This window comes from Abramis brama (genome assembly GCF_963993115.1).
Source record: "Abramis brama genome assembly, chromosome: 18".
Lineage (NCBI taxonomy): Eukaryota > Metazoa > Chordata > Actinopteri > Cypriniformes > Leuciscidae > Abramis > Abramis brama.
The window spans coordinates 3,027,697-3,086,436 of NC_139980.1; the positions used below are offsets into that span (position 1 = coordinate 3,027,697).

General features: G+C 38.8%; 3 protein-coding genes across 5 annotated transcripts; 1 reads left to right on the forward strand and 2 right to left on the reverse strand.

The window, feature by feature from the left end:
* Positions 1 to 5,650: 5,650 nt before the first annotated feature.
* Positions 5,651 to 17,082, reverse strand: nup43 (nucleoporin 43). The gene is made up of 8 exons (XM_084090562.1): positions 16,847 to 17,082; positions 16,630 to 16,752; positions 14,539 to 14,616; positions 14,298 to 14,460; positions 11,633 to 11,768; positions 11,037 to 11,188; positions 9,721 to 9,837; positions 5,651 to 5,991 (listed from the first exon to the last, which is right to left on the reverse strand). Exons 1-8 carry the CDS (start codon positions 16,964 to 16,966, stop codon positions 5,762 to 5,764), a joined length of 1,119 nt encoding a protein of 372 aa, XP_083946688.1. The 5' UTR covers positions 16,967 to 17,082; the 3' UTR covers positions 5,651 to 5,761.
* A 787-nt stretch (positions 17,083 to 17,869) lies between these two features.
* On the forward strand, positions 17,870 to 34,514 carry pcmt (protein-L-isoaspartate (D-aspartate) O-methyltransferase). Of its 2 annotated transcripts, none has more exons than XM_084090659.1 (8): positions 17,870 to 18,207; positions 20,600 to 20,704; positions 24,491 to 24,522; positions 24,616 to 24,720; positions 25,743 to 25,863; positions 27,729 to 27,814; positions 29,758 to 29,974; positions 31,844 to 34,514. In XM_084090659.1, exons 1-7 carry the CDS (start codon positions 18,042 to 18,044, stop codon positions 29,935 to 29,937), a joined length of 795 nt encoding a protein of 264 aa, XP_083946785.1. In that variant the 5' UTR covers positions 17,870 to 18,041; the 3' UTR covers positions 29,938 to 29,974; positions 31,844 to 34,514. The 2 variants fall into 2 exon arrangements, with proteins under 2 accessions (XP_083946785.1, XP_083946784.1); XM_084090658.1 differs by having other exon boundaries at positions 29,758 to 29,927.
* A 3,922-nt stretch (positions 34,515 to 38,436) lies between these two features.
* Positions 38,437 to 53,418, reverse strand: lrp11 (low density lipoprotein receptor-related protein 11). Of its 2 annotated transcripts, none has more exons than XM_084090907.1 (9): positions 52,617 to 53,418; positions 49,182 to 49,339; positions 44,419 to 44,560; positions 43,590 to 43,715; positions 43,341 to 43,487; positions 42,328 to 42,498; positions 41,523 to 41,579; positions 39,998 to 40,099; positions 38,437 to 39,716 (listed from the first exon to the last, which is right to left on the reverse strand). In XM_084090907.1, exons 1-9 carry the CDS (start codon positions 53,233 to 53,235, stop codon positions 39,562 to 39,564), a joined length of 1,677 nt encoding a protein of 558 aa, XP_083947033.1. In that variant the 5' UTR covers positions 53,236 to 53,418; the 3' UTR covers positions 38,437 to 39,561. The 2 variants fall into 2 exon arrangements, with proteins under 2 accessions (XP_083947033.1, XP_083947034.1); XM_084090908.1 differs by having other exon boundaries at positions 38,906 to 39,802.
* Between the last annotated feature and the right edge of the window lie 5,322 nt (positions 53,419 to 58,740).

Here is a 58,740-nt window from a genome sequence, read left to right on the forward strand (position 1 = left end):
AAATGACACGCATGTGCTAGTGGACACGTGTGCTAAATTCTCCGTCCGTGTTAGTGGTTACGTGGCAACATGACACCGAAAAACATCCTTCGTCCCTGGGTGGGCTCGAACCACCAACCTTTCGGTTAACAGCCGAACGCGCTAATCGATTGCGCCACAGAGACCGGCGGTGAGCTAACCTGGGTCAGGTTATAAAAAAGCACAATTGGACGTTTCCGGCAAAGATGAACTCGCTTTCCTCTAGCGCTAGTTTGCAGTTGGAAAGCGTGACCTCGTTGGGAAGAGAGATAGCTAAGAAATACGCCCAACGTGGGGCTCGAACCCACGACCCTGAGATTAAGAGTCTCATGCTCTACCGACTGAGCTAGCCGGGCGGGTGCAGGGCTTTTATCAGCCTCACATTTCGCGAATCGATTGGCCTCATGTCTGAGAGCATTCGGTCACAGTCGGAAGTTGGAAATGGGCTTTTAAAAGGAGTTTTGAGCAGGACCTCTCTGGAACACAGGTTCCACTTGGAACAAAACATCCTCTTTGGAACACAGGCCTCCTCCACCACTTGGAACAAAACATGAACATTCCATCCACACACCACAGATGCTCGATGGTGTTTTAAAAGGAGTTTTGAGCAGGATCTCTCTGGAACACAGTTCTCCTCTACCACCTGGAACAAAACATAATCATTCTATCAATACAAGGAACACAAGGAACAAATTGTTGTGTCATGCATCCTAAATGACACGCATGTGCTAGTGGACACGTGTGCTAAATTCTCCGTCCGTGTTAGTGGTTACGTGGTCTTGGACGTTTCCGGCAAAGATGAACTCGTTTTCCTCTAGCGCTAGTTTGCAGTTGGAAAGCGTGACCTCGTTGGGAAGAGAGATAGCTAAGAGATACGCCCAACGTGGGGCTCGAACCCACGACCCTGAGATTAAGAGTCTCATGCTCTACCGACTGAGCTAGCCGGGCAGGTGCAGGGTTTTTATCAGCCTCACATTTCGCGAATCGATTGGCCTCATGTCTGAGAGCATTCGGTCACAGTCGGAAGTTGGAAATGGGCTTTTAAAAGGAGTTTTGAGCAGGACCTCTCTGGAACACAGGTTCCACTTGGAACAAAACATCCTCTTTGGAACACAGGCCTCCTCCACCACTTGGAACAAAACATGAACATTCCATCCACACACCACAGATGCTCGATGGTGTTTTAAAAGGAGTTTTGAGCAGGATCTCTCTGGAACACAGTTCTCCTCTACCACCTGGAACAAAACAATCATTCTATCAATACAAGGAACACAAGGAACAAATTGTTGTGTCATGCATCCTAAATGACACGCATGTGCTAGTGGACACGTGTGCTAAATTCTCCGTCCGTGTTAGTGGTTACGTGGTCTTGGACGTTTCCGGCAAAGATGAACTCGTTTTCCTCTAGCGCTATTTTGCAGTTGGAAAGCGTGACCTCGTTGGGAAGAGAGATAGCTAAGAGATACGCCCAACGTGGGGCTCGAACCCACAACAAATTGTTGTGTCATGCATCCTAAATGACATGCATGTGCTAGTGGACACGTGTGCTAAATTCTCCGTCCGTGTTAGTGGTTACGTGGCAACATGACACAAAAACATCCTTCGTCCCTGGGTGGGCTCGAACCACCAACCTTTCAGTTAACAGCCGAACGCGCTAACCGATTGCGCCACAGAGACCGGCGGTGAGCCAGCCTGGGTCAGGTTATAAAAAAGCACAATTGGACGTTTCCGGCAAAGATGAACTCGCTTTCCTCTACCGCTAGTTTGCAGTTGGAAAGCGTGACCTCGTTGGGAAGAGAGATAGCTAAGAGATACACCCTTCCGACTGTGACCGAATTCTGTCTGAGAGCATTCGGTCACAGTCGGAAGTTGGAAATGGGCTTTTAAAAGGAGTTTTGAGCAGGACCTCTCTGGAACACAGGTTCCACTTGGAACAAAACATCCTCTTTGGAACACAGGCCTCCTCCACCACTTGGAACAAAACATGAACATTCCATCCACACACCACAGATGCTCGATGGTGTTTTCTGGGGTTGGGAGAAGAAGGGCTGGGGGTCCTTGAAGAGGGTGGAGGAGAGGGGCTGGGGGTCCTCCGACCCACTAAATTAGGCTTTACTGCTTAGGGCTGACGCTGAAGTAGAAGGGCTTCCAGATGAGCGATGTCTAGAGCACTGAACAGAGGATGTTCTTGAGCGAGTAGGGGGCATTTCAGAAGCGGTGCTCCACTTGGGCATGAAGTGACTCATGGATTTAGATTGTTTCTGTGAACGTGCCAATGGTGTCCCCGAATAATCCGGCCGCGTGAACTGGGGCATCCAAGAGAGCTGTCTTCTCAGAGTCTCTCATATCTGTCAAAGTGAGCCACAAATGGCGGTTTGAATGAAAATTTTGCCTTTTCCTGATAATTATTGACAATCAGACTCCAGAGAATCTTTCTGCACTGGTTTGGTTCCGATCGGGTTAAAAACATAAGATTAGTTCACAAAAGTAGATTTTTCAAAAAATCCCAAATATCAGAAAATTTTGTCTTGAGCCAAGGATTCCAATGATATAAGACAGTTTCCCAACCCTGTTCCTGAAGGCACTTCAACAGTGCACATTTTAGACGACTCCTGACCCATATATCTCTGGTCTTGTAGTTTCTACTAATGAGCTGATGAGTTGAATCAGGTGTGTTTGATTAGGAGGAAAGAGATTTGTAGTGTTGGTGTGCTTCCAGGAACAGGGTTGGGAAACACTAATATGAAGGAGGTCGCACACCGGACGAGAAGCACAGTGTCGCTTCTAGGACAACACAAGGTAGGCTATAACACCGGGCGTGCACTTTCTCAGTTTATGGACAGCAATACTGTTATATTTAAGGACATTATGTAATAAAGATAATTTCTGTACTGTTATGATTGTACTGTACCATTAAATGCAATCGTTGCCGATTCTGCAGTCTAAACACTTTACCTCAGGGCGTATACGTTAACTGAATGAATTGAGAATCTCACCTGAAAATCCGATAACATCAGAAATTTTCATCCACACAGCTGATTTCTGTATATGAATGTAAAACTAAATGTATCTTGCAGCACAGGGTTAAGTCAGTATGTATACTAACGATGATTTGAGACAAGTATAATGTAAATTTAATATAAACTATGTAAATGGCGTGGCAGGATTTTGAACAGGGTCCTGAGCCGTAGCGCTTCTCGTCCGGTGTGTGACCCCCTTAAGACACTTGAGTCTGCGACTAACGGTTTAGGAGTTATGAGCGATGTTGTACTTTTGATCGCTGTAGCGATCAGGCCGATTGGGGCGAGCCTTCGTTATGTTGTAGACGGGGTGGGTTTTCAAAAGTTTCATGTCTCTACGACTTACAGTTTGGTCTGCCTGATTACTTTTAGGGCAGAATGTGGATCTTTGAAAATCCTAACAATTACAATAGGGTTTCAGCACTATGTGCTTGAACCCCTTAAAAAGAGGGAATGTATGTACCTTTGTAAACAATAGCAAACAAATGGCACATGTAAAGTTGAAATTAAATGGAGTACAAATGGCCATAAGAAAAACAAAAGTAAACTCCTTGAAGTTTGGCAGCCAGTAAACAAAACAATCAGCCAAGACCATCTTCATCAGTATCAACAACATCATAAGATACCATGCTGATTTAGCTCACATTCAGATAGAAATGTGAGCTAGAATATTTTTTTTTTTAAACACAATGTCAACATGGATTGGAAATTCACTCCATCTATATTGTAAATGTATGTTACACATTCTATTGTGAAGAAAGCCAGGCTTCTCAAATTTTCTCAATTTCTTCAAACTTCACCAACTTTGAGTGCAATGCCCACATCTCAAAATCCAACCAACCTGCTTGGGCCTGATATAAACCCTTATCACAGGCCCCTTCTTGCTGTCCAGTTGTCCTTCGGGGGTCATTGTGTCATGGATTTTGGGCATCAAACAAAATTGTTAATAATCTTGCCCCCTCACCTTTGAAAGAATTTCTCTTTGCATGCTAAAAATAATAATAAGACAAACAAGAGCTTCGGAGGCGGGGAACTGCATGAGTTTCGGCTTCACCGCTGGGTTTATTTACAAGATTTTACTTTACAAATAATTGCAACAGCATTTTAAAAATATTTTGATAATTTTATTTTTATATTAATATATTAGTCTGCATTTACATTGCTTAATGCACATCTATTTTGACACATCATTTTTTTATATTGTCCATGGCTATGGTTATCACTATCAATCATTGCAATTTTGAGAGTAAATCCAGTATTTATATGACAGTATTTATATGTAGATGTTACTTCCGGAACTTTGCAACATGTATGGGGCCATCGGTCCTCTTAGAAACATGAAAACAAAACTTTTATGTAGAGAAAAAGTGTCATTAAATAAATAATACTTCACTGGAACTAATACTCAAGCCCATCATTGTTAGAAATACGGCAGCAATTTTGCTATACTGTCATTTTAATTAAGTATAACTCTAACCATAACAATAGCCTGGTAATTTAAATAAATTTTTTCCATATTGGCTGCTGCTCATGAAAACAGATGATAAAAGACTTGCTGTGTAGAGCTGTGAAAGAATCTCTGCCTACCTCTCCATCTTCGCCTAATGCTTCTGAGACCTATTGCTTACAAGTTGGTTATTAATATTTTATTTTTTTATTTATTATTGCTAGTGGCAATTTGTAATTTATTGAAAATAAATTCTTGTAATTAAATAAAAAAAATTGTAAAAAAATAAAATAATTTTTTGTCATTTATTGAAAATATTATTATTTACTATGACCAGAGGGGTTTGAGTTATTAAATTATTATTATTATCATTGCATTCATTAGTCACAACTAAAAAGACGTTTGAGTCCATTTTAAAGTCCAAGTAAATGGAAAACCTTTTTTCCTTGCTCTGTTCAATTTGGCACTGAAATAGGGTTGGAACATTAATTTTGCTCTCAAAGTGCCCCATGGTTTAATCCTGTGGGGAAACTAGCGACGGCCCAGACTGCAGCACAGGCGCAGTGCAGTGTTCACTACAGAAGCAAAGTGTAAGCAGGGGTATATGTCTGAACAGGACATGTTTCATTATTGGAGAAGCTGCAACAATGCTAACAAATAGACAGCGACTTTAAATCCATCTGTCATGTTATGACTACTACTGGTATTATATGTATAAATCTATTCATGTTTTTGGATATCCAGATATATTTATGATGATGATCTCTGTCCAACTCATTTGTGACTAATCAGCCTCACTTCTTTCATTAGAAGCTTTAAGCAATAAAGCTTTATTATATTCATTCTTAATTGGTGAAAATCAACCGCATATATACATTTATCAGCATCTCAGGGGAAGGTTACTCATTACAAAATAGCTGTTGTGGTCTGCATAAATGCAATGCATTATTACATTTTCGAAAAGGTGCACACGCCATACGATAACACTTACTATCGTAGCTCTGCAAAGCTAATGCAATAATTTCAACATCAAAGTAAAAAATTGGCTTTTAATAAACTACTTCTAGATTAAGTAACTTTGCAAGAAATATGGTAAACATTTATTATGTCCCTATCATTGTATCCAAAACTTAAGAGTAATTCAACATAACTTTTATGAAACAGAGACTGTACACAATGCAATTTTAATGACTTAATTCTTGTTTAGTTTTAATCAATTGAACAAAGAAATGTAATATCTAAAAATATTCCAAACATTCTCATTTTAGGCGAGTGATCAAACAGGAACTTGTCTGTGGATGTACACAGCCTCCCCATCAGTCCCACATACTAAACACTGCTCAAGCACATCAAGACTGTTGACAGACAGTGTCTGGCTGGGCAGCATATGAGTCGCCTCCAGTCTATTTTTGCTGGAGTCCCCAGCAAGCCAGGCGCTGACCACTGAGTCATTCTCCCCTGCTTGTGGAACGGCACTATGCGAGATGACCCTGCTGTTCCAGCCCCCTGAAACAAACCAGGAAACAGAAAATTATATGAAGATAAAAAATACAATAAACAAAACGAGTACAGTAGGTTCTACACTACCTATCAGGTCAAGTCCCTGAATATTGAATTAATTTCTAATCACTTTAAAGGGATAGTTCACTTTGAAATTAAATTTTGGTATGTTTTAGCTTACCTCAAGGGCATCCAAGATGTAGGTGTCTTTTTTTCCGCAGTAGTTTCAATTTTGATATTTTTAGGTCAAACCGTTCTTGTCTGTCAGTCATATAATGCATATAATCTATGTAATCATATAATCTATGGTCACCACCTCAAAGAGCATGCACAGAGTCCAAATTAAAGCAATTCCCCATCGTCCAAATTAAACAATTCCCCATCGTAAGTACACACTAGGAAGCGCCCGCGCCCTCAGATCACTTGGACGTGGCTGTGTACAAAAGGTAAAAACGATATAAATACTGTTCGTTTTCTCATACAAACCACTCGTTTCGTGTCTTAGGCCATCAATGTGTACTTACAATGGGGAATTGTTTAATTTGGACGATGGGGAATTGCTTTAATCTGGACTTCTCTGTGCATGCTCTTTGAGGTGGTGACCACAGACCTGCATTATATGACTGACAGACAAGAACGGTTTGACCTAAAATATCAAAATTGAAACTACTGCGGAAAAAAAGACACCTACATCTTGGATGCCCTTGAGGTAAGCTAAAACATATCAAAATTTAATTTCAAAGTGAACTATCCCTTTAAATAACCAGCTAATTATTATTAATCTTGCAGTTTATTACACTTCAACACAGGCTCTCGGATGAGTCGAGGCTAAACGTCATCTGTCTCTATCTTGCGCAATTCTCATTGGAACTTGTTGTGCAACGTCGTATCTCGCCAGCACTGATGACATCCACATTGTTCTTGGACGTCCTCTTTTTGTGGTGCCTTCCGTGCAATGCGATGTTGGCAATCCTGTTTTTATCCATACGAAGTACATGACCAAGCCACTGGTGTTGTCTTTCATGTACTTTTTGCACAATCGTTTTTATCTGATTGAGGGCCTTTCTGATGTCATCGTTTCTCATCTCGTCTGATGCGAACGCCAAGTAGTCTTCTAAATGCTGCCATCTCGAATACAAGTAGTTGTTTCCCTTCAGCACTTCAGCAAGTGTCCATGCTTCGGAACTGTACAAGGCAATCGGGAGTATGAGGGATATGTACAGTCTCATTTTTTTTTTTTTTTTTTTTTCAGATATAGTCCAGATCGCTCATCACTTTCAAGGCCTTGGCTGTTCTTGTTCTGATGTCTGTAGAGCAGTCACAGTTTGCAGTCAGAGTCGTTCCAAGATACTTGAATCTTTCCACATGCTCAAGTTCCTTCCCTCGGAGCAACAGTCCTTCCTTTTTTCTATTTTTCACTGTTCTCTCAGATTTTGTACTTAGCAGCATCCACTCCGTTTTAGTCACTTACCTCTTGCCCATACTTTGAGCTGACATTGACGACTCTGACCTGAGCATGTCCAATATCAGAGACCAATATCATCGGCAAATGGTAAGTTGTTAATTGTTCTGCTGTTTACACATGCTCCGTGGCTCTCCAGACCAATTAAGTGCCTCTCGCTTAATGTGCTCCAGATAGATGTTGAAGAGATCTGGAGACAAAATGCTGTTGTTGTTCTTTTTGCCCACATCTCGGCGTTCATCACCCAGCGAGAGGACTTCAGCTGTGATCCAAGGAGCGTTTTTATGTCTTCTAAAGCCAATTATCTCTTCAGCGGTTTTCTTTATTGTGCCATTGATAGTGTCGAGTGCATCATCCAAGCTGGATATAGCTAATATTCATAAAAATATAGACAAACTTTATATTACTTTGATTTTCTAGATTGGCAATATGTGGATAACATTTTTTAATAACTTTTTTCAACAAGCGTTTTTTTAACTCTACATTTGAGCAGTCAAATTAACTTTAAAGATGATCTACATTTCAGATTTTCATGCATGGAGATAACATAGAAAATGTGCCACACTTTAGTGGAGGACTTGTGGAAAACACTTTTAATAAAAGGAGGCAAATGAAAAGGATAAAGAGGGCTTTAAATCACTGGTTTTGGTTTAAATGGGTCCTATTATGCTTTTTTAAATGTGTGTAATGTTGCTGTTTGAGCATGAAAAAGGCCTGTGAAGTTACAAAGCACAAAGTCCCTCCAGCGGGAGTTATTCTCTATATCAGTGCACACTGTTTCTGAAGTCCTTGAAACGTCTCCACTGCAGTCTTGAGTTTTCTCCTGGAAACGAACACGTCATAATATTCCATATGCATTTTCCAAAAATTGTCACAATGTCCAATACGATGATATATGTCCGATAGGTATTTAATGCATTCACCAGCGATGACGCCATTCAGGGGAAATACCCTTAAATGTTAAAAGGATGATACGACAAAGATTTCGCTTTCCTTGGACATGGCAAACTTTTTTTGTTGCTGTTGAAGAATACACAATACACATTCAATACACAAAAATGTTAATATCACGGTTACTTGTATTCCTCTACTAATGCGTCTTTAGTACTGTAACTGTTATTTGGAGTTAAATTATTGTAGTTGGCTTAGGTTTTATTGTGAATTTATGCAAATTTGTTGTTTTGTATTTACTTATATTTATATATTTAAGTATACTTTAAACTTTTAATATATTGTTAAATTTAAATGAAAAAAATTCAATAAAAAAGGCATTCTTTAGTCTCATCCATCATCGTATTGTGGCACTTTTTTAAGTATCGGTTCAGGCACCAGTACCATTTTAAAAGTGTCGATTTGGCACCAGTATCGTAAAAAGCCCAAGCAATACCCAACCCTACTCAGCAGTATACAGCCACAGCCTTTTGTTTTGCTCTCACCATTTCTCTAATGACTGTTTTCTGAAACATGCAATTTGATGCAGGTCAGATGTTATAAGTGACACAGTTATAACATCACATCTGAAATGCAAGATGTATAAATTAAAGAATTCCCACTGTGAAACGTCCAGCACAAGTCGTGCTTGTGAAGGTGGTTCGGGCTGATCAGATTGTTCTTCTTGACTGTTATTATTGGACTCTTAACTGATATGGCAAAACTGACGCCATAGTTAGCGTAGTTACAGTAGTGTTCACAGCACTTCAGGAAGCCTCTGGAGCTGATACTCATCTTCAGGAGCATTACATTTCCAACACACGCTCTAAGCGGTAGACCAATCGCAACACTTTAGTTTAGAGATACATTTATGTGGCGAAGGGTAAATGCAACATGCGTTCTAAATCAGATAGGAATCCAATTTATTAAAATATTTGGTAATACTTTACAATAAGGTCCATTGGTTGATGTATTACCTAACATGAATTAACAGTGAGCAATACATTTGTTACAGTATTTATTTATCTTTGTTCATTTTAGTTAATAAAAAAACAGCTGTTCATGTTAGTTCATGGTGCATTAACTAATGTTAACAAATACAGTCTTTGTTTTAATAATATAATTAGTAAATTAAATTGAAATTATAAGATTAATTTAATGCTGTAGAAGTGTTGTTCATTCTTAGTTCATGTTAACTAAGGTAGTTACCTAATGTTAACTAATAAACCTTATTGTAAAGTGTTACCAAATATTTAAGCTAAATATTAGACAGAGAGATAGACAGACAGATATATAGATAGAATTATCATTATTATAATAGATGTGAAGGAGTGTTGGCTTACTCTGTAGGAGCGTGCTCATGTCTGATCCCGAAGTCGTCTCCCAGTGTAGCAGAGACCCATCCTCTGAGCATGTAAACAAGTGATTGGGGTTTGATGGATGGAAATGTACTTCCCACACTGTAGAAAACAGATCAGAATCACTGCCAGTGTTATCAGGTTTCTGACATTTAAGCCCAAAGTATACTTTTACACACTTCTACAAAGTATACACACAAGCAGACGACACATGCGCATTACAACCACTTGCACTAGCAGTGCCTGGGCAATCGCTCACCACGCATCTTTATAATCTTTAGGGTAGAGTAAATGCGGATTCTTTCAGACCTCTTCGCACAATCTCTCATCCACAGAGCCATTCATTGCTGTTTTAGCTCGCATGCGTTTCTGTCTTTTCCATTTATTCAGTTTTTTCTAATTAGTGCAAAAAGAAATCAGTGCGCATGTGCAATTCGTGTCACACGCATTATACACAGACCCTGAGGAGTAAAGTATTCTTTGGGATTTTCCACGACATCTTTCAATTTGAAGGACAAGATGACATGACACAGTCCATTTTCTTTTGTTCTAATTAATGATACCAATTCCTTGCAAATTTTCATTTTTAAACTGACCAAAACCAAACTGAATTCATGAATAAGGTCATTCCTACAGTAAAATTTTGTGTAATATCGGTTTAATATTATTTTATATCTCTATCTCTTTATAAGGGGTGTAACGATACCCTCATGTCACGATTCGATACATATCACAAGACTGAAATCACAATACGATATTATTGCGATACTCCAAGACATATGGTAAAAGGTTAACAAAAAAATGTACTGTTGATTGTTGCTAAAAAAATGCTAAATTTGATATTACATTGTGTGTGTAAATGAACAGGCTTGGACTTAGTGCTGAAATCCAAAACATCCAGCATTTTTGTATTGCGATTATATTGTGACACGATATATTGTTACACCCCTACTCTTTATGACATCATTGTCCAGAACATGACATCATTTTTGGAAAATAACAGCACAAAAATCGTTAAGTATTAGCATTGGCTATGATCAATTCCGTGATTGGCTAACGTTAATTATTTATTTCCATCCTGTCGCAATGATTAACAGAGAAACAGAGTTGACAATTGAAAACACATGTATGGGTGCACTGTTCACAAAGAAGATATAACATGCATTCAGAAAATAGGGTGAATTTTCATTTCATGTCGACATTAAGTTCAAGAGCATTCTTTCGAACTTCTAGTATGTGCGTTTACAGAACTCAAACACATTTTTTTTTTTTAAAAGTTGTGTAATTCGAAGGGTACTGACTTTCTGCTGAATGGGCCTCGATGAGAGAGAAGGGCGTATTGCCCTGTCTCACGTCCCAGATACACAGCATCCCGTCCTGCCCTCCGGTGGCCACTATGTGCTGCTGGTTAGGGTGTTTATCCACACAGTGCAAGGGCACTCTGTCCCCGGTGCTGCACGAACACAAAATACATGAAAACAGAATAAGATAACAGAAAAGAGACCAGCTTATGGTCTAACTTTCAGATCTTCTAGAGTGAATATAAATTGGGCCACTTATTGATACTGATATGACTGACTCAATTTCTTATCTTAAAAAGTTAAAACATTTTTTTTAAAAATGTATTAAAGTATAAATGTTAACTTACAATTAATTGTAAAATGTAATGCAGTAATTTGTGAGTGTGGCTATTGAGTGGCTTATTTTATTTTTTACATTGCGCAAATGAAAACATGGAAATTAATGAAAATGATTCACTGGTCCTAAAAATAAGCGATTTCTTCATGCAAAATAATATTTCTTTTTCTACTTTGATTTTGATGTAAACGGATGTGTTTTCCTGAAATTCAAAAGAATGCAGTTTTTATTCGAAGAATAATTTGAATATGTTTCATACAGAGAGAGAATTTGTGCAGGACTGTCGCTCTGCTGTCTGAAGTCCCACATCTTCAGCTGGCCGATGGAGTTCACAGTGAGAACTTCAGTCGTCCTCAGAAACGTCACGGCATGAATCGTACTGCTATCTGCATTTTCTGTTGAAAGACAATAACACGGTGCTATTAGTCCTAACTGCATGATTCAAATCACATATGCATTGAAGGTCAAATGTAATTAAATGATACACTGAAAGGAAAAAAATAAAAATACTATGGAAGTCAATGGCTATCGCCAACGGTCTGGTTACCAACATTCTTTAAAATATCTTCTTTTGTGTTCAACAGAAGAAACAATGATTCATTCAGATTAATTAAACATTTTAAATACTTTAAATTTTCATCATCATTACTCCAGTCTTCAGTGTCACATGATCCTTCAGAAATCACTCTAATATGATGATTTGATGATAATATGATGATTTGAGTTGAATGATATTCTGGAGACTCATAATATTTATGACAAATTTCAATCAGGTTTTCGTAAAAATCATTCTACTGAAACTGCCTTACTTAGGGTATCAAATGATATTTTGATAGCCACAGATGCGGGGGAATGTTCCGTGTTGGTTATGTTAGATCTCAGCGCAGCGTTCGACACTGTGGATCACTGCACTCTGTTCGGCTCTGGACTGGTTTTCATCTTATTTGTCCGACAGGACTTTTTCGGTATCTGTTGGATCCTTTATGTCTGATTCTGCATTTTTGTCTTGTGGGGTGCCACAAGGTTCTGTGCTGGGCCCTTTGTTGTTTAATTTGTATATGCTTCCTCTTGGACAGATCATTAATAGTTTTAAAACAATATCATTTATATGCAGATGACATTGTTACTTTTTTCGTTCAAACCTGATAGTCTAGATAAACTGTCAGTTCTACAGGACTTTTTAGTCTCCATTAACAAATGGATGGCAAACAATTTTTTGCAATTTAATAAGGATAAAACTGAATTGATGATCTTTGCTCCTGACAATATTATACCTAAGATTAAGCAGGTTTTAGGGTTTTCAGCCACCTCAGATTGTAGTGAAATGAGAAATATGGGTGTCTGCCTGGATAGAGCCATATGTTTTAACAGTCATATAAAGTCGGTAGTTCGCTCATGTTTTTACCATCTTAGGAACATTGCTCAGATTAGATCGGTGGTCTCAAGAAAAGAGATGGAGATGCTTGTTCATGCCTTCATCTCGTCAAGATTGGACTACTGTAATGTTCTGTACACTTGTTTGAATAAGTCTTCTATGCAGCGACTACAAGTTGTACAAAATGCTGCAGCAAGGCTTTTGACTGGTACCAGTAAGTGGTCTCATAAGACCAGTTCTCAAGGACCTTCATTGGCTTCCAGTTGAATTCAGAGTGCAGTTTAAAATTTTAGTTATCACTTATAGAGCCCTGCACGGCCAGGCACCTCTCTATATTCAAGATCTTTTACACAAACATTCACCAGGTCGGCTCTTACGGTCTTCTGGTATGGACCTTCTAATTGTCCCTAGAACTCGTCTAAAGACTAAAGGGGACTGTGCCTTTTGTACTGTGGCACAGAGGCTTTGGAACTCACTTCCATTAGCACTGAGAACTATGGATTCTGTCAATTCTTTTAAAAAACATCTGAAGACGCATCTTTTTGGGCTTGTTTTTATTTGACAGCATTGGTTACTTGTGTTTTTGTGTTTTGTGTGTTGTTTTGGTAGATCTATTGTTTGCATGTCTGATCTTTTTTTTTTTTAATTAACAGTTTGTAAAGCACTTTGTGACTTTTTGTCTGTGAAAGGTGCTATATAAATAAATTTTACTTACTTACTTACTTACTTACTTACTTGATGCTCAAGAAACATTTATGATTATTATCAGTGTTGAAAACAGTTGTGTACATTATTATTTCATGATGCTATGATGAATAGAAAGTTCAAAAGAACAGCATTTATCTGAAATCTAAAGCTTTTGTAACATTAAACACTACCGTTCAAAAGTTTGGGGTCAGAAAGATTTTTATTTTTGGAGGAAAGAAATCAAATAAATCAATACTTTTATTCATCAAGGATGAGTTAAACTGATCAAAAGTTACAGTAAAGACATTTATAATGTTAGAAAATATTCTATTTTAAATAAATGCTGTTCTTTTGAACTTTCTATTCATCAAAGAATTTAGAAAAAAAATTGTACACAACTGTTTTCAACACTGATAATAATAATGAATGTTTCTTGAGCATCAACTCATCATATTAGAGTGATTTCTGAAGGATCATGTGACACTGAAGACTGGAGTAATGATGCTGAAAATTCAGCTTTGATCACAGGAATAAATTACACTTTACTGTATATTCACATAGAAAACAGTCATTTTAAATTGTCATAATATTTCACAATATTACTGTTTTTTTTCTTTTTTTTTTATCAAATAAATGCAGCCTTGGTGAGCAGAAGAGACTTCTTTTAAAAACATTTAAAAAATCTTACTGACCCAAAACTTTAGAACGGTAGTGTACACTGCAGTGCAGCAATTAACATTTTGCCAGAACCTCTAGTAAATTCCATGTTATTTTGTTTAGTTGTCTGTTCAGAATCGTGGGAGATTCTCAGTTCTGTGCACCTCGATTGTCTGTGCTACAAAGAAAGCCACAAAACACTCACCAATCACACGCACGACTTCGGTCTGATCCGCCTTGTAAAGAATAACTCGCCCGTCTTCACCCACGGACACTATTTCAGGGCTTCTGCACACGACTGAGGTGCAGGGCGCGTCATCACAGGAGTACTGATGAGCTCTCTCCCACACATGAGCCGACGACAGAGCCTGGACATCACCACACACTGCTTTCACACTGGTCAGATGATGCAAATATCATTCCAAACAAACAAATATAGCAAATACCTGACAGTCAGACTGAAGCCTGAAAATCGTCACAGCCCCACTTGATGATGCAGAGACGAGCCTGTCTTGATCTAGAAACTGCACAGATTATGCAAATGACGGTTTAATTCATCTCAAACTAGTCCACAAATTAAAGATTTCATTCTCTTTTCTCACTGCATCACACACCGGATTTAATCGCAGTGAACCTCGCGATACGATACACGGCTCACGATACCGATAACATCACGTTTCAGCAACTCTGCGATAATCGATATATTGCTAGACAATCCTATAATGTAAAATATCACGATATTGGTCTAAAGTTTAGTGCAGGTTCTCTCACGCACAAAAGGTTTTTCAGTCTGTAAATTAAATTTAACATTTTAAGTAAATTAAACATTTTATGCAAAATCTTAAACTTTTCTTTGTGTGTGAACTGACATTTAACTGCTTATCGACTTGTTTTACATACAGTACTGTGCAAAAGTCTTAAGCATGTTAATACCCCCCCCCCAAAAAAAATGGTTTAGGTCAGTTTTGCTGTAGTGTGTCAGTAGGAAATATCAGTTTACATTTCCAAACATTCTTTTTGCCATTAATTGTAATAATTCAGTGAGATTTGTGTATGCACAAGGAGTCTGACAACAGCCGGTCTGATCTGATCTCACCATCATCGAGTCCGTCTGTGATTACATGAAGAAACAGAAGAAACTGAGACAGACTAAATCCAGAAGAACTGCGGGAACGTCTCCGAGACGCTTGAAGAAACCTTCCTGCAAAGCTACAGTACTGGGAAAAGCACTGGCACTTGTGTTAAAATGCTGTAAAGTGAGAATGCTTTCAAAAATAAAAACACAAATTGAATTTATTTATGATTTAACTTCTATTAACTAATTCAAATCAATATATGGTGTAACGACCCTTTGCGTTTAAACCGGCTTTTGTCCAGGTACACTTGCACATAGTTTTTCAGGGAGCTTTGCAGGAAGGTTTCTTCAAGCGTCTCGGAGACGTTCCCGCAGTTCTTCTGGATTTAGTCTGTCTCAGTTTTTTCTGTTAATGAGGGATTCGCAATGCAAAGTCAATGGAGACGGTTGGATAATTTTTGCTAACCTGATGTAGAAGATTTAACGCGGGGTCACAGTCTTTAGGTCAGGTCTGGTCGGGTACGGGAATTAAATTAGTGCTGCTGACGAATAACGGGACGGTGTTCTGTTAAAGGGACAGTTCACCCAAAAAAGTATTCTGTCATCATTTACTCTCCCTCATTCGTCGTTCCAAACCTGTATGAGTTTCTTTTTTCTGTTGATCACAAAAAAACCAGTAACCAGACAGTTGTGGGACAACACTGCCTTTCCAGTGCAGGAAAAAACAAATAGGCTCCACTGGAAGTTAGTTAGTCTGGTTACCGACATTCTTCCAAATATCTTTTTTTTGTGATCAACAGAAAAAAGGAACTCATACAGGGTTGGAACAACATGTAAATGACGACACAATTTCATTTTTGAGTGAACTTTTACTTTAAGAACTGCGAGTGCGGGACAAGACCAGTGCAGGACTCCCTGGAGGATCTGGCCTACATTTTAAGTTTAGATTTACACAAGATAATAAAAAGAGATGCACTTACGTGGCTAAAAGAACTAGTAGAATATAAAGGCAATTCAAGTCAAGTCAAGTCATCTTCATTTATATAGCGCTTTTAACAATGTAGATTGTTTCAAAGCAGCTTTACAGAGATAAACGTATAATTCATGCCATGAATTTCATGGTAACAGAGCTTTATAGCGGTTCTTTAATAAAGTTATTTCAGTAATTCAGTAATGTTTGCAAGCGTTTGAGCTCCAATTTGAGATACAGAGGTTATCTCCAGTGACTACATGCATTAAAATCTTTCTCAATGTTAATATTTTCCACAAAAAAAGAAAAAAGGTAGTGAAGGGTACAGGCGCCCCCGATCTCCCCTACTCGCAGAACACTACACACATAGTGCATACAGTGAGCATGTGTGTGTGTGTGTGTGTGTGTGTGTGTGTGTGTGTGTGTGTGTGTGTGTGTGTGTGTGTGTGTGTGTGTATGTGTGTGTGTGTATGTGTGTGTGTTGACCCTCACCTGCAGGTCCAGCACGTCTCCGTCATGCTGGGAGTCACACAGTAACTGAGGCTCTTCATCAAACTCTCCATCCATGTTTGACACTCCATGATCGCCCACCGACCAGATCGACACTTTGTTATCCTGAACACACACAACGAATGCCGATTAACACCGAAACATCAGTGTGTGTGAGAGATATGTGGCGAAACTCATCTGATCTAGCGCTGGGTCTCGCCTCGTTGTCCCAGGATCCCGTGGCGAACAGCTCCGGCTGCTGCAGCGAGGCCGCGGAGACGGGCCGCCAGCGCGTCTTGCTGATCTTCTGAGAGATGTATTTGGCGTTGATGGAGTCCATTGGGTCTCACTGGTGCCGTGTTGTGTTGTTGATTAGTTTAGCGTGCTTCACATGTAGCAGAATGTATCCCGCCACCTCCGCCTGTGTCCGCTTAGTATGGCGGCCTCAGAGGGTCATACGCGATTTGGTTAGATAAAAACTAATATTAAGCTGATTAAAACTGAAGATATTTGTATTATTATTATAAAAGAGAATTTAAAAAGAGAAAATATAAGTTACCCTAGTAGTTTTAGATTTTCACGGCACATTAATAATGTAATATTTTTTACTTATTATTATTATTACCGGTATTAGTAGTAGTAGTAGTAGTATTACATTTAAGTAAAGCTTCATGAAGCGAAGATAAATAAAATAGAACATTTTCACATTTACGGGTTTCTCGGAAGCGGAAGTCGTCATTGTTGGGTAAACTTCTACAGCGATGAATGAGAGAAAACATTAAATATATTTTTTGTGTTCCCATTTGGTCAAATACTATGGTCAAATAGCAAAAGAAAAACTCCACATAGTGTTTTCACAACTTTCAAAAAGAGTTTAAAAAATAGAGAGACTGATAACAGCAGTCAGATGATGGATGATGGAAAGTTAATATAATAAAAAGTTTAGTGTTAAAATAAAAACATTTAAATCTACAAAAAAAATGTACAATGCTGATGACCATTAAAACTTGTAATCACAGTCTATGAAAAAGGTTAATTTGGAAACTTTTTTGTCTTATAGTGACGTATTCGCAGAACTTCTGCGTTATTTACTGATAAAATTTAAAAACTGAGAAGAAAGAAGACACTCTGCCTTATTAATCCCTTATGCCAATAGCTCTCATTTACCTCATTCCACTATTAAGTTTAGAAATGTATTTCGATTTGCATTTAGAAAACGTGCCAAATCATTATCCCTTACGTCACCCTGATAATGCGCTCGTGCTGTCCTCCAGCTGGTATCGCAGAGCAGAGCGAATCTACCGCTATCTAGAGTCGCCAAGCCTGAAAATGCACACAAATGTGATCATAATACGGCTGAAAACATGACCGTGCGGAATGAATGAGCGTTAAGAGCGTTACGGGAGTAACGGGACATGTCTGGTGACGTATCGGTTCTGGAAGTGGTAACGGTCGTGGGAAGGGCGTTGTGCGCAGGCGCGGCGCTGACAGCCGCACTCTACCTGATCCGCAGAGTGTGTTCGGTCATGGCGTGGAAATCCGGAGGAGCGAGCCATGCGGAGCTCGTCAACAACCTCCGCAGTGAGTCCAACCCGTCTTGCGGGATCAAAAGAGCAAAAGCAGTCATGCTCACCGCTTCGCTTAGTAACGCGGGTTTGTTTACTTCAGTGCGCTGAGGGAAAGTGCGTTTCTGTGTGAACTAGCATTGCGCTGCATCCGAGGGGAAAGTGCGCTGTGTGTGTGAGGATAGCATGGGATGACTTCATCTCACCGTTGTTCGTGCGTGTGTGTGCTGTTATTTCAGACAAGCACACGACAGCTGTTTAAAACTTACGATGTGCTTCAGTGCTCTTCATTTTGTTAGCTAGCCGCTAGCAGTCTAATATGTGTTCGTCACTCAGCAAACCACATGCAAATCGTCAGCTCTGTTTATATAATGGCTGTGATAAATGTGTTATGCCTCATTTCGGTTCTTATTTTGCAACAAAGATATCATGTGGGTTTTCTTCACATAGTTGCACCCTTTGGCGTTTATCTTTTGAATCTAGAATTTACTCGTTCCTGCAGGTATAACTTATGTAGTTTGTATACAATAAGAAAGCAAGAAACAGTTATTGTACAAATGTTTCGTCGTTTAATGCTTGCATGTGCAGTTTTTAATAGAGGAGTTGTTCAGTGGGCGTGGCACACCACGTGTCACTGTATGATGACGTCACCCAGTTTAGTACTTTGAGCTTTATTATTAATGCTGCGTTTATTATTTATTATGTAATGTTTAGTTCTCCTGAAATCTAAAATCTGATTTTGTTTTATAAATGTATACTTTTGGCTCAATCTCTGTGAATGCATCTAATCCATGCATTTAATTAGTGTTTTTAACTAATCTAACAGTTGTTGACCATTGGCCAGAGAGACTAATAATACTCATTTGGCATGTAACCCGTCCTCCTGAACTCCTCCTGGCTTTATCCTGAGGTCAAGTGGTCAGTGTGCTATATTTAGTGGTGCTTGCTAATTCAAGTATCACTGTTACTGTAGCTTAGGGTTTGCGATTTGAACAAACTCCTAGTCCTGAGAATTAAACTTGTGACTTCCTACCAGTGGAAGTCGATTGTTTCTCTCGCCATTATGTGCTGGAACATGTTTAATTCAGTTGCACTGTGCAGTTTGTGTAATTTATTAAGGTCACTTGGATTAAAAAGGTAATCAAGTATTTAGGTACGAACGGTACTAAGAACAGTAAAGAACAGTTTCCGGTTCTACTTCCCCTTGAGCCTTAAATATATAATTTTCACCCCCATTGGACTTTTCCCAATAGTTAGCCTGGCACAACTACATTTTGTCTCTGAAAAAAATTATTTAAGTTATTAAAAGGTCTCAGAACTTCTGTCTGTGAGTGTAAATGTGTAGTATTTACTATATTCAAATAGGCACAGACTGTTATTAATAGTAGGTTTTGAATACCAGCGTAGGATTGCTGGCATGCCACAAGGTTTTGTTGCTCCAGTATTTCCGATACCGCAAATTAGTAAATGACTGAGATCAGATTAAGAACACAAAAGGAGATATTTTGAAGAATGTTGTTCACACAATCACCAAGTGTTGTGAAGCTGCAAATGAGTCCCATTGGAAATCTCTTGAAAGCAATCTTGAAAAAAGCTTGTACATTATTCATACACAATTAAAGGGTCACGACACCCCCCTCTTTCAGCTCAAGTCTAGCTCACAATCTTTTTGAAAAATGCAACTTCATTGGGCATGGTGGCTGTGAGAAGAAGGGAGGGGAGAGGGTGTGGTATGGCACGGCAGGGGAGAGGGGGGAAACTGTCATCGACTGTCACTAAAAATCAGTGGTAAAACGTGAGGAAATGCTAGATTTTTTTATAGCTGGCAAAGTTATAGTCTAATGAAATACACTGACACCTTATAATTGTATTTAAAACATATAAATGCACATGTATATGTATAATTATGTCATTATAAAATATATATTTGTTTATATACACACTATAAATGCATATATTTGAAAATAAATAAAAAAATTACCTCTCTCATCTACTACGCGATATCATAGTTTGACATGTCTGTCATTGGAAAGTTCCACGTGGTGTCATGAATAATTAAGAGAAAGTGTCTTCTCATTGGATAAAAAACTCAGTCTCATTTATAATTATGAGACACCGATGAGTCATCAAAGTACTATAGTGCTCTGCCACGTCACAGCCTGTGACGTGGACACAATGAAGGTTTTAAACCCGGAAGACGAAAATAGCATATAAAAACTAAAATTTAACCATTTTCCCCCTACTATTAAATCTAACAGATGCTAACATTGTCTTCAATGGTGTTCAACACACATACCTCTGTTAAAATCTCAGAAATTTTGGTTTAGGGTTTCATGACCCTTTAAACAGGTATAAACCTGTATGAAACCTATATAACCTATATGAATGTGTTTGTGTTTTTTGTCCAGAGAATGGGATCATTAAATCGGACCGTGTATATGAAGTTATGTTGGCCACAGACCGTGCTCATTTCTCCAGATGTAATCCATATATGGACTCGCCACAATCTATAGGTAAGTTCCAGTCCAGACAGAGTTATCATTTTGTTGACACCATGTTATCTACAGCTGTATTGCTCTCATTAAAGTCTACACTTCTAGCGCCCAATGTGGCCAAAGTGCATTCAGACTCATTTTCCGTTGATGAAACACCCGGTTTCTGTTTTTGCTGCTACGCACAGCTAATTCAGACGATTCATTTTCTCTGTCTGTCTGTTTACACACTACATGCGTTTTTTTCTGATTGGATAGCTACTGTATCTGGGGCCGTCTTCACAAAGCATTTCATCTAGAGTTCTCCTAGCAGTTAATGTTCTTAGGTAAAAGTTTTCTCTTAAAACCTATTCACAAAGCTGCTGAGACCAACTTTACTATGGAATAGAGAGAAGACGTCTTAAGCTAAGAGAAAGGGCGGGGTTGATCTCGTTGCTATGGATGATGTCATCACGGTTACTAAGGTGTCACAGCACATTTCGTATGTCGGAAGGAGGGGCTTCATTGAAAAACAGACTGGGGAGAGAGGAGCTGTAATAATGTTAAATATGTGAAAAATAATGAATTTCTTTGAACAACTATAATTTGTAAGGCATAATAGGTCAAAATAAGGCATAATAGGTCCCCTTTAATAAAGATGATTGTGTGTTAACGTCTTCAAGCTGTTATAAAGCAATGTGATGTCTGGCCCTTCTATTGTAGACGCACTGAGTGAGTTTACATGCATGCTCTTAACCACATGATCATGTAAACGTGTTAACCCGTTTTCCTCTATCGGAGGAAGGTCGTAAACGCATAGACTGATCGCCACAGCTGGATTCTTGGCCCTTACTTCGATTTCGCCCAGCATGTAAACGCATTAACCTGCTTTCTGTCAGCTTATTGAAGTGCGCGTGTGTGTGATGTGTGACAGGAACGCGTCCTTACTGTGGATTTAAAGGTGTGGTAAGCGATATTTGAAAATTGCTGTTTGAAATTTGGTCGGACCGACACAACAACAAACGTGTAGCCAATCAGCATTAGGGGGCGTATGACTGTGGAGAGAGAACGAGCAAGAGGGAGATCTGAAGAAAGACTGTAGAAAGAGAGATGGCCGAGAGACATTACAAAAGAGAAAAGCTCAGAAGAAATCACTGGAAAATGAAGGGTTATGATCAGGAAAGAGCTTTAGGACCCGTGTTAATATTAGCAAAGCTTTCCAGCGCTGGAGAGAGAGAAGAGGGAAGGCCTGAAAACAGACACAGAGGTTGCGTTGATTTGCTCCACATGTGAGTAACACTGGGTTTGAGGGTCATTTGTCTGGAGCTGCTGTACTGTTGGCAACTAACAACCAACTCTTGTTTGTATTTACTCATGTATCTACCGTATTTTCCGGACTATAAGTCGCTCCGGAGTATAAGTCGCATCAGTCAAAAAATGCGTCATGAAGAGGAAAAAAACATATATAAGTCGCACTGGAGTATAAGTCGCATTTATTTAGAAATTTATTTCACAAAATCCAAGACCAAGAACAGACATTTAATCTGGAAAGGCAAGTTATTCAACTACACAGTAGCACACAGAACAACAGGCTGAGTAGGTGTCCGGTATGTTAACACAACACATTAACAGTTATTCAGCTACACAATAGCATAAAGAACATATACCTGGGAGGCTGAATAGGCTAAATTAACATAAGCCAGCGAGTCCAACAAGCAAGTTACCAGTAAACAATTTCACCAAGCTCCCGCAATCTCATTCCACATCACTGAATCCATTGAATTTTCTTCATATGGTGTCGCTTCTGAATAACTCCGCCAACTAGAGCGCCCTCTCGCGGCTGCAGACGGTAATGTTTTCTCTTGGTTCATCTCAGTCTGAATTAATTTTGATATATAAGTCGCACCTGAATATAAGTCACAGGACCAGCCAAACTATGAAAAAAAGTGCGACTTAGGGTGCTTTCACACTTGGTTCGATTGCCTGTTCCGAACCCGAGTTCGATTGCTTCCCCCCTCCCCCAGCCCCCGATGGACTGTGTTCACATTATATTATTTGTATCCGAACCGCGGTACGCTTGCATCATCAAACTGCAGCTGGCGCGTACACGTGTTGCTTGGTAACCGCTATGAAAAAGTGTCAAAATGGATAGAATTGCTCGCTTCACATTTCTTCTTCTTTTTTTGAACCTTTGGTTTTGTTTTCAAAGAAAAGATACAGAAACACACTTGCGTCTGTCTGCCGCAAAAGTATTAAAACCGTTCCAAAGACAGCGGGATGTCCGCCGAAGACAATTTTTGTGGAGGCAAGCAGAAATCATCTCTCTGCTTGCAGTGCATCAATCCCGCTTTTCGTCAAGGTAAGTGTATATAGACCCTTTTACAGTTTACCTTTAACACACGCACGCAGGCACGCACCACATTATATGTCATCAATAGCGGTTCACTTCCGCGATTTGGTACGATTGCGTTCATATCAGCAGCGAACCGTACCCGAGTTCACATGAACCGTACCCCAGACCACCTTTTTAAGCGGACTCGAGTACGGTTCGCGGGTGCGCACCCGAGTTCGGAAAACAGCGTTCACATCATCCAAACGAACCGAACTCTGACGTCATTCGAACCCGGGTGCGCACCAAAAGTGCTAGTGTGAAAGCGCCCTTATAGTCCGGAAAATACGGTATGTCTATTTTTTCGTGCTTCCTTCTCGTTTGTTCATCATCTTCACTTTATTTTGTTGCACTTCTGCTTCGATAAATAGACATCCACTCTTGCGTTGCGTGTGTAACGGAGGCCAGCTAGTGAGAGTTGTGCAGGCTGACGACTGCTAGAGAACGCAGTGTTTACTGTTTAGTGTCCTTGTTAGTGCAGTCGCCTCGCATGTCAGCGATAAGGGTTCGAGACCGACTCGGAGCGAGGCGGATAGGATTGGAGGGTGAGCTTTGGAGGCGGCGCAATGAAGAGAGGTATGGAACGAATTATGAATCGAGCCGAGAGATCTCATAAAAAGCCAAGTGTCACACAATCATAACAGACAGATATGCATTTGTATGCACTAGATTTGGTATTTGTTCAAAGGTTACATGCAATTTGTAGGATGGTTTGTATTAATTTGTGAAATATCATCTAGGCTCATTTATTTATATTTGTAAAACACAATACATATTTGTTACTCCACTGCATTTTCACTCAAATTGACCTTTGTACCTGCACATTGCTTTCTGTTTGTTTGTGAGTCGAGTTTTCCTTTGCAAAGCAGATCGAGTTTGTTTGCAAAATGCTGGATTTGTTTGTTTAATTATGGCACATAATTCGCTCCATAGAAGAGGGGCTTGTTTGTTTGGGTTCATTTCAAATATCAACAATGTTCAGCAATGACTTTGGGAAATATCGTACTGCACCTTTAAGTGCATCCAGACAGAGCGAGAGTGTTGCAGTAAGGGAGGAGGAGATGTATCGCACACTCACTCTCTTGATCACGCTCTTTTCTTGAAATCTCGTGCTAAAGCAGAAGTAGAAGCGTTACAGTCAAAATGCAGCATCTTTATTTAACTTCACAAGTTCCTGACATAACAAATGAAATACTCGTGACGTACTTGTGACGTCACCACGGGGAAATAACCTGATTTATTGATAGTCTTGTTAACGACGTGGTTGTCGGGTTATTGATTTGCAGTTTGCATGTATACCCTGACGACAGGTTGATTCAATAAGCTGATGTACGTCATCAGAGTACTGGTGTGCGTGTAAACGTGCTCAGTGTTAGTCTGGTGATTCTGTTGACGTGTTTTCTTTTTGGCATGAAGGTCTGTTTTGTAATTTCGTACAGGTTACCAAGCAACAATCAGTGCACCTCATATGGTAAGTTAAACTGCTTCTGTGAGTTCTCATGATCTGTATTAGCCGTGGTTGGCCTGTTTGAGGTGCTGACGACCCCTCATCTGTGTGCTGCAGCACGCATACGCTCTCGAGCTCCTCCACGATCACCTGTATGAGGGAGCGAAGGCTCTGGATGTGGGATCCGGCTCGGGAATCCTGTCCGTCTGCTTCGCCAGAATGGTGAGTCACTTCACTTCCTATTGCAAACATGGGATTGCTTAGGATTTTCACTTTTTCTGTTAAATTAATTGTAATGGAATAGAATGCAAACAATCATAGCATATAAATTATCTTTCTACATTACAACAGTTAAACAGTGTGTGTGTGTACAGAGGACCAAACCTGCAGAAAGAAGTGAACACATGGAGAGACCTAAAATTATTCGGTTTTCAGAGAATTAAGTTCTGAGCTATGAATTCTTCTTATTGACTACTTAAAAAATACAATTATATACTCCTACAATTATATATTATTGCATTCTTATTCTTTCATTTATTTATTCTTGTTGGTTTTAGTCCTTTTTATTTTCCGTTTTACTTTCATTTTGCTATATTTATTATTACAAGTACATACAAATAAATATAAATGCATACAAATAAATACATGTTTGTGTATGTAGTTCCTGAACCACGTTTTTGTTTTTTCTACACGTGATACAATTGCAAAAACATAACAAAATGATGGAGGGTTGCAGAGTCAGAGTTACTCTTTTGACGTAAGTCGACTTTTGTTGGCCGTCTGCCGGAAGCTAGTTATTTTAGACGATAAAGCTTTAAATGTGAATATTTTTCTTACACGAACGCTTCGCTTCAGAAGACATTTATTAAGTAGTAATAAACGCTTGGTAAAGCTTGTACTGTACCTCGCTGCTTGTCCACTTGTTGGAATGCCTCTCCATATTTAGTGGTATAAAATTAGCCTGAGTAACTAACAGCTACAACAGGTTTACATATGGACGCTGGTGACTCTTCTTTTTGGGGTTTGTTCATCATGTATGTTCAATCTTTTTATTTTTTAGTAGTTCCTTTAAAGTTCCTGCAGTGGGAAAGGGATTCATGTAAAAATGAATAAATGTAATAATTCTGCTATTAGATATGGATGAATATTGTGTATGTATTTCATGCCTACATGTATTTACTTCTGGCAGTTTGGAGACCCATAGTATGTGTTTATTGCAGCGGATGTGTTGTGGTGTGTTACAGGTCGGGCCGACGGGGAAGGTGATTGGCATTGATCATATAAAGGAGCTGGTGGAAGATTCAGAGACTAATGTAAAGAAGGATGACCCTAGTTTGATCTCTTCAGGGAGAATCAGACTCCTCGGTTTGTCCACACCTTTGGTCTCTCAATTGTTTTTGGCTGTTTTACATCATGTTCTTTATAATGTGTTCATTGTTTAGATATGCAGAAAAATGTAATTTCTGACTGATTGGCCAACAGTTTTTTTTCTGTTTAAGTTCATTTAATCAGAGCCGGACAGTAACTGAGTACATTTACTTGAGTACAGTACTTAAGTACAATTTTGAGGGATCTGTACTTTACTCGAATATCATTTTTGGGGAGTACTCATGACTTTACTCAAGTACATTTGAGAGGCAAATATTGTACTCTTTACTCCACTACATTTCTATCCATAACTGTGAGTACCCGTTACTTCTTCTAAAAAAAAAAGAAAAAAAAAAACATCTCGGAAACCCTCTCAAATGTGATTGGATTGTGCAGGCGCCACTGATTGGGACAGCCTATCAGCAATCACCTTCAGCTTTCCGCCAAAGTCAACTCCATGGTCAGATTTACATAAGAGACGAAACCATGGACGAAACAATGGAGCGATATTTTTTTTCCCAGGATGGTAGGGGAAGACTCATGAATATTCATTAGGGAAGTCATCCCTGATTGGTCTTAACCCCAGTGACGGGTAGGTTTAGGGGTGGGGTTAGGGGTAGGTCATCAGACCAATCAGGGATGACTTTCCTAATGAATATTCATGAGTCTTCCCCTACCATCCTGGGGAAAAAATATTGCATCCCTGGAATGTGCCAAGCCGTGGCCCCACCTCGCCAGACTATTTCAATTTTCTGAACAAGTTAATGATAGTTTTCGCTTCAAGTGTTTGCTGTGTTTACCAATGTAGCCTAAGCACTGTGGCAGTAGTAATGCAATATTTAGAAAATGTACTCTTGTACTCTTGATACTCAAGTACTTTTAAAAACAAGTACTTTAGTACTTTTACTTAAGTAGACATCTGACTGTAGTACTTTTACTTGTACTTGAGTAAAATTTAGCAAGGGGTATCTGTACTTTTACTCAAGTAATGTAGCTGTGTACTCTGTCCGCCTCTGCATTTAATATTATAACCTAGTTTAAACATCAGAAAATGATATGCCTGGTTTCACAGACGGCTTAGATTAAGCCAGGATTAGGCCTTAGTTCAATTAGGACATTTAAGTAGCTTTTATAAACGTGCCTTAGAAACAAAAAACATTGCTGGTGTGCATCTCGAGACAAAACAATGTAACTGACATATTTTAAGATTGTCAGTGCAAGTTGATTTCAGTTAAACAGGTCAAACATGCTTTTTAGTCTGAGACTAGACTTAAGCCTGGTCTGTGAAACCAGCACTACAGCTGCGACTGTACGTGTACTGAACTGATCAAACACTGGGCTTTTTCTATGTAGACGTGAATGAATACATGTATTGGCAGACCAGGGAAAAAACAACCACTAATAAGCACAGATATGAATGTATTCTGGAAATAAGACCAAAAAAATACTCCCAATTTCCATTCGGACAAAATGAGACCAAACGTTTGTCTGAAAGTTCGAAATTGAAAACCTGAAAAAAACTTAAATAAAATAGAATTTGGAATTCTGAAAAAATTGGATTTTGGAATTGGAATAATACTTGTAGCTAGGAAAGAAATGAATCACTTTTTTTATTAACATTTTCTTTCTTTTTTAATATTTAATATTTTCATAAAGCCATTCCTCAGATTTTCTCTCATAGTCATTGCAATTGCCAAAAAAAGTGTGGGACTAGGTATTTATTTTTGTCATTTAGCAGTGTGTTATATTCAGAGGGAGGCAGTGCACTATAGGGACAGAACAGAACCGTTATATGGGCTCAGCTGTGGTGTTGTGTAATAATGTGTGTGTGTGTGTGTGTGTGTGTGTGTGTGTGTGTGCAGTTGGAGATGGAAGAATGGGCCTTCCAGAAGAAGCACCTTATGACGCCATACATGTCGGAGCCGCAGCTCCCACAGTGCCACAAGCAGTACGTTTCCTTTGAGTCACAAACACACTTTCATACCAAGATGTTGTTGCACCTTAAGCAGGAACTTTAAAGGAATAAATCACCCAGATATTAAAATTCTGTCATCATTTATTCACCCTGCATCTGAGACATATTCTGTCTTTTTCCATCTTTGGAACACAATTTACAAATTTACAAAACTTCCACTTCCAAAAATATTTTCGTTTGTGTTCCCCAGAAAAAAAAAGGATGTTATACAGATTTGGAGAATTATTATCACGATGAATAATGTGAACATTTTTGGGTGAACAATCCCTTTAAGGTCTAGCGTATGCCAACAATGTTCTAAACACGAGTTTATTTCTGTTTGAAGTCAGTGGGTTTCTGTCTTGTTCTGTGTGGAAGAATTTAAGGAAAACACATCCATGTCGTTATTCCACCCCGAAATAAAAAAAAAGAAAGACATTATATTTTGCATCAAGGAAATAAAGCCTTGTTTAGGACCTTGAAGATTTTCGGCTTTGTGATTTCTTTTTTTTTTTCATGGCAATTAAGCACGTATTTCCACAAAATGTCCATTTTGTAACACCTCCAGACATTTGACTTTTTTTGTAATTCCCATTTGTGGAGGGTTGAATGAGGACACAAACCAAACTGATTTACTGATTATTGAACATAAAAGAATGAAGTTCTGTGCTCAAGGGTTGATGAAGTGATGTGCAGAAAAAGGTCTGTGGCTGTCCAGTGCTGATCAGTCAATCCTCACTTGAATCTGGAGAAGCAGAGGCCGAGAGAACACACTATATTAGCATTTGCTGCAGTGGTGAACCAGCTCTTTCTTTCTATGCTCTGCTTATATTCTCTCTTCTTAATGAAGCACAGGTGTGGGCGATCAGCACTGGCTCCTGGCTGCTGATCAATGATGAGACGTCATTACAGGGCGACGCTGAAGTGCACTCGGGATACTCGTCACACAAGTGCCCTGTCCAAATACCTACACTTGCGGTCTTTTGCACTTGACCATTTGTGTACTTGCATGACGTATTTCCTGTATTCGGCCCAAGTGTTCAAGTAGGCATGAAGTGTGTACAACTTTTGCTCACACAATGGGACACACTTATAGTCTTGCAGAAAATGCAAGTGTTTACAGAGCTTTATTTTATTTTCAATATTTTGCATTGTAAAATAAACTTCTAAATGTCTGTTCAGTAGTCGCTATGTGACTAACAGAAGATAAAATGTTAAAATTGTGGTGCCGCTAATTAAGTGATAAAAAAGCAGTTGCAAATGTTGTACAAAACACACATAGATAGCCTACTTATCTTTGCTCCAATAAAATGTGCAACACTTTGTTTTACTACCAGATGTAATATCTAATTCATTTAAATTACAGTGGAATGTCTTCCTCGACATCACGCGATTTCGGGGTAAGCAAGTTCCCGAACATAATGCATGATGGGATGCGCTTTAGCCTCGCGCCCCTCCTGTTGTGTACACGCGCTCTCCAGTGGCCAAGACCACAAGTGGGGGTATTTGGACACCGCAATTATACTAAAGACTTTAAATACAGAAAGACGATGCACTCGTATTACTATGAATGGGAGAAACTGCAATGCACAGTTTGGCGGAATAAGTTCCTTCTTCTAAATAAGTAATCGAAATGAACTTGATTTCAAATATGAAATTTAATCATAAGCTTGGTGAACAGATTTGGAGAATTTTGTGTTTCCCCATTCAAAGAGATTCAAGAGTTGCACTTGCATGACTGAAACAGCTGCGCGAGAGGCGTTTCAAAGATGGCCGCCGAGTCGAGTTACATGAATGAAAAGGACTTTGATAATATTCAGTAGTGATTCTCATTAGTTTTCCATCAGTGTCATGCGTATATTTCTTTCTTATGATTTTAGGGTGAAGTGTGATGTGTTCTTGAGAGGGTTGTGTGTGTGTGTGTGTGTGTGTTGCAGTTGTTGGACCAGCTGAAGCCAGGCGGGCGTCTGATCCTGCCCGTCGGCCCCGCAGGAGGGAACCAGATGCTGGAGCAGTACGACAAGCTGGAGGATGGCAGTACCAAAATGAAGCCACTGATGGGCGTGATCTACGTGCCTTTAACAGACAAAGACAAGCAGTGGTCAAGGTGGAAGTGACTTCTGTCCTCTGTCCCCTCTCTCTTCTAGGGCACAGGTGAAGCGTGTGGTCCGGGGCAGCTGACAGAGCGTTTGCCGCTTGACCTCTGTCTTGCTGCTCCATACCATGATGAACAGCTGCACAGTTTTCTTTCTTTTTTTTACTTTAACCCTCCAGCCTGATTTGACCTTAAACCATATTATAATGTTTTAAATTACTGCAGGAATGGGCTTGAGTTTGTTTGTTTCCCCCCCCTCAAAAATGCTTTCTGAATGATGAGACGTGAAAGCATGAACAACTCAAAACCTGTTTAGACTTGGCGTTATGGCTTTGTTCACTCTGGTGGCTCAAATCCATTTTTTTAAAAAGCAGATCAGACTCAAATCTGGTGAGGGTTTTGTAGTCTGAACAGCAAAAAACACTGTGATATCTTTCATTAAATTAACCCAACCATGACATCAATTAAAACTCAGTGCCTTGAAAGTCATTCCTGAAATCAGTTCGATTTTAACTGAATTGACTATAGTGTTATATTGACCCTAGCACAATAGCTAATTTAGCCTTCAAATTTCCAAGTGAATGTGTAAAATAATGCATTACATGATGCAAATGCAGTGGAAAAATGCATCTGAACCGACCATTTCAGGCATCGCCTACATCATTATCATAGTGACCAATATATACACCAGATATGTACAACTGCACTGTCTGAATCCTAAGACCTTATGTAGCTCCGCCCCTTTTCAGCGCTGCGCTCGTTGTCTTTTGACTTCTGGTCTGTATTTTCACAGCAATTTTGCATGTTTATTAATGAACGGCTCGTTTTAAAATCTTCCCGGTCGACTGACATTTGTTAAGTCATCTGCTTTAAACATTACAGTCCTCATGATAACTTTCGTTAACTTTACATTAAGTAAATCCACTTCAAAAGCTAATTACTCCTGGACAGCAGCGCCATAGAAATATACAGAGCGACCGCAAAAACGGAAGTTCAAAGACAATATTCTAAAGATGGCGGCGCCCTCGTTTCTCTGGTGCGTAAGGTCTATAGAGTGATGTAGGTGTGACGTCACTTTCTAACCACCCTCAATAAAAACCCAGTAGGATTTTCCCATAGGCTTTTGGATTATCGCTAAAAACAAGCTGAAGTTTATGATACTTGCACGTTTTGTCCATCAAGATAATTATCATGGATGAACACAACTTTTATGAATTTTGAAGCCTAAATGCAGTCGCCAGAAGTAAAAAGCTAAAGGTAGGCTTTAAACTACACCACGGTCTCACGAATTCACCATCACTAAGCTTCCGACAACTCTTTCAGTTTTAATCTGAAAGCATGATCCCAGAACGCTGGAGTTAGAGTAGTTTGCATATCGAGGCTGTAAAGATGGACTGAGTTTACATGTTCAGTGTGATGACGTTTAATCTCCTCGACAGCCTCTAGTCCCATTTAGACACTTGTTAGCAACCGTCTTTTTCAAGACACGTAACAGCTTCAAAACATCACGAGTGGGGTAATACGGATGTCTTTTATGTTGTAGAATAAAACATGGAAGTGAATTGAGCTTGTGTTCACCACAGACCTTATTTCAGCCATTTAAACAAAACCCATTGACTTCGGGACGATGGAACCGGAAGTGCTAAAATGCTAACTCGCTTCAGCGTTTCGGCCTACAAAGTGATGTCATGCCTGCACCACTCTGACATCAGAGGCGAAGTGCAGACTATCAGTCCTAAAGATCGGATTTGAAAAACTAATTGCTTGCAGTTTGAACACAGCCTATACTTTGATATCTTCAAGATTGCTGAAACACATTTTTGCATGAGTTGTGTTTATACAGTATGCACATATGAGTGGTGATGTTTTGTGTATCTTTGATGTCCATAGTAACTTTATTTTCTCTGTTTTTTTGTTTTTTTTTATAGGGATGAACTTTGAAAGGATGACCTGGCAATACTCATCACACTACACACGCGCGCGCACACACACACACACACACACACACATACATACACACATCCAAATGGACTTCACTGAGGAGAGCATTTATAAATGCTCAATTTCCATAACCTTTACAGTCTGACGGTCATGAAAGATGGATGTATTGATCAGATTCTTTTATTTAAAAAGGAAAAAAAGTGGAATTGGGCTTGTGCTGAGATTTTCATGCCTGCAGTTTGAGAATTGCGTGAATGCAGTTTTTTTTGTTAGTTTTTCTTTTTGATTCTTGTGATGACTTCAGTATTACATCTCAGCGTATTGTAAACACAACACAGGGTTGGCCGTTGTGCTGAATCCAGCCTGTTATTAAAACTTAATTCACTGCTATATAATGTGCAATTCACTCTACAAATCCATTTCAATAGTAGCGGCTTATGTTTTCAGCTGAAGCATGTGCTGCCCAGGCAGAATAAACCGCTGGATAACTCTGTCTAAAGATGCTAAGAGTTGAGCGAGGAGCCACGAGAGGCCATGTTAGAAGGATTTGACCACGGTTATGGGATGTTCTGTGGTCTGACACAAAGCAAACCTCTTTAAGCGTGGTCAAATCAGTGTAACACAGTCTCGATTGGCTTAGTGTGGGATAATGTGCAGTTAGCTGGTCATTATAGCAGAATAAACCTTCTACATGAAGCAGAACGATTATTCCTGGACGCTTACCAAATAAATAAATGGACATGAAGTATTGAAAGTTGAAATTAGTTTAATTTGTGTGAAGAAAGTGCAGAATATGAGAAACTGGTTGTCTGGATCAATTATTCACTTTAACGTCATTACTAAAACATGTTCAAATCACCGAGTGCTGCCATTATTCAATCACAATCAGGTATTCCAGACAACTGAATGTGCAAATTGTGTTTATAGAGGCAGCAGCAATATTGTAAAAGACACCAATGTTCAATAAATAGCTACATTTATGAATAATTATAACAATGTAAAAAGAAAAGCAACTCTTCTGGCTGGTGATTTAGTCGATAAACTATGACTTTAAGCTGTTTACGGTTGCCAAGCAACACAGCAACGTTAATATCGACTGGTCAGCGTTCAGGTGTGCGTTCATGGGAGTTTTGCAGTGAGTGTTTTAACGGGCATTTGTAAAAAATATTCTAATCAGACTTTACAGTCTGAACTAGTTTACATGTATAAGTTAAAATGTTAGAAATCAACTTCATAATGCAAAGGGGTAGTTCACCTGAAATAACTATTTTGTCATGATTTATTTTCTGTTCTGTGAAACAATAAGGAGATGCTTTTCCACATGATGGAAGAGGGTGATGTTTTATACTGTTAAAGGGACAGTTCACCCAAAAATGAAAATTCTGTCGTCATTTACTGTCCCTCGAGTTGTTCCAAACCTGTATGATCAACACCAGGGGAGTAAATGAGGACAGAATTTTCATTTCTGGGTGAACTGTCCCTTTAAGCTTTTAAAAGTTTGTGTTAAATTCAAGATTGCAGCCTTAAGTCATACCAAATTTGATGTTGTTGAACCCAAACACTGATTCTCTCATGCTCTTGGCAAGTGTGATAAACGTGAGACTCGAGAGTCTTCGGAAGACTTGGATTATAGTGCATGATTTGTATGGGTTGCTTTTGTGGTACTTTTTCAGGGTTTCTGCAGGTTTTATGAAGGTACATTTAAGATCACGTAGAGGACATCAATATGTTCTCTATATGAAAAACAACTTCCAGAAGATATCCATCACTTTTTAATTCATTTTACAGAGCAAAAATAGCTTGATTCTCTCTTCTCCCAGCCACTAGAATATATAAATATGTTACTGAACCTTCTGATCACACTGCACAAAAGGGATGTTCTTCATCAGCATATTTGTCTTGTTTTCCAGAACAAATGTCTGAAGATTCTTAAATCAAGATACATTTGCTGTTTGATAATGACAAAAAAATATATATTAAATTGATAAATTAATCAAAATGAAGCGCGTTTATGATTAAAGCTAGAACAAATATCTGCCAATCAAAGGGATATTTCATAACTCATTGAGAAATATTTCTTGTTTTAAGCATAAACTTTTTACATTTGCATCTCAAGTAATTGTATCAAAGATGTTTAGATATTTATATTGGAAAACAGGACAGAGGAAGATATTTATTTTTTGCAATGCATGCAACATTTAATGCCATGACCTTTAGCTCTAATTTGAGGCCTGCTTTTTGTGTGTTCGGGTGAATTAAGGCCCGCAGAAACCCTGTTTTTTGTCCTTTAGCTTGCCAGCAATAATCACTGTATGGAAAATCACCGGAAGCTTGAACATTCTGCCTAACATCTCATTGTGAATTTCACAGAAGCAAGAAAATCAGCAGGTTTGATAAGAGCAGAGTTTGGTGCACAGGTGTAGCGATGCTTATGTGCTTCACATCACTGCAGAACTCAAAATAAGCTCGTCTCTATTATCTATCGTGCGCAGCAAGTCAAGTCCCACTCAGATCCACTCTTGCATACGGGATTGAGCTAAACCTTCAGTGGTCATTTTGATTGTAAGTGGTTTTCAATGCAAATTCTCTGTGCATGTTTGTGTGTTACCTGCACGCACAAACAGTGCTTTAACGAATAAACTCGCTGCTAAGCAATGATCGGTTCAGTCTCGTCTCTTCTTTCACACAATCTTAGCGATGATACCTTCTAGCGTTGATAATGCTACTTCACCTGACCCATTGTGATTCAGTTTTCAAGGCTTCACATGTTCCTTCAGGGTGTGTTGAACCTGAACAGTTGGGATCCAGAAATAAAATCCCATTTGTTTTCTCCATAGATAAGTAGAATTTTTCTTATATCATATAAAGTTTCAAGAAATCGAGAAACCTACATCATTTTGTCTCATGTCCTTATATTTACAATGGTCAAACAATATGTTTCACTCATTTAAAGTGCTTATTCTTGGACACTTTAAAATTCACAAAAATCAGTATTCTTTGACATCCTCATCTCTGTTATGATTATTCAACAGACCCACTCATCACCAGAACTATTTTATTCAATCTTTTTTGGACATGAGATGCCATAAAATGCTTCTCTATTCATTTGTTTTCACTTGTCAGTATCGCCTTGAGTATTTCAGATCGCTGCAACTATCGCATCTGTGAAGAGCAGGTCAAACAAGCACAAATGACATAGTTTCACAAAGCTGTATAATATATGTAATAGAATTGGGCATAGCAAATAACACGTTAAGGAACTGTTATGAGAAGAGAAAACAATCCCTCTATATTTCTGTTGGCTTCAAAAGCTGGCTGTACAATCAGACTGTAGCCTACAAACTATATTTCGGTGTGAACTTTCTTGCTAGAAGCTAGTCAGATCACATGCCAATTGATGCTTATCTTCAAAAAACTCTTGGTTGTTGTTTGTGGTTTATATTTTTTACATTTTTAAATTGGGTTTGTCCATATATGACCCAAACATGGGTTGGAACCCAGCATTTTTTTAGAGTCAATGAACAAACATGATAAACTTTATTAACTATACCAAGACTTTATTGTTGTAATGCACAAATGGCTCCACTGTCTCTACACAGTAAATGTAGTCTTTTATGACAGAGAATAACACAATCTAGCCCCACTTATAGGCATATTTACTTGTAATCCACAAACCCTAAACTAAACCAACTCTATTAAAACAAATTTGTAACTTTTCAAATGTATGCAAATTAACTTTTTATTAAGGGCATGTCTATAGCAGCCCATAGAACCAAACAAAGAAAAGTTATGAAATTTGGCGCACAAATTCAAGACAGTTTAAACATTTACCATAGCAAATTTGGAGCCTCTTTCTAAAACCCTCTAGCGCCTCCAACGGCTCAAACTTATTTATGCTAATGACGTTTGTACAGTAAGGCCTAGAAACTACATTTGAATGCATGCCATGGTTTCATTTTTAAAAATCTACTTTTTTCACACTTGTCCTCAACAATTCATCAGCTCTTCACTGAATTTACTTAGATGACGCCAACTCTGAATCAGCATGCACCACTGCAAAACTTTCAATTTGTTGTAATCATTATAATCACAACTTGTATTAATCACTTTAATCAGTTCATTGTTTCTGTCTAAATGAATACATGATATTAGCTAACTGTATGATTTATATTATCTTAGAACTGTACATGTTTGACGTATGACATAACTTTGACAGTCACCTCTGATAACAGATCACTCTAAATTGTAAAGTAGACACTTGCATTTTCTGTAAAGCTGCTTTGAAAAACGAATGTGAATTGAATTGAATCGCTGGCAAACTTTGATCTGAAACTTTGGTTTTTCGCACACATTTATGTATGCACAATTAAACATGCATGTGACTAAATCCAAACCAGAAGAAAATATGGATACTCATAATAGTTGGTCCACATTTTAATTGATTTTTTACAATGTATTTCTCCAAGATTATTCAAATATAATGTGATATTTTTTACAGTCATATATTTTATAGTTTCAAAACATTTTAGCACAATTACACTAATTATACAGACTAGTATTTAATATCACAGTTAGCCATAAAAACCACACTGAAATCTTTCAGGTCCTAACCAGATATTATCTGATATAACGCCATATTTCTTAATCCAAGGAATTCTTGTCATGGTCTGTTTTTAATTATAAAGTTGCAATCTAGAACTTTTAAGATGGCACCAATACTTCTAATAATTAAGCCTGTATTCCCTGGCCTGGACTAAGATTCATAAAAAACACAATGTCAAGCACATGTTCATGTAAGGACACAGAAACATACTGGTTTAAATGTTTATCCTAGTAAGGCTGAGCACATTTTCAGACATTCTCCCGAATTAAACAGAAAAATGTTCAGTGATACTGCAAGTCTCATTTAAGGTCATACAGAAGCATCAGGCTTGTGGTGTATCATGCTGCGTTAAAAAAATATTCATTCACATGATTGATATTTTATGTTCAAATTTTCAAGGTACCATGATTTGAGACTGACTTAACTTATTTTGGCATACTATATAGGAGAGATAGTTGTGTCATTTTGCACTATCAACTGCAAGAATGCTTCTGATCTACAATCAATAGATCAGTGGAAGTCAACCCTGCTTTCGGAGAACTACCTGGCCCTGCTCCAGCACACCTGGTCACGTGCTTCAGGTGTGTTTCATCGGCATCTCTAGGTTCTGCACCAGCCGTTCGTAAGGTCTTAAAGGAACACTCCACCGTTTTTGGAAATAGGGCTTATTCACCTTCTTTCCTACATTTAGATAGGTGGGTAAATGCATTTTTGTCTCAGTGCATGCGTTGTTTTAGTTTGACAGGGTCGGCGCTAGCTTAGCTTAGCTTAATGAATGGAATCTTTTGTTGCCAGCTAGCATGTCCTGAGTAAAAGTGATAAATAAATAAAAACCCACCTAATTACTTTTTGTGGCCTGCGTATTCACAATAAGTACAAATAGTGATGCAGATTAACACTAGGCGATTTCCTAGGCAGATATTGACTTGGGACTATATTAGGTGGAAGCACAGGCGAAGCACTGCTACTTGGGCGCAGAGATATCACGCAACACATGAAATCCCACGACTTCTGTCAACATACCAGCGTGAATAGTAGCTGGCTATTTTTCCTACAGTACATGAATGGCGATGAACATGGCTAATTTTGTGAGAGACGAAGAGGATTCTCAGACAGTCAAGATCCAGAACCATACCTCTATGAACCAGAGTTTTCAGAAGAGGAAATAGAACGACAGGAGGAGGAGGTTGCGATCGCTCAACAGTCTGAGGACGTGAGGATGAGAGCCAACATGAACTGGTGGTGTGAATGTGGGGGAATATGCCAGTCTATGCCGACTGAAATAGAGTGTCTGTGCTGTGGCGAATGGGACAAGTTACTGCCATCGATGACCAGGCTCAGCGCGTCAGATCAAGATGAGCGTGCCCGCAGTTGTCACAGCTACCGAGGATTTCACGACGTTGATCCATCCTGCAGTAACTTTTACTCAATTTTTTTTCCGGTGTGATAAACTGGAAAAAAAGCCCCACGCCGAATGGACCAAATGGACAGCTGTCCACAGAGTAAGTGATTATTTTAAACATGACGCATATATAGATCGACCCATATTATACCTGTATTCACATTCACATATTATACCACATATTCACATTTCATGTGTTGCGTGATATCTCTGCACCCAAGTAGCAGTGCTTCGCCTGTGCTTCCCCCTAATATAGTCCCAAGTCAATATCTGCCTAGGAAATCGCCTAGTGTTAATCTGCATCGCTATTTGTACTCGTTGTGAATACGCAGGCCACAAGAAGTAATTAGGTGGGTTTTTTTTATTTTTTTTATCACTTTTACTCAGGACATGCTAGCTGGCAACAAAGGATTCCATTCATTAAGCTAAGCTAAGCTAGCGCCGACCCTGTCAAACTAAAACAATGCATGCACTGAGACAAAAATGCATTTGCCCACCTATCTAAATGTGGGAAAGAAGGTGAATAAGCCCTATTTCAAAAAACGGTGGAGTGTTCCTTTAAACTAGAAGTCCACACTCGGGTCATGGGAATTACTAGCTGGTTTGCAACTAATAACATTCTGAAACTGTATTTGAATTTAATAAGGAGCCACAAATAAATAATTTTACTACAAAAAATAAAAAAAAATTATTACATTTATTATGATTGAGTAAATTTGTCATTTATAACACATAGGCGTTCAAGACAAGTCATTTATTCACGTAATGTTCTCTCTTTTAAAATCTAAACGAGTGTAAATGTCAACATCATTTGTGTCTCAAGGATTGAAGTCTGATTTTGATGCAGTTTGATATATACTGACATATGCTGCGTTACTCCTTGTCGTAGACTGGTAGAAATATTTTGTTTATACGCAGAGTCAAATAAGCTTAATGGTGCAAAAATATTTAGTTGTGCGCAAGATGTGATTTAGGCTTCACACTGCGAGCCTCAGTGCTCACGACCGATTTACTGCTCAGATCTGATTTTTTTATATTTTTTTTGTAACTGTTCACACTGTTGTTTTAAATGTGGCCAATATCAATATATTTATAGTGTGATCTCCCACGAAGCCAGCGGATTTATGCGCAGGCGATATAAAAAACAAAGACGAGGATGTGAAAAAGAGAGCAGAGATTTTAAACATTTATGATACGAGCCCTCGTGTTTTGCTTACAGAGCCGTCACTGTAATACTAATGAGCTCTGATCACTGTCCTTCACTGACTACCTTTCACAACTGTCTTGATAACTTCGGGTGTGTAAAATCTTTGAAGTGACTCCCATGAGCACAGAACTGAGACAAATGTTGATCTAGAGTGACATGAAAGTCACATTAATTCTGTTCAGACTGCGGTCGCGTTACAAAACATCTGACCTGTGTCGGATTAGGACCAGATATTGAAGTGGCACAAACCGGAGTTAAAAAGATTTTGAGTTTGTGCCGTTCACACTGTCATGACAAAAACAGATTTGGGCCACATTTGCCTGCAGTCTGAACATGGAGACTAGAGGCTGTCACTGTAACTTACGCACAGCTGGTGCATCATGAGCAGGGCTGGCTACTCCTGCTTCACTCTTTTCACAACTAAAGTATCCTCTACCACACACACTCATGCACAAACAGTGCATCAGATCGGAAGGTTGATTAACAGATTCTGCTACAGATACATGCCATTGATGAGGTAATCGGACTCTTCTGTGGTGAGAGGCAAAGCTTTCTTCAGTCTGCGACGCACGAGCCAGAGCCTGACGCCCGCCATCAGCAAGAGCAGAGCGCTGATGATCAGACCCAGAGCCAGCGGGAGGATTGCACCTACACACACACACACACACACACACAATGAGACAACAAGAGCAGAGCGCTGATGATCAGACCCAGAGCCAACGGGAGGATTGCACCTACACACACACACACACACACACACACACAATGAGACAACAAGAGCAGAGCGCTGATGATCAGACCCAAAGCCAGCGGAGGATTGCACCTACACACACACACACAATCACACTTCAAATGTTTGAGGAAATACACACACACAGAAGTATAAGTGACATGTGTGTATGTTTGGGGACTCGTGAAGTAAAACACACCTGATTCAGGGGGTGGGTGTCCTTCCAGCACACGGTATATTTTAGACTCTGGCTCTAAGAGAGGATTCTGCAGCTTCTCCTCATGGGCCGAGGCTATGGGAGCTGCACACAGAAGAGCAGCCTTTTAATCTGATCAAAAGCAAAGTTAACACAAGGACATTACAGAGTCTGACTACTATGAAAGCTTGTTTCCGCCACAGAATAAAACATTTTACAAGAAAATTGCAACTTTTTTTCTCACAATTGCGATTTTACATCTTGCAGTTCTGACTTTATATCTCGCAATTGCGTGTTATAAAGTCAGAATTGCGAGATGTAAACGACAATTGTGAGAAAAAGTCACAAATTGTGTTATAAAGTCAGAATTGCGAGATGTAAACGCGCAATTGTGAGAAAAACAGTCACAAATTGTGTTATAAAGTCAGAATTGCGAGATGTAAACGCGCAATTGTGAGAAAAAGTCACAAATTGTGTTATAAAGTCAGAATTGCGAGATGTAAACGCGCAATTGTGAGAAAAACAGTCACAAATTGTGTTATAAAGTCAGAATTGCGAGATGTAAACGCGCAATTGTGAGAAAAAGTCACAAATTGTGTTATAAAGTCAGAATTGCGAGATGTAAACGCGCAATTGTGAGAAAAACAGTCACAAATTGTGTTATAAAGTCAGAATTGCGAGATGTAAACGCGCAATTGTGAGAAAAAGTCACAAATTGTGTTATAAAGTCAGAATTGCGAGATGTAAACGCGCAATTGTGAGAAAAACAGTCACAAATTGTGTTATAAAGTCAGAATTGTGAGATGTAAACGCGCAATTGTGAGAAAAACAGTCACAAATTGTGTTATAAAGTCAGAATTGCGAGATGTAAACGCGCAATTGTGAGAAAAACTCACAAATTGTGTTATAAAGTCAGAATTGCGAGATGTAAATGCGCAATTGTGAGAAAAACAGTCACAAATTGTGTTATAAAGTCAGAATTGCGAGATGTAAATGCGCAATTGTGAGAAAAACAGTCACAAATTGTGTTATAAAGTCAGAATTGCGAGATGTAAACGCGCAATTGTGAGAAAAACAGTCACAAATTGTGTTATAAAGTCAGAATTGCGAGATGTAAACGCGCAATTGTGAGAAAAAGTCACAAATTGTGTTATAAAGTCAGAATTGCGAGATGTAAACGCGCAATTGTGAGAAAAAGTCACAAATTGTGTTATAAAGTCAGAATTGTGAGATATAAAGTCGCAATTGCGTGTTATAATAGCTTTTTTATTTATTATTTTTTATTCTTATTTTAAAACAAGCTTCCATAGACTACACTAACTGAAGTCACACAAAAAACAATAATGGGGCATGAGACACAAACACGCATTGTTGATGTTAACAGTACATTGTTCGTGAAAGCACTTTGATTTTCACTTTAAGGGGAAACTATATTCTTCTTTGAAATCAATGAAATCACGGAGTGAACGTGCATTAGATTTACATTGTTAAAATCATGTGAAACAAGCCCTGATGTTGTTGTACATACATGTGTATATTGTCCTGCTGGGTAATGGAGTTGCAGTGGCCTGATGTTTTGTTACTGCTGAAAGATGGCAAAAGAATCATTTTTAGAGTCACAGCATTCTCAATAAAATCAATTTTATTTTATACATTTAATCAGCTAATCAGAGAATAGTGATGGGTGATTTCAAAACTCTGCTTCATGAAGAATTTGTGAATCTTTTGTTTCGATTCAGTGGTTCAGAGCGCATATCAAACGGCCAAAGTCACGTGATTTCAGCAAACAAGGCTTCGTTACGTCATAATTGTTTCGAAACGTTTCGAAATGTCAATGGTTCACCGCTGGTGGGCGATGATCTCTGTGAACCCATGAATCATGAGGAGTCACTGAGATTGGCGAACCACTGAACAAGTGTCTGTGGGTTTTACCTGATCTCTGATCATATATATACATTTGTAGACGTTTTAATTAGACTTAAGTATAATTAAAAGGAATAATAGTAGTTAATAGCCTCTTATAGGCCTGTTTAGCTGAGCCATCCATGGAATAAACAAAACAAGCCCTGAAAATTGATAAAAGAACACTTGATATGTAATCTTATTAGATGATTAGTTAATTGCATTTGAAAGATTTGACTTTCAAGAAAGCGTTTGCAATGGGTTTGTAAAAGGTTGTTTTAGGCATGTTTGGCCTGAGTTTCTGTTGCATTTCCACTGTTCTGACCAGCAGAGGTCACAGTGAATCATTTTACGAAGCAAGCGGTTCAATTGATTCGAAACTTTGAAAAGCTTTGTTTCTCCCATCACTGTCAAAGGGGGTCGAGTCTCACATGGTTTCTGAATGCACTCATTCACACAATCCGACTTCTGGAGGAAGTTGTTGTGGTTTCCTTTGCAGCCGCCGTACTGGAAGTGCTGGCAGTCTCCCGTTTCAGGATCATAATACCAGCGTGGGAAAACCCCTTTACACGGGCCGGCCACTGGGGGCGCTGCACAGGGATCTGACACACACACACACACACACAGACACGTTTGCTCTCCACACACTATCAAGTGTGTAGACATAGGCCGCATTTACACTACAGGTCTTGATGCCCAATTCCGATTTGTTGACTATATCTGATTGTTTTGACGACCAGCTTACATCTTCTTTTAAAAGTGACTCAAAACCGATATCTGCATTTTTACTATACACTTGGCGAAACGTACTGTCCAGGAAAAGCTTAGGCCAAAAATGAACTAAAAATGGCGCAAATTGCAATGGACGCAGATGAAATTATATTACATTATTATATTATTTTGCTTTCCGCACCATCTTTAACAGTCGGCAAAACATTTGTCTCTTAAGCCGGAGGAAAAAAAAGAGGAGAGCCCTTGTTGCAGCTTTGGCATTGAAAAGAGTCATGTGATCATGTGATGAGTTGCTACATCCGATTCATATCAGATTTATTTCCACATATGAATGAGGTCTGAAACCGATCTGAGAATATGGGAATCCATGTGCTTGTTTGCTGCTTACACATTCGTGGGTCATATCTGACCTGTGCCACAAAAAAATAAAAAATTCGGAATTGGGTCACTTGAACCATGTAATGTAAACATGGCCATAGACAGGCTTTGTTAATGAAAGCTGTTGGAAGAGAATGGAAGGAAAGGAGTGGATGAATTCTGAACTCATCATGAGTGATTTGTCTTCAATAGTGTCTTGCTTATTTAAAGGCATAAACATTCTTCAAGACATTTAGTGTGAGTAACTAAATAATGATGAAATTTTCACTTTTGATGAGCTATTCCTTTGAATGTGTGTGTGCGTGTGCTTTGAATGATGTATCTTGAGCATTACCTTGGTTGATGAAGCCATAATGTTGGTGTTGTTCAGGTTTAGGGCTGTCAGCGAGCTGTATCTCTGATGGTGTCTGGGCTCCTGCTTTAGGTTTTTGTATATCTAGCCCATGTTTAGAGGAGGGGTTGGACTTGTGACCAGTATCAACTATAAAACAGACCAAACACTTTTATACATCTTAAAATAATTGGGGTACTGAAAAGGCTTTTGAGAAGATGGCCGGAGAATGGCTTGGTGGTCTAGGCTTACAGTTTTGGCAGAAATCTTCATCTGATCGGTCAGGGCAGTGTTGCTTTCCATCGCAGGCATAACCGATGTCAATACAGCAGCCATCATCACACATGAACTGATAGCGAGAACAGTGACCTGTACACACTTCAGAGAAACACACACATCTGTGGCACGTCCATACAGATTCATGTTTACAGTTAATTAACCCCAACCGGGCAATTACAAGGGTCTCCACATAACATCAGAACAATACGTTAAGAAACCAAGACAATAAAAACACATGTACAGCAGTAAGAAAACAGCGTTAAAGGTCATATATTATGATTAAACAAATATTGTTTTACAAATAATAATAATAATCAAAAAGTGGAGCAATTGACTAGTCGATTAGTGAGGTCAACTAATGAGATTACCTAGACTATTTTCCTCTTACTAGTGTTTTTATTTCTTGCGGTTGTACTGTAGTTTTAAGGGGGTGAATTTAGAAAAGCAACTTCCAAAATCCCTGTTTATATACATGTACACACACACACATATATATATATAGATATAGATATATTTCACAATACACATTGTTTCAAACCATTGTTTCATTCAATTTGGACCGAATTTGGGACCAAAAATTATGTTGATCTAAATTGGTATTATCTAATTGTGTAGTTAAACAGTTGACAGCTATTCAACCTTATCATCTGTGAGACTAACAGAAGGATGATTTGATAACTCTGAGTTCTTGTCATATTTTATTACCATTTTCTAAACTATAGTGAATAAACAATGATAATGTGAGAAATGTTGAAGATATCTGAATAAATTTAGTTTTGACTGTAAAGCAGTAATGTCTGACCTTCAGCGTTTGGCGCAGGGGCGAGCACACTGACCGACACGTTGTCAGAGCTCTTCTGTCCCGCTGTGTCGGTGACGGTGATCTCAAAGGTGTAAATCCCTTCTCTGAGACCGCTCAGCTTCAGCAGGCCTGGGTGAGTCACCTGCACAGATCAGACGACATAAGACCAGTAACACTCAGACGACAAGACCAGTAAACACTCAGATGACAAGACCGAAACTCTCAGACCAGTAAACACTCAGACCAGTAAACACTCAGACCAGTAAACACTCAGACCAGTAAACACTCAGACGACAAGACCGAAACTCTCAGACCAGTAAACTCTCAGACCAGTAAACACTCAGACCAGTAAACACTCAGACGACAAGACCAGTAAACACTCAGACGACAAAACCAGTAAACACTCAGACGACAAGACCGAAACTCTCAGACCAGTAAACACTCAGACCAGTAAACACTCAGACCAGTAACCACTCAGACGACAAGACCGAAACTCTCAGACCAGTAAACACTCAGACCAGTAAACACTCAGACCAGTAAACACTCAGACCAGTAAACTCTCAGACCAGTAAACACTCAGACCAGTAAACACTCAGACCAGTAAACACCAGTAAACTCTCAAACCAGTAAACACTCAGACCAGTATACACTCAGACCAGTAAACACCAGTAAACACTCAGACCAGTATACACTCAGACCAGTAAACACCAGTAAACTCTCAGACCAGTAAACACTCAGACCAGTAAACTCTCAGACCAGTATACACTCAGACCAGTATACACTCAGACCAGTAAACTCTCAGACCAGTAAACACTCAGACCAGTAAACACTCAGACCAGTAAACTCTCAGACCAGTAAACACTCAGACCAGTAAACACTCAGACCAGTAAACACTCAGACCAGTAAACACTCAGACCAGTAAACACTCAGACCAGTATACACTCAGACCAGTAAACACCAGTAAACTCTCAGACCAGTAAACACTCAGACCAGTAAACACTCAGACCAGTAAACACCAGTAAACTCTCAGACCAGTAAACACTCAGACCAGTATACACTCAGACCAGTAAACACCAGTAAACTCTCAGACCAGTAAACACTCAGACCAGTAAACACTCAGACCAGTAAACACTCAGACCAGTATACACTCAGACCAGTAAACACCAGTAAACTCTCAGACCAGTAAACACTCAGACCAGTAAACACTCAGACCAGTAAACACTCAGACCAGTAAACACTCAGACCAATATACACTCAGACCAGTAAACACCAGTAAACACTCAGACCAGTAAACACTCAGACCAGTAAACGCCTCGTTCACTGGGAGTCTGTAACTGCTGTGAAAGATTACTGCTGGTCAACTAAATCAAAGCTGCTGGAATACCAATAATTTTGTCACATGCAAAATAATGCACGTCACTCACTACGCAACAAATAACGGCATGCGCTTGTTGATTCGCATTGAAGCAAAAGCGAAGATTAAAAAGCATTTGGTTAACAGAAAAGACATTGTTATTTTCCTGCACTGTATTGATCTGTCCACCTTAAACACATTTTTGCTGACGAGGATGAAAGAGGAAGGGAGGAGATGACTGGGTGACAGGATTTAGTTTGAATAAGAATGTGACTGACACAAACATAAAACAAATAAATGTAACCGCTTGTGGACAGCAATCGATACTTTGTGTTTGTTGTACTTAAAGCGTTTAAGTTTTGCCACATGATGCTGTGATTGCTTAAAAGGCATTCAAACTAAAAGCAGTTTGCAGTGATAAAGCAACTGGGAGTCAGATTTGGCAGTTTTAAGCAACACGAGTAACAAAGTTGATCTGAGTCAAACTACTGCAAATGAGTAGTGATACAATATGCGGTGACTAAGGGCCCTATTTTAACGATCTAAGCGCATGGTCTAAAGCGCAGGGCGTAAGCGCACTTAGGGCACGTCCAAATCCACTTTTGCTAGTTTAACGATGGGAATAATGGTCAGCGCTTTCAGCGCATCATGGTCTAAAAGGGTTGTCCCTTGGTTGAGACCAACTAAACAATTGAATTAAACTTCAAATATCTTTTTTCCGAAGGTGGTTTCTGTCATTTACTGTAGTTTTTATCACGCTGATGTAAATTCAAGTGTTTGTTTTTAAAATAAGTTTGTTTTTAGTTAGTTATTTGATGCTATAAAAACGGTGGTGTGACGTCATGATTGACAGCTGTGATTGACAGGTTCTCTGAGCGAAGTAGTCACTGAAGCACCAACAGACTTTTTTTCGGGATCTTCGGAGGACTGGGGAAATTGAACCTTTAAATTTAATATCTAAATTTCTATAATTAATTATTTCACACCGAGAGTGAGGGCGGGGCCTTGATTTCGCGGCTTTACTTCCTGCACTGTTAACCCTTGCTGTAAAATTCTGACAATATTATACCATTTTCCATTAAAACAGTAATATACCGTAGAAAATAAAAGTAGCCTACAGGAATATACTGTGAATTAACAGCGCTCAAAGTCGACACTCAGAGGCTGTTTTCCCAATCACACCCTATACCCTCATTCACTATTCCCTACATTAGTTCACTAATATAGTCCACTTGAATGAAAAGAAGTGAGTGAATTGAGACACTGATGAACACCTGATAAGCAGAATCACTGAAGGACAGAGAAACAAGAACAGAAAAAAGAGAAACACAAAAACTACAACTGACTTCCAGCCACACTGAGTGTGAAACCAGTTTACAAACCAGTTTACGATTATTTATTTCATACATTTACAAAAGTTCTTGTTGAGAATTAACAGAGATTTAGTTATTAATAAAATTTGTTGTCACCATGATGGAGATCAGTATTTGCTTTAGTTGGTCTCTTGTCCCTTGACTTCTTACCATTCATCTCTCTCTTTGGTTGCTGTAACAGTGAGTTTATAAAACACTTTTGTTATGGCAAGAAAAAGTCAAGAGGAAGATGATCAGGTGTTTTTGGCTTTTGTGATGATGTCACAATCATCCTAGACATGTCTGATTCTCTGATCTTTTCTGTATTTATTCTTTGAATTTATGGGTATTTCATATTTAGCATATATCTGTGAATCTACAAAATGAAATCAATATTTCTGTAATCAGGTCTTCTAAAGAATATTGTAATCATATAGTGCATTCAATTTTATTTTACTCCTGCTTGACTGAGACCCACACAGATATCAACAATCAGCACATGAATCTCAACAATGGTGAAAAGTTTCATGTCGCAATGCATGCTGGGTTCCAGGATAATATAAAACTCCCAGCATGCACTGCAGCATGAATAATAATAATAATAATAAAAAAATATTGCCACCATTGTTGAGATTCATGTGCTAAATTGTGATATCTCGGTGTTTCTAAAACAGTGTAGCTCTGTTTCTCTGGTTATGCATCATGTGTTAAAAAAAAAAGAGTCATTGTATCTTATTGCTGCGTTTTCACAGTGGTGGTAATGTAACACTTTTGATTGAGGATTAAACTCTGAATAAGTGAGAATGAATTCCTTAGTGAATGAACAGGCAATATGATGATTTTGTCATCATAATCATTATAACTGCAGTCATTCATAAACTGTGTGTGCACAAGTGTGACTTGCAAAAACACAGCTAAAGCAGCAAAAGAAAAACTAATATTTTAGCATCAGCATCCCAACTAAAGCAAGCACTGATCTCTATAACGGTAACTTCAAACCAAACATTTTCAATTAAACATCTCAATAACAACTTCTGTATGACAGAAATAAAGTCATACTGGTTAATAATAAGTGTAATAATGTGTAATGGCTGGAAGTCAGTCATAGTTATTGTGTTTCTCTATTTTCTGTTCTTGTGTTTCTCTTTTCTTCAGTGATTCTGCTTACAGTCACTTACATATTCCCTTAATTATCTCACTGCATCGTTACTTTTTACTCGTAGTGTGGATTTCCCTGAGGGGTTGAAAGGGTTAACTGTGTAAGATAAAAAAGACACACCCACAAAATGTATTTTAACAGTAATAAACTGTAAGTTATAAAACAGGTTTATACTGGCAACACTGTTGCCAGTAGTTTACTGTAAAATTATTTTTTTGGGTCACCGTTGTGCAGAAGAATAGAGCCTGCGCTTCAGTCCAGCAGAAGATCTACAAACATTGATGATATGCTGCATGTTGCTTTATTTAACAGGCGGTGATTGTGTAGTTGCTGATCCAGTGGAAATCTTTTTATGTACAATAGTTTTTTAGTGGTCTCAAATGAAAGAAGTTCACAGTAATACTTTGCTCACATTATTAATGCATTATAAATTTTAGTTAATACATTTAAATGACAGTTGGTCAATTTAAGGCAGTCGGTTTCTGCAAGTGTAATTAGTTAACTATAATTTAGTGCATTTTTACAGAAACAAACTAGATTACAGTAAAGAACTGTACAATTAACAGTATTTTACAACAGTGTTGCCAGTATTTTACTGTAAAAAAACCCGGTAAGGTCTAACAGTGTGCTCACGACTGCGCAGGTCTGGTCCCGAGATCGCTACTGCGCAGACTCAAGCCCCAAGATGTCAGCGCCATATCGGGACACTGGCGGCATCAGTTCTCACCAATGGAAGAGAGCGAAGGGGCATCGTCCATATTTTCTTAAAGTCTATGGTACAAACCAAGAGTACAGCGAGGGTTTTCTCAAACGTTGCTAAGTCCGACTGGTCAGGATGTTCACATAGAGCAATGTCGAGTGTTAAACTTTGAGAGATGACTGACTGTGACTGGTTTACCTTCATTTTAACGGAGGGGTCTCCTTTCACAAGAGCCCAGTCATAATGTATGATGTCATGATCATCGGTGCTGTCTCTGCCGTCCAGCACCGCCCAGTCCGTCGGCAGCTGGACCACCAGATCCTGACCCGCATCACTGCGGGGCGGCTCATCCAAAACTGTGGGACCCAAACACAGGAAAATCAAGTTTTTTGTGCCAACACTATTTAAAACTACAGCCTTTAAGTTCAATGTACAATAGATGGGACTGTACACAGATTTATGTTTTTAATCTTAAAGGATTAGAATTAAAATTTCCTGATAATTTACTCTCCCCCACGTCATCCAAGATATTCATGTCTTTCTTTCTTCAGTCGAAAAGAAATGAAGGTTTTTGAGGAAAACATTCCAGGATGTTTCTCCATATAGTGACTTCAATGGGGTCCAACAGGTTGAAGGTCCAGATGTGAGTTTCAGTGCAGCTTCAAAGTCTCGACACGATCCAGTCGAGGGATAACAGTTTTATCTAGACAAACCAGCGGCCATTTTATTAAACAATAAACATTTATATACTTTTTAACCACAAATACTCGTCTTGCACGTCCATGATTTCATGCATTACGTAATCAGGTTGAAAGGTCACACATGTTCCAGTTAAAAAAAATCCATCTCATTTTCTCCTCCAACTTCGAAAATCATCTGATGTAGTTTTTTTACCTTTTATTTTTATTTTTTATTTTTTTGTAAATGGCGTTTGACTCAGTCTTTGCACGCTGGCTTTGTAAACACTAGGAAAATCAAAAACTTCCGCCTACGTCACGCTTGACCTTTCAATGTGTGTCGCATCACAGAGCTAGTGCGAGACGCGCATTTGTGGTTAAAAAGCAGATAAATGTTTTTTTGTTTTTTTTAGAAAATGTTATTTATTACTTGGCTGGGATCGTGTTGAGCCTTTGAAGCTGCACTGAAACTGCAATTTGGACCCCATTGAAGTCCATTTTATGGAGAAAAATCCTGGAATGTTTTCCTCAAAAACCTTCAATTCTTTTCGACTGAAGAAAGAAAGACATGAACATCTTGGATGACGTGGGGGCGAGTAAATTATCAGGACATTTTTATTCTGAAGTGAACTAATCCTTCAAGTGAACTCTTGCACACGGGAATAGTGGATGCAAAAAGGAAGACTCTGATAAGAAATACTCTGGAGGGAGGTGGGAATGCTTTGGACTTCAGTACTCTCAAGATTGGCTGGATTAAACGCTGCCTGCATGCTGATCCTAATATGTTATGGTTTAACATACCTAAATTCATCTTTGAAAAATGTGGGGGGTTATTTTTTTTATTGTCTTGCAATTTTAAATGCAACAAAGTTCCAGTCAAGCTTGCTAATTTTCATAAGCAAGCCCTGGAGGCCTGTAAACTTGCCTTTAGCCACAATTCTTCCCCTCATATGAGTATGATATGGAACAATCAGAATGTGCTGCGTGGAAAAAATATATATCTTTATTAAGAATTGGGTTGACAAAGGTGTAATTTTTGTTTTGGATTTGTTAAAGAAGGACGGCAGCTTTTTTTCCCATACTGAATTTACTGACATTTTTGGAGTGGATTCCTCACCTTAAGTTTATGACTGGGTTATTAACTCTATTTCACCTAAACTTTTGCATATGGTTAGGTCATACTGTAGTTACAGAGTATCAGTCTGTGAAATGCCCCAATTATCCATAGGAGGATTGGAGCTTTCCGATGTCAAATGTAACAATTTTCCAATGTAACAATTTTTGGATTAGAAGATTCCTTATTAGGAAAATCAGCTGTCATCCCAAAGCTTTTTTCAAATGGAAATAAAATGATCCTTCTCTTTCTACTATTAATAAATGGACTGGCATTAATGAGTTTCTGTTGCCAACAAATGGAAAGAGCTTCACTTTAAAATTCTACATAATTACTATCCCTGTAACTCTCTTCTTTAAGTTTAGGTTAGACATCTCTTCACATGCACATTCTGTAACTCTAATCTTGAAGTTCTGGAAAGAAGTCTGGCTTATTTTCTCTGCTTATAACAAACTTTTTATTTTTGAGATTATGAATGTGCTGTTTTTGATTTGGGACTCCGGGTCAAAAGAGACGGACGACAGATTAAAACTCTACGTGGCCAGTTTCATCTCCATAAATGTAAAGTCATTTACAAGTTGCCCAAGTTACTCTATGACTCTCGTTGATCAGCTAACAAGAAAGCCGCTAAAACTGCTCTGTTGTTTAAAAAAAATGATGGTTTCATTATAAGTAACCTCCTGATTTCATGAAGATGACAATTTTTAATAAAAAAAACAAAACAAGTTATTTATTTCTATTTATTTTTATTCATGCATTGTATGTTTAATTTCTATTGCTTTAAATGTTTTATGAATTATTTTTTTGTAGACTATCTCCTACTGTATTTTCTTTACTGCCTTGCTTTACCTTGAGTTTCTTATCCTATTTTTTGTGTGTAATACATGTATCTCCTGTGATCTTTGTTCAATAATAAAAAAGAGTGGATGCAGAGAAGGAAGCAGAGTTTCTTGAAAGTCTCAGAGTTTCAAGTATTTTTCCTACAGAATCCTCTATAGAATCTACTCTATACACTTCTGAAAAATATTAAATGTGTACTACAATTCAAAAGTTTGGGGTCGTTAAGATTTTGCTCACTAATGCTGCATTTATTTGATCAAAATTTCAGTAAAAGTGTAATACTGTGAAAATATTGTTGGAATTTAAAATAACTCTATTAACTCTAATAAAAATATTTATTCCTGTGATGGCAAAGTTGAATTTTCAGTCTTCAGTGTCACATGATCCTTCATAAATCATTCTAATTTGCTGATTTGCTGCTCAAGAAACTTTCTTTATTGACTGCCTTCATGTGCTTCTTAAGTCGTGATTAGTTCATTGCATTCAAGTGCTTTTGTTTATTCTAGGTTTATTCTCACCTATTAATTGGGAAAATTATATTGGTAACACTTTACTATAAGGTTCATTAGTTAACATTAGTTAATGTATTAACTAACATTAACAATGAGCAATACATTTGTTACAGTATTTATTAATGTTAGTTAATAAAAATACAGCTGTTTATCATTTATGTTAGTTCACAGTGCATTAACTAATGATAACAAATACAACCTTTGATTTTAATAATGTATTAGTAAATGTTATAATTTAATTAAGATTAATAAATGCTGTAGAAGTATTGTTCAACTAATGAACCTTAATGTAAAGTGTTACCATTATATATTCACTCTTATGATCCTTCAGAAAGCATTCTAACATGCTGACTGCTAAAGAAACTTTGCTATTAGGCCTATAGGCTGATTATTTATTATCAATGCTGAAAACAGTTGTGCTGCCTCATATTTTTGTGGAAATCTCGTCTCATTTTTGGCCCATACATTCACTACAACCGGAGAAACCCACCCTCCGTCAGGGACTCCTCCTCCCCCATCCCATAAGCGGGTCTCCCCCCGGCCGCAGTGTCGGGACGGCCCGGTGCAGCAGAGGGGTCTCCCCCCGGGGGCTCGCGGGCTCTGGTGCTGTTGTCTGCCCGGCTGTAGGTGCTGAAGCCCGGCTGGAAGGAGAACGAGCACACACTCCTGCCTCCGTAGGTGCAGTTGAACAGGTAACAGCGCAGACTGCCGTCCGGCTGCGTGAGCTCCTCCTGGATGATGGCGTCAGTGCAGTGCGGGAGCGCGCAACACGCGTGCACGCAGTCCCTCCAGCTGAACACGCGCTGCGGCGCGGACAGGAACGCGCCGCCCTGCTCGATGGACGCGCTGGCGCGGATGATGCGCTCCTCCTGCGCCTGAAAGCCCCCGACACAGCGGTCCCCGTCCCCATCACCCCCTCTCGGGCCTGGCTCGTCCTGCTGGAGCTGCTTGCGGAACTCCTCCAGCAGTTCCTCCACGCCCGATATTTGGGATTTGAGTTCAGATGTTGGAGAGGAGGAGCGCGTCATCAGGACCGTCCTCGTCACGCAGAGAAGGAGAGAGCAGATGAGCGCTCGCTGGACATTATGATGAAGCGCAGAATGAAGCATAGTTGCGCTGTAAACGCTCCTTTCCCACGGTGGAAACGATCGCACGCTTTCTCTCACATCATATTCGAGATTCAACGTGTCAGTTTACGACGTAAGAATCGCCGTTTTGCGCATTTCATTAGAACAGCACGAAGCACCTGTCGTCTCCACTGGCGCTGAGCTGGAGTCAGCATCCGTGAATGCAGTGATGTGTTGCAATGCTGAGTCCCTGCAGGGGGCGCTCTGTGGCTCACACTGACGCTGCCTCACGTGCTGTGGGAGATTTACTACTGCCCACTTCCCACTTCTTCCCACAGAAATCGCGATTTGTTTATTATTGACAGTGTTGGGAAAGTTCACTTTCTACATGAACTAGTTCAAAGTTCAGTTCACAAATTTTAAAATGAACTAGTTCAGTACATAGTTCATATACTCAAAATTTTGAACTAAGTTCACAGTTCCAAAAATGAACTAGTTCATAGTTCTTTTTTTCCATGTTGCTGCGAGATATTATTTTTCAAAATGATTACCACAGCCCATATAGAACCACAGACAATTATTTTTATCAGTTTTAACACTGAAGCTATGCGTCAGATTTTTCCCATCCTCACCGACCTTGTCATAAAACTCGTTTAAATGATCATACGACGCACGTAACGTAAGTGATGAGTCGTTCATGAACGATCCATTCATTGCGTCTGTCACGTGACAAATGAATGAAAGACTCGGAAGGTAAAGTAATTATTTATGTTCTCTGTAAACGATTTTTTAATTCAGAATATTATCAAGATTGCGTAGGTGGATGTGTTCGGGGAATTTGCCATGTTCAGTTCATGTTCGCCCAAAATATGAACGAGTTCATGAACTATCGTTCAATGAACGCGTTCAGGCACAACACTGATTATTGACCCTTTTTTTATCAACAATTAATATACAACTATCCAAAAAGTTGACATTAGTGGTATCCACATGATATGTACATTTGATGGAAGGTCTTAGACAGTTCATTTTCTATGCAAATAACAAAACTGTCATCAATATATCTCTGAAACAAAATAATGTTTTCAAAAAAGGATTATTATTGAAAACATACCTGTCCTCTAAAAAACCCAAATATAAATTTACATATAAAGGAGCTTTTTCTTGTTTGTATGTAAATATTAGGGATAATATGAATTGAATGTCAAGTCAAGTCAAGTCAGCTTTATTTATATAGCACTTTTTACAATACAGATCATGTCCAGTGTCCAATTTTTATCTTGGAAACTCGTATTTATGATGATTCCGAGAGCATGTGAAGGCAGCATTACAACACATATCAGAAATCAGGACGCTTTTTTTCAAAGGGTTGTTTTTGCATTAAATCTATTGACCCTTTTCACATTTCCGGTTTCCGACTTCTCAGTCATCATAGTTGGGTAAACTTCTATAACTTCAACTACATTAAATATATATATGTATATATTGTGTTCCCATTTGCTCAAATAGCAAAATAAAAACTCCACAGTAGTGTTTTCACAACTTACAATAAGGGGAAAAACAACAAATGAGACAGATTGATAACGGCAGTCGGGAGAGAGAAAGATGCCATTTTTACCGTCACTCCCATTGTCGCTGAATAAGAAACACCCTCACTGCAGCGTTTACTAGTTTTTTGTGATTTGATGCAAAGGTTATATAATACAAATAGTGTAATATAGCCTACAGTTTTTTAAATGAAAATATAAAAAACTTTGCTAGATTTACACGATGCTGATGACTGTGACCGTGATGAACGCGTATAATCACGGTCTGTGAAAAGTCCATTAATAGTAAATAATTCTAAACACATGTAAAACCCTAACATTGTGTACATGTTTAAATACACACACACACACACACACACCTGAACAACAAGCAGCCTTCTTCCAGGCCTTGTGAATTTTAATGGCACCCCTGATAAAAGATATGCAAACATGTTATTATTCATTGAGATACATGAAAGAGGGATTAATCGCCTCTATTAGACACTCTTCGGCATAATTTAAGGTTTTAAGGTAGCCTATATAGCATTTTTTTTTTTTTTTTTGGCCATACATGCTCTCTGCAGCATTATAAACCTTTGACTAACCTAACTGTGAACAGACCTCATCTGGCTTTTACTGAATTAGTTAGATAATAATGAACAATACTTTTACAGAATTTATTAGTCTATGTTAAATTAAATTTCTTAACACACGTGTGTGTGTGTGTGTGTGTGTGTGTGTGTGTGTGTGTGTGTGTGTGTGTGTGTGTGTCTTCACTCTTCTTTTCATTTATTTTTTAAATTGACAAAAATGACAAATGGGACGTTACGGTCTCATGGACAACAGACACACACATGCGGCAGCCACTGTTCACAAGGCCGAAAGTGCATATGAAGTGTGCCATTTGGGACAGGGACAAAGATATCAGCACACTTAGTATGTACTTGAAGTATACCAGGGTGGGATGCATATCGTTGCAATCTTTCAAATAAACACAAAACATAATAAAAGTAATAAAGTGTTTTTTTGGTAACACTTTACAATAAGGTTTATTAACTACATGAACTAATAATGAACATTATTATAATGTTTTTGGATACAGCATTTGGTTACAGTATACAGCATTTAAGAATTTATTAATCTTTGTTAATGTTAATTTCAACATTTACTAATACTTTATTAAAATCTTGTTAACATTAGTTAATGCACTGTGAACTGACATGAACTAACAATGAACAGATGTATATTTAAGTAACGTTAACAAAGATTAACAAATACAGTAACAAATGTATTGCTCATGGTTAGTTCATGTTAGTTAATACATTAACTAATGTTAACTAATGAACCTTATTGTAAAGTGTTTCCTGTTTTTATTATTATCATTATTATTATTATTATTTACACTTAGCATCACATATGCTTCTATTTAGGAAAAAATATATAATTAACAATAGTTACAACAGAGCCGTTTTTCATTTGTCATATGAATGAAATATACATTTGATTGTAATACCAAAATACTTAAGAAATAAGAAATATAGAAAGTCATGATAATCTTTTAAATGTCAAAACAGCAGCCTGAAGGTAATGAGAGGAATAGCTGTGAACTGAGAACTACTGGTTTACAAAGACATGCAATTCAAATTTCAAGAACTGATTTATTTGTATTTTATTCAAATTCTACTTCTAGCTTAAGGGTTAGTGAGGTAAATGTATTAGTGAGAAGGGTGTGCCTGCTTCTTTGAACACAACACATCTAATCTAGGAATTATTTTGGGCAGACAAACACGCATGTCTTGTGATGGCTGTAGGCGAGATCTGTATTTTGTTTTCATTGCAGTCAGAGCTGAAAATCCACTCTCACATAGGTAAGTGGTAGAAAAAGGTACTAAAATTGTGAGTGCAGCCGCTCCTAAGGTGGGATATTCCTCGGCAACAAAACACTCAGAACTGTCCAAGACTCTTTGGGCCCTTTCATAAACCTGTGCAATGCAGCACCAGGCGCGACGCAAGTGTTATTTGCTAGTTTCAGCCTGACGCAGTTTTCATTTTCACGTCCTGCGCCACGTTGTTTAAATAGCAAATGCATTTGTGCCCATCTGTTCGCCCATGGGCTGCTGGTCTGAAAACGAGGTGTGTTCAGGCGCATTGTTTGCGCGTTGCTATTTTGTGCATAAAGATATGGTGGAGTCCGGCTTGTCCTGTAGATGGTCTGCTTGTGCGCTTTAACCTCACGCACGAACAGATCCGTTTCCTCGCTAGAGAAGCGTTCAGTTTCTCCGCTTGCAAATTCCACCATGTAAATAGCGAATCCGCCACAGCGTGTGCGCAACTGACTTTTAAAGGGAATGGGAAATGAGACTCTGATTGGTTTATTGCACGTTACGCCCAAAACACACCCATTACTCATTAAAGGTACACTGTGAAGTATTTTATTAGCTAAAATTAATGTCTTTATTCATTAGTATGTCCTCATTGGTGTAAAATTACCTCTGCCAATGATCTGACCGATCCTCGTAAGCGAAGAATTTCTTATCTTTATTTACATGGGCCATCTTGAACGGTTCTGCCGTCTCTCTCAATTAAAGGAAAAGGAAGACTTTTTTTTTGAGGTTAGGATATCTTTATCTAGGATATCTTTGAGAAGAACCTCTTAGACTGAGCAGACAAGCACTTTTAAGTGGCCGTGGCATAACAGGGAGCTTTAAGGCCAGGTAACCACTACATGAACCATCGTTAAGCTCTGGCACCAAGGCAGCTAAAACTGGGAGCACTGGCACCATAGCAGTTTAGACAGAAACCTGCAGAATGGCAGTGGCAAGAATTTCTGGGGCATCTGGCACCGGTCGGACATGACAGCGAGCTCTGAGATGTGGATGGCCATTACAGTTTGTTTGCGCTGGCCATGGCAGGAACCTCTGGTGAACAGTGCAGACGAGACAGGACCGAAGCAGTCATGACAAGGTTCTGCAGACATTGATGGGACATTGAGGTTAAAAAAAAAAAAAAAACATGTACTGTATATATATACACATTACCAGGTGCACAGTACCGCCAGACGCAATACTGCTGCTTCAAGCCATGGCGCCAGATGCAACCATGGCCTGTCTGCCCCGCGAGATGCTGAGGCTTAGTAGTGGGATGGAGAGTCTTTCTGTCACCCTGAAAGATGCAAAGAAAGAAGACTGATGAAATATCTAGGGTGGGAGCTCCTTTTATCCGTGACTTACATGGGGACCTGAAACAAAATACAAAACAAAACATTAGACTAAATACATTTAACAGGACTTTCTTCCCATTTAAAATTAACAACAAAAAACAAATCTGTAAAAACGGGCTGATTTTAGGCTCAGTACCTGAAACCAGCTGTGGTGAAGGATCTTCCCCAGACCGAGCCGCTGCTTAGGCTTCTGCTGCAAGACGCTATAGATTAAATGGCAGTGTTCTGTGCAGAAAGATGGAAGAGACATATGATTATGACCTGAAGCCTTTACATCTGCTCTACTCAGTCATGTGACCCTAAGTTGTAAGATCTGATCTGGAAGAACAATTGTATGATGATTGGACTTCTTTTCTTATGATGAACATCTTTTGACAATACAGGCTCTGACCAAAGGTTTAGGTTGGTCTTGTGCAGATCATCGCAAGTTGAAAAATGGTCTCACACTCACAGCATCATGAAAAATATCCCCACACCACTAGAGACCACGCCAATGCAGACTTCCCATGGCACTTGCCCTTGATCCTGTCCTCAGGAGGGTAGTGCCACTCGATGGTGTCTGGATTGCGACTCATAATTAAGTTTGCAATAACAAAGCATGTTTTCTCTTTCAGCTTTGAGGGATCATGCATACCATACAACATTCCTCATGAGGTCCCCACGCCCAAAGTCAATCAACTTGACCTGCAGGGTGTCTTTGCTCACAACGGAGTAGCCCAACTTTATTTAGCCATGAAACACATCACAACAACACATGGGAGCCGCCTGTTGCTTGCACACTAAACTCTGCCTCCGTGGCCT

What these genes read in the sequence shown, in the direction of transcription:
- nup43 (XM_084090562.1), bottom strand. Translation starts at nt 16,966, where the DNA reads ATGGACTCCATCAACGCCAAATACATCTCTCAGAAGATCAGCAAGACG. An exon ending in GAGACGTGCTGGACCTGCAG is followed by an intron (nt 14,617 to 16,629) that starts GTGAGGGTCAAC and finishes TAATCTGTGCAG; the next exon opens with TTTCTAGATCAAGACAGGCT. An exon ending in CCTGCACAAATTCTCTCTCT is followed by an intron (nt 11,189 to 11,632) that starts GTATGAAACATA and finishes GTGTTCGTGCAG; the next exon opens with CACCGGGGACAGAGTGCCCT.
- pcmt (XM_084090658.1), top strand. Translation starts at nt 18,042, where the DNA reads ATGTCTGGTGACGTATCGGTTCTGGAAGTGGTAACGGTCGTGGGAAGG. An exon ending in CCGTCTGCTTCGCCAGAATG is followed by an intron (nt 24,721 to 25,742) that starts GTGAGTCACTTC and finishes GGTGTGTTACAG; the next exon opens with GTCGGGCCGACGGGGAAGGT. An exon ending in CTCCCACAGTGCCACAAGCA is followed by an intron (nt 27,815 to 29,757) that starts GTACGTTTCCTT and finishes TGTGTGTTGCAG; the next exon opens with TTGTTGGACCAGCTGAAGCC.
- lrp11 (XM_084090907.1), bottom strand. Translation starts at nt 53,235, where the DNA reads ATGCTTCATTCTGCGCTTCATCATAATGTCCAGCGAGCGCTCATCTGC. An exon ending in ACCCCTCCGTTAAAATGAAG is followed by an intron (nt 44,561 to 49,181) that starts GTAAACCAGTCA and finishes TGATCTGTGCAG; the next exon opens with GTGACTCACCCAGGCCTGCT. An exon ending in CCCTGCGCCAAACGCTGAAG is followed by an intron (nt 43,716 to 44,418) that starts GTCAGACATTAC and finishes GTTTCTCTGAAG; the next exon opens with TGTGTACAGGTCACTGTTCT.